Genomic DNA, 50,534 nt, shown 5'->3' with positions numbered 1-50,534 from the left:
TTTAAAAATGTACTCCACGGCTTTGCCGATAAGAAGTTTCGCACAGACCATCCCAGTGTGTTTGGTGATACTGCCTGATGATCCGCTCGTGCTTTAAAAATTGAGGTATTTTGAGATTTCCACGAGTTATTAACAGCCACATGGTCGCTGGCAAAAGGATATCTTTCAACACTAAAGGAATCTGAATGATCGGTTAAGAAGAGATCAAGCAGAGATGATCCATGAGATGATCTACGCCATATGCAAGACTCAGGTCTAGCAGAGCGACGCCTTCTGCATCAGTCGTACGAGTTTTCAGCCAGTGGCCATAATGAATGTTGCCTGACAGAAGTTTCTCCTGACAGTTTTCAGCCTGACAGAAATAACGATTACAAAGCTTAAAAAAATGGCAAGTGTTACCAAACGCTAGATGGTGTTGATTTTTTTTGTCGACGCTAGCGCCAGTTCCCACTCTTACAAGCTACCTTTACTCTTTGGTCAATGCTACAAACCACTCCTAATCCAAGACAAACAAAGAAAATACTGTAAAGACATTATTGTTTGGAATGTCAATGTTAATAAAAATCAGGTATAAAATAATTTTAAAAAGGAAGTGTCAATAAATGTTAGCACTGAATTAATAAAAGTAAGAATACTGATTCATAGCCAACGAACCACATAAAAAAAAGGTTTAACAGATAATAAACCTACAATCTTGAATTACGAAAATAATGGGTCCTAAAAACTCAGACTTTTGTTCCACCTTGTTTGCTGTCTTGTTCTGAAAGCTGAAAGAGAAAAGAAGATATATCAAAAGACGATACGGTTTAATTATGTTTCTACACTTCCGATTTTACATAGCCGCCGTTTCGACAAAATAAGGATTACAAGAGGAAGCAAATTATTCCGCTTGCAATGACCAGTTAAATACTAGCCATGACTCAGTAAGAAATTTACCATATCTTTAAATAAACTATTTTACAAAGATCTTTACTACCAATTCACAATAAAGTTTCAACACCATTCATGTTAAAATCGTTTCTTCTTTGATTACTTGGAGACAATAATGCGTAGCCTCAACGCCATCTATGCTAAATCCAGGGTGATTGCGGTTGAGTTTGATTCTTTGCTGTTAATGGGATAAAGCTTCTGCATTACTTTGAGGTTTGTTTCATATTGATTTCTACACTCTAGAGATAGATTTTTAGCTAAGGAGAATTTGAGAGACCTTCTCCAGTTCCTAGTATAGGTCTTTTTCTCTGGATGTTTTTATCAGCGCCATCTCTTTTCTCATATTGACCAGCTCGCCATCTACATCGCTTTTTTCATATAGCAATATTTTTCTGGCTTTTCATATAGCGCCGGTCTATAGTTGCCAAGTATCTGTCTTCCAAAAGTCCGCAGATTAATTACACTGATTCGTTTATCTTTTACATTTGGAGAAACCTTTCATTCAGTGCTGATTTTTTCTCAGAACAAGCAGAAGAGGGGAAGGAACCCCCCGGAAGTGCCGTATTGTACCCGCCGGTATTCAGTTACCCGTAAATTGCGGGGAATAGGTGAGGGGGTCCTTACGCTTCCCTTGTTCTTGGGTTATTTCAGTAACTTGGGTATTCATTCAGTGCTTGGTGCGTGGATTTGAAATATACTTTCTTCAGATTATTATTAACCTGTCCTATAGGTAGCAACTTGTGGTTGCTGGCGAACTGATTGTGGAATAGTGAAACAACAGTATACACGAGCTTTCTGAGAAATGGCTGGTGATCCATGTCTCAGATGTAAGAAAAACGTTACAAGAGCTCAAGGCGGAATTCAATGTCGTACCTGCACGAAGTGGTTACATTTCTCCTGTGCATCCGTCACCTACAGCAAAGAAGCTACTGAAAAATTATTGGGGAAGTGGCAATGTCATCGATGCAAAGAAGTAACTAACACACCAAAAGTCGCGACAGTCGGAACTCCGAACAGCCAAAGGCAGCACAATCAAGGCTCCATTACTGTATCTACTACTTCAACGCAGTCTTTAGACAACAATGAACCCTCGATCATCGGTGAAAGTCCTTTGGTTCACGAAACCCCTACCATATAATCTCGTAGCGAACCTTGCAGTTATTGCCACGGCCAGACAGAAACCAGCACATCATTTCGCTGTTTTTTCTGTAGTGAGTGGGAGCTTGCCTCTTGCCGTGGAATAAACTCTGATATTGTCCTTTCGATGAAACTTCATGACCCAAAATCAATCTTGTTTCGATACGAATGTTCATCCTGCTCCAAGCGGAATGTAGCCCATCTGCAGCTACAAGTTAGGACAATGGCAGATCGCACGAAAACCGTCAATCCAAATGAACAGTGACGATCAGCCCTAAATTCTGGCGATCAAGCACTGTATTCCCATGTGGCTCAAAATGGAGCAGCCGGTCTTGGTGCAAGTATACCAACTGCAGCCTACGTGACCAACCCAATCGAATCGCTTCTATTAAATGAAAAGGAGAAGCAATTGCGGGAAGAAAAACGACGTAACTTAGTCATAGCGGGAATTCCTGAGTCTGATAATCTTAATGGAATAGAGTCACAAGTAATCATTGAACTTTGCCGAAAGAACAGCTTAGGAGCCACCTTAGAAATCGATGACTTTATTGAGACTAGGCGACTAGGAAGAACAAGAGAAAATGACAAACCAAGAAAGCTCCTTGTAAAGCTCCGAGATGACGCTTCAACTTTGGCAAAACGAAATACCATTCTGAAAATGCCAGAATTTTGCGAAATTCTACAGATCCCCAGACCCTCTGTGAGATCTACATAGGGCCTGATCTTACACGACTCCAGCTACAGACTCAAGCAGAAAGAAGGAATCTCAAAAGAATTGAAAATGCCATCCATGAGCGAGTAGCAACAGATCAAACACAACAATAGCAACAAAGAACCATAGACAAAACAGTGAATAATATGTTACTTGACTACTACCGCCTGACACCCCCACCATCAACTCTACAAATAATAACCATGAAAAGGCCAGGAATCCGCAACCCACCGTTATGTGAGCTGTCGCCTTCTTGGTGCCAATTCTACAGAAACATACCTCCACCATATAATCTGTCAAAAGGGGAGCAAGACCAACAAAGCTCCAGCCCAGCGTTCTGCAACTTGAGGAGCCCACCTGACAATCACCACGACAACCTGCAAAAAGGGAGGAAAACAGGTAAATCCCAAACCAAATCGACTCTGTCAAATAACCTTCTACCCGGAAAGGGACTCCCCTGGCCACAGCAAATCAAAACAAATCCAAAATGCGTCATCACCACCTCCACCTCAATAAATACTCAAGGTCTAAGTCTAGAGACTCATGAATCTTCTTCCTGCAATCTGGAAAGAGGGAAAAAGAAAACAGTTTTTAATACGAAGCCAACCCAAACTTACCGCTTTCCAACAATAGCCCTGTCGAATGTTCGCTCTCTCAACAACAAGACAGAAGATATGGAAGTTTTCTTAAGGAAACGCGACATTGACGTCATGTGTATGACAGAAACATGGATTTCGTCTTCGGCTTTGGCCATTATCGACGGGTACTCCTGTTACATTTCCCCACGCTGCAGCGCATCAGGTGAGCCTATGACGCACGGTGGCTGTGTCGATTTCTACTGCAAAGAAAACATGCCTCACAGGATCCTGGATGTCTCAGTGCCAAAGACCCATGACATCGAAGTTTCATGGCTTTGGGCACGACCAAAAGGCCTACCTCGTCAAGTGTCGTCACTGATATATGCCACAGTATATTTCCCTCCAAGAGGACCATACCGGCGACAACTAGTGGAATATCTCCAACAAAGTTGCGACCTCATCAGAACTAAATACCCATATGCTGGAATCTTTCTTTGCGGGGACTTCAACGACCTGAAGCCGAACTGGATCGAGAGCTCTACAGCTCTTCGTCAAATAGTTAATGTAAAAAAAAGAGGAGAAAACACCCTCGATTTGATCTTCACTACACTTGGTGATTTCTACTTAGATCCCTCGGCGGAAGCACCACTCTCAACCAGAGACCACGCAACTGTTCTATTGCGACCAAAGTCAACAGTGGAACCTAGTAAACCAACCCAGTTCACTTACCGTCCGCTCACAGAGGAAGGCATAATTGGCTACAGAGAATGGCTCAACTCGGTATGCTGGTTCCGCCTTTTCAAAGACGAAAATGCAAACAGCATGACCGAACTCTTCTATGAGAAAACGTCTCGAGAGTACGAACGATTCTTCCCTGAGAAGCGAGTTACAATTAAGCCACAGAGCAAACCATGGGTTAACCCGAACAACCGGCGACAACTAGTGGAATATCTCCAACAAAGTTGCGACCTCATCAGAACTAAATACCCATATGCTGGAATCTTTCTTTGCGGGGACTTCAACGACCTGAAGCCGAACTGGATCGAGAGCTCTACAGCTCTTCGTCAAATAGTTAATGTAAAAAAAAGAAGAGAAAACACCCTCGATTTGATCTTCACTACACTTGGTGATTTCTACTTAGATCCCTCGGCGGAAGCACCACTCTCAACCAGAGACCACGCAACTGTTCTATTGCGACCAAAGTCAACAGTGGAACCTAGTAAACCAACCCAGTTCACTTACCGTCCGCTCACAGAGGAAGGCATAATTGGCTACAGAGAATGGCTCAACTCGGTATGCTGGTTCCGCCTTTTCAAAGACGAAAATGCAAACAGCATGACCGAACTCTTCTATGAGAAAACGTCTCGAGAGTACGAACGATTCTTCCCTGAGAAGCGAGTTACAATTAAGCCACAGAGCAAACCATGGGTTAACCCGAACGAACGATTCTTCCCTGAGAAGCGAGTTACAATTAAGCCACAGAGCAAACCATGGGTTAACCCGAACATAAAAGCTGCAATGAGAGAGCGAGACATGCTTTACAAGACAAAGCCCCATTGTGATGAATATAAACGGAACAGAAATATAGTAGTGAGACTACTAAAGCAAGCTAGGCGTCTGTATGGACACCAAATATTCGCTAGGTTGTCAGCCAGTGATCCAAGGAAGTTCCACACAACTGTACGGAAGTTAATGGGACAGCAGAAGTCAAAATCCATTCTGAAGGACGAGCAAGGAAAGAATTTAACCGCAGAAATAATTAATGCCCACTTCTCAAATATTTGCCGCCAACAGCCTCCCCCCAATACTTTACCACAGAATGGTCCGATTGAAACCATCCCTGTCATCACAGTTTCCCAGGTCCAAGAAAAACTCGAACACCTAGATATTAGGAAAGCCTCTTACCCCGGCGAAATTCCTATAAGGCTGATACACGCATGCTCCTCCTTCCTGGCCACGCCATTGGCTATGATGTAGAACCAGTGTCTACTGGAAGGCGTTTTTCTAGATAAGTTTAAAAAGGCATATATCACACCTATTCCGAAGAAAACATCACCGACCTCACCGTCAGACCTTAGGCCGATTTCGAAGACGCCCATCATCTCGAATGTCTTTGAAGACTTTATTCTACAGTGGCTACTATCAGAAGTAGAACATAAAATCGACCCTATGCAGTTCGGTTTTCGTCGAGGGCACAGCACAACACATTATCTGGTCAGATTACTTCATGATCTACTAGAGCATCTAGAAATTTCGGAGGCCCTTGCTGATATAATAATTTCTGATTTCGTGAAAGCTTTCGAACTCCTTGACCACGAGACTGTTATCAATGAAGCCCGTGCCCTGGAGGTCTCGCAGTTTCTGCTGTGCATAATCGAAAGTTTCCTTTCTGGTCGTCAACAGTGCGTACAACTTGAAAACGGGGAAGCATCCAACTTCCAAGACATCACATGTGGAGCAGCCCAAGGAAGCAAGCTAGGTCCCATCTTATTTGTCATTGTAATCAACCGACTGATGAGACAACATAAACAAAGGTACAAGTTCGCAGACGACTGTTCAATAAGTCTACTACGATTCCTTCCACAAACACACGACCAACTCGAGCCCCTGGTTGCAGAGCTTCGGGATCAAGCTGATCAAATGAAGCTCCAGCTAAGTCTTGAGAAAAGCTGTGTGTTGCGTGTCAACTTCCTAAAGAAGGAGAGCATTGACGAACCTGCACCTCTCCAAACAGAGAAATCAGTTAAAATACTCGGCATCACACTAAGTGACGATCTTAGGTTCGGAGATCACATCAACCAGATCACAGCAAAAGCAGCTGGTCTTCTAAAATCCTTTACAAATCTCAAAAGGTTTGGAATGACAGAACAACTCCTTCTTTCGTGCTACAAAACTTATGTAATGCCCATAGTCATGTATGGCTGTCCTGTGTGGCACCCATCGCTCACAGAGAAAGACAGAAGTCAGCTTGAAACAATTCAGACAAGAGCCTGCAAAATAATTCTTGGATCAAATTACAAAAACTACGAAGAAAGCTTGAGCGAACTCAGGCTCCCAACCCTGGATGAAAGGAGGCACGAAACACTGATGAAGTTTGGAGCTGACATCATGAAGTCCCCAACGCACCGAGATATCCTGCCTCAGTTTACTTCAGTGACTCACGCACACAAGACGAGGGTGGCAACTTTTAAAGAGGGAAAAGAACTGTTAGAATGCCCGCCTACACACTCAACGACAAGATTTTTAAACTCCTTCGTTCCATACTTCGTGAAGCACTACAACGACAATATCCTCAAATCGAAGTGATAGCTCATCATGTGTGTTCTTTATGTTGCGTCTTTTTGCGTTTTTCTATTTTCTTTTTTTGTTTGACGATACCCATGTTATTGCATTGTGATAAAGGGAAAGAATAAAGATTATTATTATACCGGCGGCAGCTGGGACCAAACCCCTACCCCATACTGCTAAGTAGAGATCAACCAACTGTGCCACGACAGGGCCAGAAGATTATTCGTTTTTGTGTTCATGTATGATTATTTCCAGACGTCAAAGGATAATTTCCACGCAATTCCTGGCTCTGAGGCAGCCGAGATCAAACCCCGAGTCCCGTGTCACCAGGCAGAAATAAATCCCACTGTGCTAACATATAGCATATAATTTATTCTCTTCTTCTTATTTGGATTATTATGGAGACGTTCTCCCATAACTTTATCACCAGAATCAACTTCCAGGTCCTGCGCCGAGTTTCAGCAGCAGAGATCAAAGTTTGTCCTATATTTACCAAAAAGAGAAGGAGAACATTTATTCTTCTCCTTGTTATGAAGACATTTTCACTTAACCGCAACACCAAAATTGAATTCTAGGCCCTCCGCTTCAGGAAAAATCGAACTCTGGGTCCCGGTTTACCAACCAGAGAGCAGTCCCACTGCGCCACTACAGGATCAAGATTTTGCCTTTTTCTTGTTTAGATTGTTACAAAAAAGCTTTCACATAATCTCATTACCGGAATCAAATTCTTCCCCTAGAGCGGGTTGTTGTAGGTGAGTTCAAATTCTTCAGTCCTGCATTACAGGCAGAGATCAATCCCACTACATCACTACAGGACAATCCCTATACAGTTTCTCCTTCTATCAAACACTTCGTGGTAATTGCTTGTAAGTAAGGAGCGATGCGGCGTAGAAGAATCTTTCTATAAAGAAATTTCTCATGGAGGAAGGTATTTTCAATGGCGGGAGAGCAATATTTCCCAGGATTACTTGAAAAATGATCAGAAATTAAATAAAAGAAAAAGGTTTTTTTTCAACTGAAAGTAAGGAGCAAGATTAAAACTTCAAACGAACATATATTATTTCGTCTATGCAGGGGGTCGCCCCTCGTCAATACCTCGCTCTTTACACTAAAGTTTTTTTAGCACTTCTAAAAGGGCTATTTGTTTTAATTAAACGGCCTTTGTGATTCAGAAGTAATTCTTAAACGAATTGGGATGAAATCCGAACTTTAGCGTAAATAGCGGGGTCTTGACGAGGGGGCTGCCCCCCACCCATATACGTAATAATTTCTATCCGTCTTAAGTTTTAATGTTGCTCCTTACTTTAAGTTGAAAAAACTTGTTTTTTTTTAATACAGCTAAGGACTGATAATGAAGCTCTAATCGTACGGCTTTAGCCATATCAAAGATGGAATTTTCAAATAAATAAAACATTGGTCCTGTCTCTGGCCAGCTTTAAAATTTAGCTAAATGTTATTATGAACAGGCAACCTAAGATATATCTCATTGTGAATAGGTTTACCGTTCCGAGAAATCGAGAAAAGACCAAAAAAGTCGTGTCCAATTGGTGAACACAACTTATGATTAGGTTCATTCTGGTCTCTTCTTATTGGATAGGGAAAACACTACAGATGAGAATGAGAGTGAATACAAAATTACTTCTACTCTTGAAAAATATTGCATCCGCACAATAGGAATAATGGAGAAAACAAAATAAAGGGAAAAAACTGCATAGTAATAATATTGATCGCATAGAAAAAGAAAGTTTACTTAGATCAAAAGCACAAATATGGTATGCACAGTTGCAGATTTTATGCATTGTAAAAAAGCTGCGAAGATCTGCACGGTCTTGACTGTGGTGTATGTAAATAAGCGCTCATGCAACACAGCCTTAGCCAGGAGGAGACAAGGCATCTATATAGAACTTCTAACTCGGGAGAGTCTCAGGTTTGTAGGGAGAATATTTCTGTATAAATAACAGAATACAATTTATTAACAACTTGTCGCAGAAAATCGCTCTTATATCCAGGCTCTTGATTCGTTTACGACGTTATCTTGAGGCGTATCTGACATAGTTGTCATCAACCAGGGACAGAAAAAAGTCCACAACTCAGTTTATTTCTATTTCATGAAACTATACTACCATCTACTTCCATAAAAATAAGATGGTTTATTTATAAGGTTCAGTTCACATGTATTCTTACAAAGACACCATGTCCATACATAATCATTATTAACCAATTATGCCTTACTTGTTCTTTTTTTATAAACAATCTGATTGGTTTAAATTGATAATATCTAGCTAAGCGCACACAAGTGTAAAACATTCTTTATGGCACAGCCCACCAGATATCTGCACAACAAGTAATAACTTCCAAAATAAAAGTGACGCCTTTTCTCCCCCGTATTTCTTAACTCTAGTTAGCCATAGAGGGCACTTAAATCAGACATTTTTTTTATGCGATAGAATATACCCCGTTTTTTCTTCGTTTCTTCGTCGTTTACCGCAATTCATTTACGTGCTGTGACATGGAAATTTTCTTGTCTTATCTTTGCCTTTGCCGTTGCTTCTCAACCTGGATGATACCGATACAATAAATTAGGAGTTGCAGCAAGTCTAAAGAAATTGAGCACTTATATACAAAGTAACCTTTTATTTACTAACTAATAGCTTTCAATCAAATGTACACAATGCCCACAATATAAATTCATCATGCCCATACAAAAATAAAAACTTAATAAAAGAAGAAGCACGAACCCAATCGATAGCTAATGAGATAATTAAGCTCTACTCATAAAAAGACTTATAAAAACGGTTAAAATTATTATCTACTAAAAAGGATCATTTGTTTTTTTTTTTTTGGGGGGGGGGTGATCACGATACCAAATAGGCTAAGAATGTACAGTCTATTCGAAGTCGTTTATGCCATCCCAATAAGGCAAGTTGAAAATTAGAAGAATCGCCATGTATATTTTTAGAGGAAGCAATATTAAATTCTCCCGTTGAAATTGTCCTATTTCTCGTTGCACACAATTTCATCTTCTTCTAGTAAGTTTATGTCAAATTTATCACACAAAAGCAATCTGTAATTTTATTCCTTTGTTCCTATGAATTTTCTGTTGAAATATAGAAACCGAATTTTTTTTACTAAAAAAAAAATTATTAATAATCTGAAAACTGGTAAATATGCAGGAAATATCAAACAGGTTCGTGGTAACGAACTATAAGTAAAGAGCAACACGGCCCACTAGTAACCAAATCTCTAAAAAACAGAATTTTGATAACAATAAATACTTAAAAAGAATTGAGTTTTTATGCTGATTCCAAATATATAAACTCATTAAGTTTAATGTTGCCCATTAAAAAGCAATGAGCCTGAGAAAATGTGTCTGATTTTAGTAAAAAGGGGAGAAACGCGCTTAAAAATTCAAGCGATTCCAATGAAAATCACACTACAAGAACATTCAGAATATTGGACACTCCTACTGTAGAGGTTTAAAGCTCCTATCTACAAAAATGGGCAATTTATTTATTTGTTTTGTTTTATTCCCAGGGGTGATCGTATCGAAACAATGGTCATAGATGATCGACAGAGGGCTCATTCGAATGGTAATCAGAAGTTCTAGAACCGTTTTAGGGGAACAAAAAGATTGGAAGGCAACTAGTCCCCTTCCCACGCCCATTTTTTCCTCAATTACATCTGATCAACATTTTAAGAGCTTGCCGCGGTTTTATTCATCCCTGAAAGTTTTATTCATCCATGTTAACATACTTTACATACGTGTATGCCTGCTTGTTCAGAGCTTAATAAGATACAAATTGCTAAACCTATTGTCAAAGCTAGTATATCTGTAAAAAGCTCCAATTCTTTATGTCACTTAAAAAGGGCACTTCAACTTGTAATTTCCTTTCGAATGAGTCCTCTCACTATGTTCTAGGACCAATTGGTCGACACGATCACTTGAGAAAACTCGCGAAAAAACAAAAAATATATAAACACGCATCCGTGCTCTTTCTTCTGGCGAAAAATACAAAGTTCCTCATTTTTGCAGATACGAGCTTGAAACCTGTATAGTAGGGTTCCTTGATACGCTGAATTTGATGATGTGATTTTTATTTATATTCTAGGACTTAAGACAGCCATTTTGTTTAGCATAGTTTAAAGGTCAAATAGCTATGCTTTTGGTGATGACATGACCCTCTATAGTCCATGAGGAAGGGGCAATAAGTTACACAGTTTGCCCATGTTGTTCGTAAACAGTTTGTTATTGGGAAATATACGAACATTTTTTGGAATAAATTCCTGTGTTGAAGGGGGGGGGGATTTTCCATGGGGAGCGAAGTTTGCGAGGGGAATATTCTCGAAGAAATGTTACGCGGGAGAGGGAAGGAAAGGGGTTTCCTGGCACGATTTAAAAAACGGTCAGAAATTTAATAATAAAACAAGTTTTTCAACTGAAAGTACGGAGCAATATTACAACTTAAAAAGAACAGAATTTATTCTGTATATGGGGGGGAGGTTGGCCCTTCCTCAAGCTCTTTACGCTAAAGTTCGAATTTTTGTCTTAATTCTTTAGGAAAGATTACTCAAACAAAAGGAACGTTGATTTTTAATCAAAAGTATTAAAAAAAACAAAAAAACTTAGACTTTAGCGTAAAGAGCGAAGGTTGAGGAAGGGACAGTGCGCCTCATATCAAGAAGAATTAATGTTAGTTCTAAGTTTTACTGTTGCTCTTTACTTTCAGTTGAAAAAAAAATGTTTTTTTTTATTTATTAAGAACAGGTTCCTCTAAAACAGGGTTGCAAAACAAGCTTAAAAAAAGGAATAGCAAGACTGTTTTCAAAAGCATTAACAAAAGAACACATAAAATGTTGTCAAGTTTTTCAAACAAAATTTCGAATAGCTAGAAATTTCGCAAACTGTTGAAATAACAATATTCTGCTAGATCGTGGAAACAATTATTAGTAAATTCACAATTAATAACTTTAAGTTGGGTACGACAGAAGCACGCCTAGGATAGTAAATTTTTAATCATTTACCAAGATCGTAAAATTGTTCAGTTACTTATATACAAGTTGAGTAGCCCCATACTCTAGTTAAATCTTATTAACTCGGCAGTCTAAAACCAATTCCGTGAAAATGTATCCCAAAAGCAATCTGATAATTCCTTCAAGTGAAGGTTCAAGATATTTATAATACATTTTTCTTAAACTGGGTAAACAACTAGAACCATATTAACCATTCGATCTAACTTAGTGCCGCAAAGTTTATTGTCCGTCCGTGGCCGAGTGGTTAACGCGCCGAACTCACGAGCGAAGGGTCGCTGGTTCGAATCTCGGTGGTGCCGACCGTTTGGTTTTAGGACGAGGGTTAGTGGCGTTTCCCCGTAAGACAAGCCAAAAGTTTACCCAGCTTCAAATGGGTACCTAGAGAAATCTAGGGAAAAGTACGGGAAAGCGTCGGATGACTTGCCCCCAACCACGCATTGCACCCCGGCCGAGGGCGGAGAATCAGGAGATCGGCACCTGCGCTACGCGAACCCTTATCGGTTTGCATGCGAAAGTTTGCTTTTTGCTTGTTTGCTTGCAAAGTTTATGCAAGCCTAATAATCTTATAAAAGAACAACAGAAAGGAGCTTAAGAAAAAAAAAAAACACTAAATACAGGAAGTAATTGGTAACTATATCAGTCACAAAAGTTTTGAATTTGAGAATTGAAAGCAAGATGCAAGGAAAAGTACTCTTAAGCCAATTTGGCAATTAGAATTATTGATTAAAATTCTTTTCTAATCCGTCCAAAGCTAAAATTGCCCATCGGCACTTTTATTTATTTGAAGAAATCTTTCTAGATTTAATAGCATGAGATAGCAAAGTTCTAACCACAGACGTAAAATGCCAATAATGCGTTTCATCCATTTAATAGCACATTCTTTAATATGCAAAAAACTATTCTGTTTGTGCAATAAGCGATAAAACTATCTTCGTAAAAACTTTATAAACTTTTTTCTCAAAATCATATACAGTTAAGCCCAATCTTCCTCGCTGTTTCAGGTTAAGTTGGCTATGTCATGTCAAATGGGTAACCAATCAAGATGTACCAAAGAAGGGAGTTTTACCCAAACCAATCAAGGATCTGATTGGTTGTCGGTATTTAAGATGTTTAGTTAAGTTCTCCCGAAAACGGCAAAAGAAGAAACGTCTTTATGAAAATACGACATATGTCGTAGGCTTTGGGCAAGAGAATACAAAGTTTGATCCATCTTTCGTTTATGAAGGTCGCCATCTCACTTTTTTGCTCTAAATACAATTTTACATGTGGTAGCACTGTGGTCTCTGCATAGCCAAACAACGCACGGGGTTCGATCCCAACTGCCGTGTGGCTGACGACAAAGGGGACTAGTCGGTAAAATATACTCCTAGGAAACATCTTTTGATGTCCTGTGCGCCAAAGATAGCTCAGAAGGAACATTTTTTTAAAATATAAAATCTGAAATTAGATTTTTCTCAAGAACTTAAGCCTTCCAACTGAAACTTAGTAATTCTAGGGAAAAAAAAATAATGTAAACCAACTTACTGAATAATGAACGAGTAAGCATAACCCTGTACATTTAGACAAAATGAGAATACTCGTTAGTAGTGTTAATTCCATGTCAAAGCGAACGTTTTTTACGTACTTTAATATGAGTATAGGCTAAGACACCACCCAGGGTGCACACAATTCCAAGAATCTGATTTTGCTGGGGCCACTCGTTGAAGATGAAAAATCCACCGATCAGAGTAAGCAGAAACTTCATGTGGCCTGCCATATTATACCTGCAAAGAATTTGAGCATCACAGGAAACAAATACATTAAAAAGTTTTGTTTATATTAAATAGCGTCTCATTAGCAGTATGGTCTTATATAAGACAGTGACACACAGTCACACGGCTGTTTGATCTAGAAAAAGAAAACATGGGCCCTCAAAGAAAAAAACACTGGAATACCTGTGCCAACGCAAGAAACATTACCTCGGAACCATAGGTCTTCCTGTGCCTCTAGAGACACTTAGGGCAATCAAGAACAGTAGCCAGTCTGACATCAGTGGTACTACTGCCCTTACGTTTCCCAATTGAGCTGCAGAGATGCTTGGAGACTTCAGGGGTCAAGGGTGTAGCTACGCTAGAGAGTAAGTTGGATTCTTCTGAATCTAACCGGCTGCCATAGAAGGACAGCTTAGGAAGCCGAGTTTTAAGCATTCTGATGACGTAATTTATGCATCTCCATTTGTGGTATTTTGTCACGTCTGGGATCAATGGTCCTGACATAAGCACTCGTCGCATCCGTGACTCGCTGTGTTCAGTGAAGGTTTAGCATACGACGTAGGAAAATATTTTCAAATCTCAGTAATCTCTTGCTATTGCAAGAGATTAGTAGCACAGTAGACTACTGCAAGTCTCTTCAGTAGCATATTGCTAATGAAGAGACGTAACTTCAGTCGTAAAGAATATTTGCTGCTCCTACAAATGGCAGCTCCTCTAAAAATATTTGCTGCTCTTCTATTAAAAGCTCCGGTTGACTGTCCAATTCTGCGTTCAATCTCGGTCATTATTTTGCCATCAGAATCAATCCAGCTACCCAACCGTTTGAAATCCTTCACCTGTTCTAGATTTATATTCTTGTGATCCATAACAAGCGGTAAGCTTGTGATGGACATGCTCTTTGATTTGTCCACGTTAATAACTTTTTCTGAATTTTCTATAATGGCGTCAAGTAGCTGCTGTAACCTCTGTTTAGACGCTTCTAGCAAGACTACGATATCCACGAAACCCAAGTCAAAAAGTTACTTACTGCTTACTTTTACGCCATATCCTGAGTTTCGTCTTAATATGTGGTCCATTATAATTGCAAAAAGAAATGGGGAAAGTACACATCCCTGACGCACACCAGATGATCTTGAAAAATCTGGCTATATCATTCCTGGTCTTGACGCAGCACTCAATCTCTTTGTGTTGGGAAATAATCATGATCACCAGTTTTTCGGGTACTCCATAATACTTAAGGACTCTCAACAAGCATTCTCAGTCAACCCAGTCAAATGCCCTTTCAAAGTGAGTAAATGGTATATATAGCTTGTTGTTCCACTCTTTTGATTCCTCGACAAGCATTTTCAGTATAAAAAATCAAACAGTTCGTGGTAAGGAACTGCAGTAAGGAGCGACCCGGCTCAATAGTAAACGAAACTCTAAAAAGACGGATTTTGATACCAATACATATATCAAAAGAATCGGATTTTTATTCTGATTTTAAAAATATAAGTTTCATCAAATTTAGTCTTACTCATCAAAGGTTATGAGACTGAGAAAATTTGCCTTGTTTTGGAAAATAGGGGGAAACACCCCCTAAAAGTCATACGATCTTGACGAAAATACCAGCATCGCATTCAGCGTATCAGAGAACCCTACTGTAGAAGTTTCAAACTCTTATCTACAAAAATGTGGACCTTAGTATTTTTTTCCAAAAGGCCCGTGCGTGTTTATTTGTTAGTTTGTTTTTGTTTTGTTTTTTCCCCAGGGGTGATCGTATTGACCAAGTGGTCCTAGAATGTCGCGAGAGGGCTCATTCTAACGGAAATTAAAAGTTCTAGTGTCCTTTTTAAGTGACCAAAAAAATTGGAGGGCACCTAGGCCCCCTCCCACGCTCATTTTTTCCCAAAGTCAACGGATCAAAATTTTGAGATAACCATTTTGTTCAGCATAGTCGAAAAACATAATAACTATGTCTTTGGGGCTGACTTACTCCCCACAGTCCCCAGGGAAGGGGCACAAACTTTGACCAGCGTTTACATACAGTAATGATTATTTGGAACTGTACAGATCTTTTCAGGATGATTTTTTGGTTGGGGGGAAGGGTTGAGGGGAGGGGGACACGTGGGAGGATCTTCCCTTCGAGGAATTTGTCACGGGAGAAGAGAAATTCCATGAAGAGGGCGCAGGATTTTCTAGCATTATTAAAAAAAAACAATGAAAAAATTAATATGAAACAGTTTGTTTTCAACTGAAAGTAAGGACCAGCATTAAAACTTAAAAAAAACAGAGATTATTACGCATATAAGTGTCCATCTCTTCTTAAATAGCTCGCTCTTTACACTAAAGTAATTTTAGTAATTTCAACTATTTATTCTACAGCCTTTGCGATTCAGGGGGTCAATCTTAAAGAATTGGGACAAAATTAAAGCTTTAGTGTAAAGAGTGAGGTATTAACGAGGGGACAAAGCCCCTCATATACATAATAAAAATACACAAATATAGAAGTTCGTTACGTAAGTTAATTTGTAAGTTATGTATATTTTTTACTAATAAAAACGTTCGTTAAAAATTAAAAACTCTAGTTGCCTTTTTAAGTTAACCGAAAAATTGGAGGGCAACTAGGCCTTCTCTCCCACCCTTTTTCTCAAAATCGTCTGATCAAAACTAAGAGAAAGCCATTTAGCAAAAAAACAACAATTAATACGCAAATTTCGTTTTAATTATTCATTAGCGGAGAGCCAAAATAAAAACATGCATTAATTCAAACACGTTCAGAAATTAAATAAAAAAACACGTTTTTTTAACTGAAAGTAAGGTGCGACATTAAAACTTAAAACGAACAGAAATTACTCCGTGTATGAAAGGGGCTGTTCCTCCCTCAACGTCCCACTCTTTACGCTAAAGTTATTTACTCTTTAATAAAGTAGAATTGAGAGAAAGAGTCAAACTTTAGCGTAAAGAGCGGGACGTTGAGGGAGGTACAGCCCCTTTCACACACGGAGTAATTCCTGTTCGTTTTAAGTTTTAAAACAAAAAAAAATTGTTTGCCCTCCAATCACTTTCGACTATTAAAAATGACAGTAGACTTATTCAATCGAATGAGCCCCTTTCGAAGTGTTCTATGACAACTCCTTCTATACGAAGCATACTGATCTAAAACCAAAAAGGGGGAGGGGATAGCTGCTCTCCGATCAATTTGACTCTTAATATGGGCACTAGAACTTCTGATTACCAATCCAATGAGCACCTCTCCGAAGTCTATACGGCCACCCTTTCCATAAAAACCTTATATGCCCCCAGGACAAAAATTGCAACCCTTGCCCATGGGTCTTTGGGGGGTGTCATCCCCAAAGATATAATTTCCGGACCTTTCAATTAGACTGAACAAAAAATAACTTTCTCAAAATTTTGATTAGATGTATTTGGAGAAATGATTGTAAGGGGGGAGGGATCTGGTTGCCCTCCACTCACTTTCGCCTATTAAAAAGGGCACTAACCCTTTCAATTTCCAATCGATTGAATCCCTTTCAAGGTTTCTACGACAACTCCTTCTTAAAATAATAAACAATTATAGTGATATTTCTTTTTTCAAGAGTGAAATAAAACAAATCCTTTTTACTAAGTATGGATTTTAGTTCTTTTGTTTATTTTTTTGGGGGTGGGGTGGGGGTGTAAATGTAAATAAATAATTTAGTGGTGTGTTTTAGCCTCTAGGGGTATGATTTTATTAGTTTTGTTGAATTTGTTTGTTGGAAGGCTTGTGGTGCCGATTAGGTTGTACTACTGGCTTTATAAATAATTTTTTTTTCTTTGTCCTCTATTATTTTCTAATCTATCTTTGCCACCCCCCCCCTCTGACAAGTTTTTACTTCTCGGAGGGGGGGCTGTTATTACTGTTTTGTATTGGATAAATAATAAATGTTTTCTCTCTCTCTCAAATAAATAAATTATACATTGTGTCCACATTGCTCTTTATAATCAATAAATAAATAAATAATACATTTTGCCCACATCACTGTTTATTTAGGCAGCGCTGTTGCGTTGCCTATGACATGAGACAATTAGTCTACGACAAATCTAATTATGAACTAAAAGAGATAAAAATTCGTTTTTAACGCTCACCAATATTTGTCAAAGAGCTGATTGAAGTGTATTGTATTAGCATATTTTTACAAAATTTGTTCTTAAGACGTAAAATTCGAAAAATTTTAGTGGCTGATAACTTTTTTGTCATGGAACACACCCCAAAAAGCTGAGCAATAACTCTTCTCAAAAATGAGCCAAGACCAGTTTCATAGCAAAATCAGAGAAAAATATAATAGCCTTAAAACATACGAAAGTAAAATTGCGTATTAAAACTGGTAGATTTTTGTAAGGTTTTCAATACCCTTAGTCAAATAGCTATTTTATATTCGCGAATCATGTGATATTTTCGCCCACTTTCGGTCAAAATTAATACTTTACTGCATTCTATGGCTGAAAATAGCATGCAAAAAGGGATCCTTTGCCTTCTCCCGTTCTTCCTCCTCCATACTTGCGTCTATCAACCTAGCTTTTAGCCAAAAGACATGTTGCATTTTTTGAGGTATGTTGCAAGACATACCTCAAAAGAGGTATCAATGAGGTATACCTCAATGAGGTATGCAAAGACAGGTATGTTGCATTTTTTTTAACCAGAACCAACATCTTTTCGCATATTTTTGAACCAGACTCTCTTCTCCTACTGCCAACTTGTTCCCACATAGCATCTTCATTGAATTTGTTTTTTGGATTCGAATTTGTATGATGGAAGAGCAAAGGTTTGCCACTCGTTGACCATATATCACCCACCCTCCCCTAAAATGGTACTGTCCCCATATCACCATAACGTTTTACCCCCAGAATCCCAGAAAAAGCCAAATGAAAGAGAAGCTGAAACTTGTGCTCGTAAGTGATTAAACAAACCGGTAATTGAACTCGTTTATGCCCTTCTTTATATCATTATATAATAGTGCATGAGAACTCATTTTGCAGCACCAAATAAATTTAGTCAATAAGCTACGATTGTTTGTGCAAGGCACTTCTCTCTTTCTCTCTCTCTCTCTCTCTATCTTTTCTCTCTCTCTCTCTCTCTCTCTCTCTCTCTCTCTCTCTCTCTCTCTCTCTCTCTCTCTCTCTCTCTCTCTCTCTCTCTCTCTCTCTCTCTCTCTCTCTCTCTCCCTCTCCCTCTCTCTATCTATCTTTCTCTCTCTCTATCTATCTTTCTCTCTCTCTCTCTCCTCTCTCTCACAAAGTAGATCTAGGCACAAAGTGAGGGCTATTGACCCCACCAATATTAACTCCCATCACCAACTTTTCAGCAATAAGGTAGGCATGCTTTTTTTGGTTTTCACAGATTGTCTCTAAAATTGCAGGGAAGTACCCAAGGCCAATGGACAACAGAATAAACGATTATAGAGGCGTATTCTTTTTTCTGGCCTCCAATTCACTTGAAACTTAGGGACAATTACTTTTGGACCAAGGGAACAAAGCGTGTGGAGTTTCAGAGGCACCCGCCATTTCTGAGCACTACAGTTGAGCCCCGCCTACCTTCCGCATTTACTTGTGAATTACAAGATCTCTGACCGTTGACCTTTACACCCAGGCGTTAGCAGCCGCCAAAGTTTCAGAGATTTCTCCTCAACAAAAAAGAGCAGCTTGTAAGCAAGAGCCGTAAAGCTTTATCATTTTCAGGAGCAGGGGTTACTGTACTTGTGCTAATCAGTCAAATTTTTATTCTGGTCCGGTACGTTTTAGGATAGGGAAATTTGCCTTCATCCAAATAGCAAAGATCATACAAAACGGCTGTAAATGCTGCAATCTGATCTACAATGCTGCAATTTCTAATTTTGCAAATAATGCTGTAATGTCGTAATTTTGCAATTATTAGTAAAACGTTTGCGCAGAAATCACTTGATGTTAGACATAAAATCATATCCTCTTTAACATTAAATACATAGAAAACGATTAATAGGTGTTATGTTTTGGGACAAAGTTACAGAGCCAAAAACGCTACAAAGCTACCAAAAGTTACTTGTTTTAACGGTCCATGTTTCATTTCTAAATTCTTGGTTCAACCTGCCCAAGACCATAGGTTTAGCGTCCCTTATTTACCTCTCATTCCAGGCAATCTAATGGTCCTATGTCAATTTTAAATTCTTGGTCAACCTACCTGAGACTCTAGGCACGCGTGACTTGCTAAAAGATAACAAACCGTGTGTTGGTACAATAAGAGAGGCACCCGCATACTCCTGCCGTTTACCCAAGCCAAATTAACCAAACACTTGGAAAACTATAGGCTCTGTCACTATCTTGGGTCTATGACTATCTACCTTGGTTCTACTGCCCTAAGAATAACGCATGGACAGATAATAGATAGACATATCTATTAATGAATGAACTAACGTCCTGTTTATACAATCCTAATAAGGGGGGAATTAATGCCAGGTTTGCTTCTCACTCAATTGGACTATCTGTCTTGGCTTTTTCTAAAATCAGCGATGACTTGATGTCCGCAACTATTTCATTTAAATTCAAATGGAATAAAAAAAAAGAAAAAAACTACAAAACAAAAAAAACTAAAAAAAACAGAAAAACTAAAAAAAAACATGAATACTGAAAAAAACAGAAATATAAAAAAACTAACCAAAAAAATTTGTTACAAAAAAAAACTAAAAAAAAGAAAACACCAGAAAAACTTAAAAAAAACAAAAACAAAAAAAACAGAAAACCTAAAAAAAACACAAAAGGAAAAACAGAAAAAAAGAAGAAAAAAGATGCCGTATATCCAGAATATCAAGCTTGCAGCCACTTTTCTTGATTTTCAAGCCAATTTCTTTTCCTTGTTGTTCAAGCCAAGAAACGGTAAGTTTTCTATATAGAAGTTTCGGACGAGGTGGTCCTAATATTGTACTTCTTGTTTTGATCTGACTCTATTTATAGGAGTTATGAGAGAGAGAGAGATAGGTTTATTTAAACAACATCGTAACTAACAGCTAATTTGCGTAACACACACAAAAAAAAGAAAATAACAGTGGCGAATAACAGCTTCAAAATCTTCTGTATTGTTGCACAGCGATCTAGTGTTGCAAACGAGGAAGTAAGGAAGGCCACTACGAGCGTTGAAAGTAACAGGTCTTAGGATGGGAGGCGGCTCATTAACATAGTCGTTAACGGGCAAACTGTCGGAGCGTTCGATTACGGGTAGGTCTGTGAGACTCGATTCAGTCGGTCTGCCTACATTGGCGCTGGTGTCACTTAGAGCGGATAAGTTACTCGGTTCCACTAGGGAATTCCTCCTCTCAGTGACGCATTTACCACTTCTGCAACCGCGACTCGTTTTAAAGGGAGGCTTAGAAGTAGCTATATTGTGAACAGTGCTGACATCTAAAAAATTATTAAAAGTCACAAAGTTCGAAAAAATAGATGGCGCCACCGTATACAGGGGTGAAGAAAGGTGAAGAAGTTATGGGTTATCGTAGTTTTTACTAAGGGACGTGATGGTCTCTTACTAGGTTGCTAGCTACCACTAAAACCCTGATTGCTAGCTACTGCTGCAACCCGGATTTTTCACCTGACCATCTTTTAATATACTCATTAAAGTATAACATAAACTAGTTTAAAATTGTGTCCTTGAAAGCATCCGTGGTACAATGGATAGCGTGTTGTAATTCTAATGCAAAGGTCACAGGTATAATTCCTGCCGCAGGCAATTTTTACATCCTTAATGTAAAAAGATGTCCGATGAAACTAGTTAGTTCCAATTTATAATGAACTATATCGATCGTTTATGTAATTGCTAGCTACCGCTGTAACCCAGATTTTAATTACAAAAGGCACTATCATAAAAGGCAATATAATATAGCCATATCACATCCGACGGTTATGACGTCATTCATCAATCTTGTACATGAAAAGTGCACTTTTTTTGTAAAAAAGTTATTCTTTTTAATTTTTTTTTTAATTACAAAAGGCAATAGATCTGGCAATTTCCTTTAAAACGACGCGTTAAACATGTCTCTATTATGTTCGAGTACCCCGCTATCTGAGTAGAAAAGACGAAAAGAAGAAAAGATGCTGTTTATGTAGATATCATGCTTCAAGCAAATTTTCTTGTTTTTCAAACCTACAGATTTTCCTCGTTATTCAAGCCAAGAGATGGTAAGTCCTATATAGGTCCTATATAGGGGCGTCGAACAAGACGGTTCAAATACTGTACTTCTTGTTTTGATCTGACACTATTTTCAGGGGTAATGGGCTATTGTATTTTTTTTAGTACTGGACGTGGTCGTCTCTTACTAGGTTGCTAGCTACCGCTGCAACCCAGATTACAAAAGAACTTAGATGTGACAAATTCCTAATGTTAAAAAAAAGCTACTACAGTGTTATAGAATTAGCTAAAAAAAATTAATTACAAAAGGTTTATAACCACATCAATTTTGTTTAAAATGAGCCATTAAACAATTCTCTACGTTCCAGTGACAAGCTATCTGAAGAGGAAAAAAGCATGCCGTATATGCAGAATATTGTCGTTGCAACCACTTTTCTTGATTTTCAAGCTAATATATTTCCCTTGCTGTTTAAGCCAAGGGACGATAAGTTTCCTATATAGGGGTTTCGGACAAGGTGGTTTTAATAGTATACTTCTTGTTTTGATCTGACTCTATTTTTAGGAGCTATGGGTTATTTTATTTCTTAGTATTGGACGTGATCGTCTCTTACTATGTTACTAGCTACCGCTGCAACCCGGATGATCATGATTTGACGCCACTGCGTATAGAATTTAAGTTAGCCACTAATTTTATGTAAAAAAAAAACATTTTTGCATACCTTCTTTTTCGTGTCTATACAAAACACCGCGGAAAAATATTTAATTTAAAAATAGTTTATCATTATTTATCAAATTGCAAATCATATTAGGTGATTATCAAAAAAAAAAAGTTTCCTACCTTCATCTGTAAAATATAAGTAGACTAAAAGGGGTCATTCTTTACTTACCCTTCAGCACTTTTTCTGAATTACTAGTTTGAAATATATAAAATGCTAGACAATTCTTTTAAAAATCCTTTCTGTATAAATCCTAAAACCAGTACCGAATTCTGACATTTTGGGCCACAAAAGAACAATTTTAGCCTGAACATGGCCAAGATGCTACTGAAGGAAAATCCAGAAATAATCAAATTGAGTTAAAACTAAGGAAACCCCCAATTTAATAGCCAATTTAATAGGGTAGGGTCAGTGCATATTTTAATGGGAAAGAACCAGTGAAAGTTTAATGTAAAGAGATGGGGTTGGTGGACAGTAGCTCCCCTCCTATACACCATAATTTCTATTTATTTTAGGTTTGAATGTTGCTCTTTACTTTCACTTGAAAAAACTTGCTTTAACGTTAACAAAAAAAATATTAAAGCAATGAGTGCTACTTACGTAACAGCCGAGGTGTTTCCAATTACCCAGTAAATTGTTAAATTAACAAAAAATGCAACACATCCAGAGGACAGCACAATCATCTGTAAAAAAAAGTCAAAGGATTCAGTGCAATATTTTAACACGATTCTATTTAAAACTAATAGACATATTAATTTAAGATGAGCTAAAGAGAAGAACGAAAAAAAAATAATAAACAAAAAAATTAAAATAAATAATAGGCTACTCTTTTAAGAATGAAAAAGTTCAGATTACACCAACCCAATTTTATTCTGACGGGGAAGAGATATGAGTGACGTTTTACCAATGAGAGTTGAAAAATAAACTAAGTAGGAATTTGAAGTTGAGGATAATTTTTCAGAAAGAACGAATGTAGAGGTATTGTCTCTAAGGATCCAAATTTTTTTTCTAACTCTTCATACCCTTTCAAACCCTAATATTATTGTAAGGATTTACCGTTCCGGTAATAACCGTTCACAAATAATATTGATTTTAATATGGTAATTTTACATCATAAGGATAAGCAAATTATTACTTCGTAATATGCAGAATAATTGTACCTAAAACATTTTGCGTGCGAACCCGTAATACTTTACCCCCTCCCCCCTAATGTGCAAATATACAGCTCAAATTTGTTTCTAAAGTATTATATTCTTATCATATTTAAGTATATTTCATTAGGATTAACCAAGGCCGTATCCAGGGGAATTTGGGGCTTTGAACCTCCACCCCCTCCCAAAAAATGTTTGTCTGACTCGTAAAAACGGAACAAAAATGGATATAAACAATTTTCTTGTGCGTTTCTTGAGGTTATTTTCATGTAACCCCCCTCCGAGAATAAATCCTTGTGTAAACCCCCCCCCCCTCCCAAAAAAAAATCCTGGATACGACCCTGGGATTAAACTATCTTCACTTACTGAGTGGTCGGGGACATATCATACAAGTACCGCAATAGGAAAAGAAAATGTTGGTTTTCCTCTTCTTTTTCCCTTTTTAGCTTGTTACTGTCCAGAATATAAAAAAATTACACCACTTTTTGGTTTATTTCTATACTATTAAAAAAAAATTGCATTTTATTTCCCTAGATTCCGTCTGTGTCATCAACAGCGACCAAGCCGGCTCCTGGTTACAAATCTGATAAGGTCACAATTCAACTTGTTATAATAATAATAAATTTGTATTGCCCATCATAATGAACAAAAACACAAAACTGGCGGAGTAGAAAAAAAATGGTAAAATTCTAGTTGATTGACTTCTTGCTATCTCAGAAAGGGTTTAGGTTAGAAAGATGAAACTTTCAGGGATGAATCTACAGACTAAAGTATATCCAGGGAAGGTATTTTGAAGCAACTACCTCCACTCCTTCTCCCTCTAGAGGGCCTTGACCTTTGATGACCTTTAAAAATATGTGTGTTATTAAAGTGAAACCTTGCAAAATAGATCTTCTTCTTAATTGAAGTAAAACAAAATTGTTTTCAGCTTCATAACTTTGCTCAATTCCATTTTATAAGGTTTTAAAGATATACAAATACATTTCCTAAATTTTGGAAAAAAAAAAACAACATTGATATGGCTCAAAATTCTACTCAAATAACAGGAATTGCATTTTCAGAACTAAAGGCAGAGAAAAAGCAACTAGTAACTGAAAATTAAGGTAAAATGTTGTTTTGTCAAAATTTCAATAGACCTGTCATATAGGCAAATTTCATGGCCCTCTAGAGGGAGAAGTAGTGGAGGTGGGTACTTTAAAATACCTTCCCGGGACATACTTTAGCCTGTAGACACATCCCTGAAAGTTTCATTTGCCTAACCGAAACCCTTTCCGAGATAGGAAGAAGTCAATTAACTAGAATTTTACCGAAAAAATAGATACAATGAGAATAAATTTAACACTTTCCCATTGACAAGCCTATAGAAATAGGTTCAGAAAAGTAGAATCAAAATTTAGTCACTTTCGAAATGCCTCAGTTCTTCTCACAGCGACTAAACTTAAATTTCATAGCAACTAAAAAGCCATAAGTTTTCCTACTCTAATTTGCAAAAGATCTTTCAACAGAGTTTTGTTTTGCACGCAAATTCTTCCCAATTGGTACTCTAAGGTAAGTTAGGTGATATGTTCATGAACGACATAGCCACCCAGAGACAAACAGATTGGCTTTTGGGGTAAGGCGGTTAAAAACCAGGAATTCAGTTTTACTCTCGTTAAGTTTTAGTCCAATACGGTCATGCTCTTCTGACAGCACATGACAATTTTCTTCTATTCAAGTCCAAGTTCGACTAACGTTCAGAAAATAATCAGCGCAATTTATTATGGAAGCAAGTTCATGCAAACAGTTTATTCAGAAAACCGGAATTGTTTAAAAAGTAATAAAAAGTAGAATGAAAGTTAAATTTATTAAATATTTCACTGAATATATAGTCCTTTTTATAATCAAATATCTTTTTTATCGGCGATTAACCCTAACTAGAGTATATTTTTGTTATAGAAAATCGTCTATCCTTGATGTTCATCAGTTAAGCAAAACAAAATATACTATTTTTGAACATACGGGTGGTGATAATTTTTTGTTCGGAAAACACAAAAAAATTCTTCATGTGTGTTTTTGTTACTTTTTACGAGACGAACACAATTTTGGCAATGGGGATTCAAACCGGGTAGCCCCCCTCCCCCTGGATATGCCTGTGCGAGCCTTCCTGTCCAGCGACCATAACTAAACATCTGTTTCAATTCCATATACCACGCAGAACTAGGTTGTGATCTGTTGGGACCCAGAGAGATATATTGATGACCTCTTAGACCGCAAGAGCTTTTTTAAGTTGATCTTAATTTGGCGATGGTACACAACCTAAATTTTATTTGGAAGCAGAAATACCGGAAAATATCACTTGGGTTTGTTTTTCTGTTAGAAGGACCAACTGTTTGTAGAAGAAAACTTTAGCTTTCTATAATATAGCAAAAAATCCACTATTTCCACGAGGAAGAAAAAAGAGAATATGGTGAAAAAAGAGAAGAAAAAAAAGAGAAAGAAGAGGTATGGTGTAAGTGCATAGTCTTGCAAAAAGTATCGCTTAACGTCTTTCTAGCTGAAACACTTTGAATACTTCTAATCCATTTTTGTATTACAGTACTATATAGAAGGTGTCTCGAAACCCTCTATCGGCTTTGAATCCAATCTGTACCGAAGATTAATCACAAAATGTTTCTCCGAAAATGTGCATAGGAATTCGCCGCCAATCCTACGAATGAATTATTTACACTCATGATAATTTCCTGAAATTGTGCATAGGATGGTTCTAAATCATATATGGATCTTGTAGCCAAACCTTATAAAATATTTCTACTCACAATATCGCCGGTGTCAAGTGGAAACCACGTATCGGTCAAATTCATTTTTCACACGGTTAAATTTGCTGAAATATTTTGCGTCGAATGGTGTGTATCTCCATTGCCCCCGACTTCCAGTTTGGGAGATATTACCAAGCTGGAAATAATGTATCTCAGAATAACATAAAGAATTGTCAAGAAGAAACCACGTATCTCGCGACTTCCTCCACGCGATATAAGCTACTTCCAGAAGAAAAAAAAAATGTTATATAGATATTGCTCCTGCTGAAGTGAACACACTAATTAACACATTGTTAGACAAGCGTGTTGATTACGGGGGAGTGAGCGTGATAACGGCGGTTAGAAATTACTGCTGCCACTTCACAGGGTGGTGAAAAGCTTCTACTGGCACCTTTTTCCAATTCAATAACACATATGAAACCTCAATATATAATTCCTGTCAAAATAATGAACTCTAATAATTTCTTAGGGGGGAGGGGGTTACATAAATGTATAGGATGAGCTTTACAGTGTAATTGTCTTTCTCTTACAAAAAATTGTCAAGATATTTTTCTTCAGTAGCCATGACTTCAAGAAGAAACAAACCCTATTTAACCAGGTTTCAAAGTTTCAAAGGTTTCAAAGAAAGTTCAAGAGTTTCAAAGAGAGAGTAGGAAAGAGAACTAAGGAAAGGCAGAGCTAAAACTAAAGCAAGCGAAAACAGACCAAACATCTTTGTTTCAGACATATGAAGGTGTAAGTTTTACAAAACCTCCTCAGGTGAACAGAGAAAACAGTTTTTTGCGAAATATTGGGAGCTTGGCAATACAATCTAATAAAAAGATTAGTTGTGTCTCCTCTCATTGTGAGCCTGTTTCAGAGCGAATTCTGAAAGAAGATACAAGAAGAAAGAACACCGCAAGACATTTTACGTCCCATGAGGATTGAAACAAGAAGAGCATTAGTCTAAAATTCTTTTGTACAACTCAAGATCTTACCCTGCCGAAAATATACCAGAGGATGTCTATAAGCATTCAAGAAACTAGAGAAAAGACTTGCCTGCTGTGGAACCGTATTAACGGCGTTCTCCTACAACCAAGAAGTGCCGACTGTACACCGAACACTGCAGAAAAATTTAAAAGCCACACTTTTGCAAGGGTCCTCGAAGAACATCCTCAATGAGTTCAATTTTAGTTTCTAAAAACTAAGGAAGGATAAGTGTTTGTGTGCTCTGTAAAATGATGCAGTCTGTCCTGAATATGACAGAAATTGAAAAATAAGCATTACAAACCACGTAGTGAAGAGGACGGCAACCAGTCACTACATGGAAGCCACCCACCAACGTACTGAAGCTGACCAGTGTCAAGTTGATGCATGCTTTGAAATACAAAAAGTGCTTAGCAGATAAAATCAAGAGGGAATGTTGATTGGAATTTCTTGAAAATATGCTTGTTATAACTTTACAGTTTAGGAGGATATGACTAAGAATGGTTATTGCTTTTTCTTGGAGCAGAAGAACAGAGAATGAGGAGCAAAGGAAATAGAAGCTTGTATTTTGCAGTGGATTAGAGAAGTTGATACAAGACACTATCAAGGCAGTAAGCCTGTCTTCTGACTGCTGCATTGGTCGAAACAGAAACCACCAAATGCTTGTGATGTTCGTTTTAACTTTCCTTTTTTCGGGTCATTCGCAAATGACTTTAGCACACACACTGCAGTTGAATACAATGTAATAAGAATAATAACGTACGCGCCAAGTCAATAGATGAATTTACTCCAAACTGAAAAGTTTGTTAGAAAACTTTGTTAGTTCTACAAGCCCTGAAATTTCCCTGAAATTATATATAATGTATCTTCAAACTTACAATTTCCCTATATATATAATGTATCTTACAATTTCCCTGAAATTATATATAATGTATCTTCAAACTTACAATTTCCCTATATATATATAATGTATCTTACAATTTCCCTGAAATTATATATAATGTATCTTCAAACTTACAATTTCCCTATATATAATGTATCTTACAATTTCCCTGAAATTATATATAATGTATTTTCAAACTTACAATTTCCCTATATATATAATGTATCTTACAGTTTCCCTGAAATTATATATAATGTATCTTCAAACTTCATGTGGATTTTGCAACCGAAACTGGCCTGATTATATCCAGTCTCAGCATGACTAGTTCAATTGCTAAGTTAATCCGAACTATATTTCCCTTAGTAGGGAATGTTTTTTGAGATAGTCATACAGACATTGGTGAAGCACTTTTTCAATCTTTTAAAAAATAACTGGAGCATCCAGATTAAGTTAGGACTTGCAGCATCTGACCTGGTACCACCTTTAAAACACTGGAATAGCTTCAGCCTGTTTAATATCTTCTGGAAAGGTCCCTGTCTCCAGCAACAAGTTGATGACAATACATTTTTAAATAAACGAATAATGTCGTTATCCATTACAAATAATGTCAAGAATACTGTCAAAATAAAGGGATATCTGTATAATTATGCCCAAACAATTAACAAAAAATAAAATAAAAAAAATAATGGGTAAATAATACATTCAAAGGCGCTGGCTCATAGATTGATAAAGGCTATGCATATAATCGAGTGAGGAAGCAAGTGGGCGCTGCTGTTCAATAGCAATCACAAATCGTGATTTGTGACAAATGACCAATCGTGATCGGTGAGAGAGGTTATATCAGCTAATATTCTGGCATTACGTGTTCAAGGTGGTAAACCCAAAATATAATTCGCCTACTAATGGTAATATATGATATGGTAATAACATGGTAATATACATGTTATCGAAAAGATTCACGTTAAATATTCCATTTCTTTACGTTCTTTTAAAGTCTACGTAGTTTGTGGGATTTCATCACAAATAAACAGAGCTTACTATTCAATTGTGACTCAATAACGCTTGGCCTTTGTACGGTTCGAACCTATAGTAAAACTACAAAATTCAAGATTAATCCTTAAGACTCAAAGGGAGTGCCACTTTTGGGTGCTATACTTACGAATTCTTTGAAACTGAAAGCAGTATACCATTCCCATGGTAGTGGTTCAACAAATGGAATGATAACCAAAAGCATAGCTGCTGACAAGGGAGCCTGATAAAAAAGAAGCTGCATGGAATTCACTTGTAGCTCTTTCTGCTTTTCACCAACAAGCTGAAATAAAGACCAATTAATAAAAACAATAAATGCATAAAATTTAATATTAATATTTGACTATAAGAATCTACATACATTTCAAAAGATTAATGAAGTCATTTGGGTTAATTTTTCTTCTTTATTCTTTTTTTTATATGAGTAATATTAGTAATTTGGTAGTAATTTATATATATATATATATATATATATATATATATATATATATGTATATATATATATATATATATGTTTATTATATATATATGTATATTCAATGTTTATTATATATATATATATATATATATATATATATATATATATATATATATATATATATATATATATATATATATATATATATATATATATATATATGTGTGTGTGTGTGTGTGTGCCAGTTCAATTGAGCGTAAATAATTAAAAAAAAAGGGTTGAAATAACTAATTGTATTTCTCCGTATTTCTATTTTGTTATGTTTTTCCTCTCCATTTTGTTTCCCTTATCTTGTATTATGAATATTGATAGATATGATTGTAATGTTTATCCCAACGTTCAAAGGTCATGAAGCTTTTTGTGGGGATGTTAAAAGAGATGCGTGTACTCATTATTTTATATTAATAAAGTTGAAATGGAAGTTACTACAGCAGGATCTACTCACCAATAGCTTCTGCAACACTTCACGCTGTCCAAGCCGTGTGAATTTTGTTGAATTTTTTTTTTCTATTCAATGTTTATTCTAATTGATTCATTCTTAACTTTTCTAATAGTTAAACAAAATACACTAAGATGCTCTTCGTCTTTTAAGACAATTACCTTAAGGAAAAACACGAAGTCATTCATCGAGACATGAAGCCTTCCAACATATTATTAGATGAAAAAGGTAATATCAAGTTGTGTGATTTTAGAATCTGTGGCTGGGTTTTAGACTCTGAGGTGAAGGCAAAAAGTGTCAGATGTGCAGCTTATATAGCAGTAAGTTTTCAAAGTATTTGAATATGGTATATTACAACCTTACATACGCATTAGTACAGAAATTTTAAGTTGGGATCTAGCTCCAGCGAGAGGCAGGCCTAGTGTACTCCAAGTTGTTGAACCTCTTGATAGGTTTTTGAGACTTTCTACAAATTACTAAGGCTTTAGAAATTACGCCTTTAGAAGTATGAAGCGAGGCGACCTGACAATTCTAAACGGTTTCTACACCGAAGATCGTTCAATGCTATCTTGTATCCGTTTTCTTATGTCGCTCATGCTGCCCCTGTCTTCTTCGAAATAAATTCGTAGATGCTTGCCTAGACGGAGCATAATTTGCATTAGACACCTGGTCTAGGTCTGTTCTTCTTTATAGTGTGTTTTGTGGCATTAGATAGACATGTGCAACGAATTTTATTTTATATATTTTATTAATAAAAGTTTGTTTTGGTTGATTATCATTATTGTGTTGCGAGAGCAACACTTTGGTTTTGTTGTGTTTTTTTTTTTTTTTTTTCTAGCACCCCGATTTCAGCTTATTCCTAGAAAATAGTAAGGGTCTAATCTCTGTGGTTTTTAAGGAAAGTGTGGACCTTATGCCGGATTGATGAATATAACTTTGCATTTTGGAAAGCTTCGTAGAACTCTTGCCTGGGGCCAAAAATCTATTGTTTCTACCCATTTCTGTTCGTGAGTTCATCATTCGGATTTTTGCACTTGGGATTGTGGTAGAGAAATAGTATCAGGTTTGCCTCTTAAACTTTAAAAGTTCTCTCATTGCTAAAGAAATTAGAGTTTATCCTTTGCTCCTTTGTAAGTGATGACGTTAGAAACGTGGCCTACGGCAAAAATTCAACTTTTGAACTAAGACAGATAGATTTTTTTTTCGACGGCAGTCGACAGCTCTTGACGAGCTAATCAAAGTATATGTCATCCATGTTTTGGTAAAAAAAAAAAATCGTTCATGTGATGTATCAGTTTGAAATTTTAAAGGGGTTGACAACTTCAGTAGTAAGGTACACACTGAAACCAAAAATAGGCCGATACAGAAATGGTATTAGAAGTGTCTCTTAAACTTTAAAAGCTCTCTCATTGCTAAAGAAATTAGAGTTTATCCTTTGCTCCTTTCTAAGTAATGACGTTAGAAACTTGGTCTACGGCAAAAAAGTCAACTTTTGAACTAAGATAGATATATTTTTTTCCGACGGCAGGCGATAGCTCTTGATGAGCTGATTAAAGTATATATCACTCATTTTTTTGGTAGAAAAATTCCTTCATGAGATATACCAGTTTGAAAGTTTAAAAGGGTTGACAACTTCAGCAGTAAGGCACACACTGAAACCGAAAATAGGCCGATACCAATTGTGAAACATATAGAGGAGTTTTAAGCAATAGTCGGCTGTTAGCTCATAATCATCTTTGTCAATGAAGGATTCGCAAACTTTTGCTAGTTGGTGTACCTATTATTTGTTCCCGGTGTATTTGATGGTAAGACCAATTTGGTTCCAGTGGTAAGACATGTAGGGGACTTATAAGTAATAATCGGCTGTTAGGCTACAATCATCTTCAGCGATGAGGGGTTTGCAACTTTTGCTAGTTGCAATGGGAGGTTTGCAACTTTTGCGAGTTGATGTACCTAGTATTTATTTTAAGATCCTTACAGACTATCTAAAGCGAGGAAACAAAACCAAAGTGTTGCTCTCGCAACCCTTGACAACACTAGAGCTGGGTCACAACAATAGAGCTGGGTCGACTCTGGCTGAGCTTACAGAGTCATGCCACTGACCCCCGTCCCAGACCAAATAACTTTTTTGTTTAGTTTGTATTATGTTGTACTTTGTTTTTTGCTTTTTGTAGTGAAGGGTTAGAAATTAAATAAGTAAATAAAGAAATAATCGGATCTGAGCTTTTTTTAAAACAAAGTAATGAGCTAGACTCCAGTGTTGCCTTAGTCAGAGCAAACGCTTTTAATGAATAGCTCAAGCTACCTTTGATATTATTGAAACTGGACATTTTTAAGAGCATCAAAGGCTTTTTTTAGTTATCCAACATCGAAGCAGCTGGTGGGAGGGAGAGGTGGAGCAAAATTGCAAGGAAATCATATTTTAGACCACTATGTTGTCAAATAATCCACAAAGGCCTTTCGTACCAATCCCACTGGGCTTTCTCTAGCCCTTAAATCTCCCATTTGATATAATAAGGGGGTTATCTGTGTAAATTCTAAAATATAAGTACACTAATATGTGTATGCTTATATATATGCTCCAAACCTTTATTTCCGCAATTTTTTTTATAATAAATGTGTACAAACACTGCTACCTGAAACACAATTAACGAATATCTAGAAATATATTTGAAGGAGTAGGATAATTAAAAAAGAATATATTCGAAAAATTAAGATAAAAGCAAAATATCCACACGACGTGAAAAATATAGGAACTTATGGATAAAATAATAAAAAACTAGGCTTTGGAGGGTAAGGGCAGGCTTGAAACGAAATTCTAATCATTATATGCTTAGAAATGAAATTCTAAGCATTATATTATTATTTGCGATAACTACAAAAGCCCCTTAGACGCTCAGGGTCTGTTTTAGTCACACTATGCCCCGCTTTTAGCAGGTCTCTGTTAATCTAAATAAAAGGCAGCAGAGCTGAATAAAAAAAAAAATGAGGGTGACAGGAGAAATACCTCTGAAAATTGCTTACTTTTCGCAACTTAGAGGCATCATCTCCCAAGAAGCTCCCTAAAATCTACACAGGTGCATACCTGTGCATACTTAGAAGCTTTCACGTTCTAAAATAATTAGCTTGAAATCTAGCTCCTATTCACAAGATTATTTTTTATTTAGGTCACACCTTAATTTTCCTTAATGCTAAATCACGCCAAATCTTTTATTTACTTCTCACGTCTTGTGGCTTTTACGCATCTTATTCTCGAAAGCCTCTTTAAATCCCCCAACAAAAAATTTAGACTTATGTGTACTTTATGTGTGTTAAAATAAACAAGAGCTAAGAGCTCATATGGCACTTGTGACGAGACGAGAAGAGCTAAGAGCCAAGAGATCATATGGTATGAGCTCTAAAAAAATTCTATGAATCAATAGATTGATTTAAAAAGGAAAACAAGAGGCTTAATGCCGGTCAGGATTTAAAATAAGAGCTCTGAGTCACGATGTCCTTCTAAATATCAAAATTCATTAAGATCCGATCACCCACTCGTAAGTTATAAATAACTAATTTTTTCTAGTTTTTCCTCTCCCTTTAGCCCCCCAGATGGTCGAATCTGGGAAAACGACTTTATCAAGTCAAATTGTGCAGCTCCCTGACACGCCTACCAATTTTCATCGTCCTAGCACGTCCAGAAGCACCAAACTCGCCAAATCAATGAACCCCTCCCCCCAACTCCTCCAAAGAGAGCGAATCCAGTACGATTCTGTCAATCACGTGTCAAGGACATTTGTTTATTCTATCCACCAAGCTGTTATCCACCAAGTGTTTTTCCAAGATTTCCCCATCCAACTCCCCCCAATGTCAAAAGATCTGGTCGGGATTTGGAATAAGAGCTCTGAGACATGAATTCCTTCTAAAAATCAAATTTCATTAAGATCCGATCATCTATTCGTAAGATAAAAATACCCCAATTTTCACGTTTTCCAAGAATTCCGGTTTCCCCCTCTAACTCCCCCCAATGTCACAGGATCTGGTCGAAATTTAAAGTTAGGACTTTAAAGCACAAGATCCTTCTAAATATCAAATTTCATTAAGATCTAGTCACCCTTTCGTAAGTTACAAATACCTCAATTTTCAAAATTACCCCCCCCCCCCCAATTCCACCAAAGAGAGCAGATCCGGTCCGGTTATTTCAGTCACGTATCTTAGACAGGTTTCTATTCTTCTTATCCAGTTTCATCCTGATCTCACCGCTTTAAGTATTTTCTAAGATTTCCGGTCCCCCAACTGCCCCCCCCCCCAATTACACTTGATCCGGTTGAGATTTAAAATAAGAGATCTGAGCTACGAGGTCCTTCTAAATATGAAGTTTCATGAAGATCCGATCACTCCTTCTTAAGTTAAAAATACGTTATTTTTTCTTATTTTTCAGAATTACCACCCCCCCCAATAGAGCGGATCCGTTCCAATTATGTAAATCACGTATGTAAGACTTCTGATTATTTTTCCCACCAATTTTCATCCCGATCCCTCCAATCTAAGCGTTTTCCATGATTTTAGGTTCCCCCGCCCCAAACTTCCCCCAATGTCACCAGATCCGGTCAGGATTTAAAATAAGACCTTTGAGAACCGATATCCTTCTAAATATCTAATTTCATTGAGATCCGATCAACCGTTCGTAAGTTAAAAATACCTCATTTTTTCTAATTTTCCAGAATTAACCTCCCCCCAACCACCCCAAAGAGAGCGGATCCGTTCCAGTTATGTCAATCATGTATCTAGGACTTCTGCTTATTTTTCCCACCAAGTTTCATCCCGATCCCTCCACTCTAAGTGTTTTCATAGTTTTAGGTTTCCCCCTCCCAAATCCCCCCCCCCCCAATGTCACCAGCTCCGTTCGGGATTTAAAATAAGAGCTCTGAGACACGATATCCTTCTAAATATCAAATTTCATTGAGATCCGATCACCCGTTCGTAAGTTAAAAATACCTCATTTTTTTCTAATTTTTCAGAAATAACCCCCCCCCCCCCCCAACTACCCCAAAGAGAGCGGATCCGTTCCGTTTATGTCAATCATATATCTAGGACTTGTGTTTATTTTTCCCACCAAGTTTCATCCCGATCCCTCCACTCTTAGTGTTTTCCAAGTTTTAGGTTTCCCCCTCCCAAATCCGACCCAATGTCATCAGATCCGGTCGGGATTTAAAATAAGAGCTCTAAGACACAATATCCTTCTAAACATCAAATTTCATTGAGATCCGATCACCCGTTCGTAAGTTAAAAATACCTCATTTTTTCTAATTTTTCAGAATTATCCCCCCCCCAATTACCCCAAAGAAAGCGGATCCATTCCGATTATGTAAATCATGTATCTGGGACTTGTGCTTATTTTTCCCATCAAGTTTCATGCCGATCCCTCCACTCTAAGTGTTTTCCAAGATTTTAGGTTCCCCCCTACAACTCCCCCCAATGTCATCAGATCGGGTCGGGATTTAAAATAAGAGCTCTCAGACACAACATCATTCCAAACCTCAAATTTCATTAAGGTCCCATCACCCGCTCATAAGTTAAAAATACTTCATTTTTTCTATTTTTTCTGGATTAACCGGCCCAGATGGTCAAATCGGGAAAACGACTATTTCTAATTTAATCTGGTCCGGTCCCTGATACGCTTGGCAAATTTCATCGTCCTAGCTTACCTGGAAGTGCCTAAAGTAGCAAAACCGGGACCGACAGACAGACCGACAGAATTTGCGATTTCTATATGTCAATTGGTTAATACCAAGTGCCATAAAAATACTTTAAATACTAAATACTAAAATACTTTCTTTTTAACAAAATGTATTTTCAGGTCGTGTGCAGCCTTGTCCGTTCAGATGAAGAAATTTTCTAATGTGTAATCAATTTACTTACTACTTGGTACAGAGATGTGACCACCACGCCTGTACAAGCGAAGAAACATCCAATGACATTAAACTTAATATCATAGCTGAAGTTGCATATCACTCCAAATATAATGGGGATCTGAAAAAAATGATAATAAAGCCAGTGAATACTTTAACAGCATGAACATATTAACATAGATAAAATAAAAGTGAAGATGATCGATTGTCTAGAACAAACTAAACATGATCTTGTTCCTCCTTTGTGCAGAAATCTAACTCTATTCCTATATCCTTGGTATTGCAACAGGTGATGTTGAAAAAAAAAGTGAAGCGATCGACTGTCTAGAAGGAAATAAACATGATCTTGTTCCTCCTTTGTGCAGAAATCTAACTCTATTTCTATCTGCTTGGTATTGCAACAGGCGATGTTGAAATACAAATGAAGCGATCAACTGTCTAGAATGAACTAAACATGATCTTGTTCCTCCTTTGTGCAGAAATATAACTCTATTCCTATATGCTTTGCATTACAACAGGTGATGTTGAATTAAAAGTAAAGCGATTGACTGTCTCGAACCAACTAAACATGATCTTATTCCTCCTATGTGCTGAAATCTAACTCTATTCCTATATGCTTTGTAATGCAACACGTAATGATGAAATAAAACTGAAGGGATCGACTGTCTAGAACGAACTAAACATGATCTTGTTCCTCCTTTGTGCAGAAATCTAACTCTATTCCTATATGCTTTGTATTGCAACAGGTGATGTTGAAATAAAAGTGAAGCGATCGACTGTCTAGAACCAACTAAACATGATCTTGTTCCTCCTTTGTGCAGAAATATAACTCCATTCCTATATACTTTGTATTGCCACAGGTGATGCTGAAACAAAAGTGAAGCGATCGACAGTCTAGAACGAACTAAACATGATCTTGTTCCTCCTTTGTGCAGACATCTAACTCTATTCCTATAAACTTTGTATTGCCACAGGTGATGGTGAAACAAAAGTGAAGCGATCGACTGTCTAGAATGGACTAAACATGATTCTGTTCCTCCTTTGTGCAGAAATATGACTCCGTTCCTATATACTTTGTATTTACAGAGGTGATGGTGAAACAAAAGTGAAGCGATCGACTATCTAGAACGAACTTAACATGATCTTGTTCCTCCTTTGTGCAGAAATCTAACTCTATTCCAATATGTTTTGTATTGCAACAGGTGATGTTGAAATAAAAGTGAAGCGATCGACCATCTAGAAAGAACTAAACATGATCTTGCTCATCCTTTGTGCAGAAATCTAACTCTATTCCTATATGCTTTGCATTACAACAGGTGATGTTGACATAAAAGTAAAGCGATCGACTGTCTCGAACCAACAAAACATGATCTTGTTCCTCTTATGTGCTGAAATCTAACTCTACTCCTATATGCATGGTATTGCAACAGGTGATGTTGAAATAAAAGTAAAGCAATCGACTGTCTAGAACAAACTAATAATGATCTTGTTCCTCCTCTATGCGAAAATCCAACTCTAATCCTATATTCTAGGTATTGCAACAGGTGTTGTTGAAGTAAAAGTGAAGCGATCGACTGTCTAGAGACATCTAAACATTATCTTGTTCCTCCTTTGTGCAAAAATCTAACTCTATTCCTATTTGCTTTGTATTGCAACAGGTGATGTTGAAATAAAAGTGAAGCGATCGACTGTCTAGAACCAACTAAACATGATTTTGTTGCTCCTTTGTGCAGAAATCTAACTCTATCTCTATATGCTTTGTATTGCAACAGGTGATGTTGAAATAAAAGTGAAGCGATCGACTGTCTAGAACCAATTAAACATGATTTTGTTGCTCCTTTGTGCAGAAATCTAACTCTATTTCTATATGCTTTGTAATGCAACAGGTGATGTTGAAATAAAAGGGAAGCGATCGACTGTCTAGAACCAACTAAACATGATTCTGTTGCTCCTTTGTGCAGAAATCTAACTCTATTCCTATATGCTTTGTATTGCAACAGGTGATGTTGAAATAAAAGTGAAGCGATCGACTGTCTAGAACCAATTAAACGTGATCTTGTTCCTCCTTTGTGCAAAAATCTAACTCTATTCCTATATGCTTTGTATTGTAACAGGTGGTGTTGAAATAAATTCTACTCTCTTCTTCAGTTTATAATTTTTATTAACTTAAAAAATAAATCTGATGAAAGTAATATGCGAAGTTGAAAATTAAAACGTTCTGCAGTTCATGCAACATATTTTTGAAAAACTATTTCAAATAACCTGATTCTTCATATTTTCCTACATTTGTAGAATTTTGAAAAACTAGCGATTTACTAGAAACTAAGCTTACTTGAAGTTCTTACAGAGTTAAACTTATATCGTAATCAAGTTTTATTGCGTCGGTTTTCTATTGGTGTGCTTTTCATTTTAATCCAACGCCTTTTTGAGGCGTTCAGACTTATCAAAATTTCTCTAAATTTGTTTTCAAAATAACATTTTACGATTAGGACCAATCGATATAATAGTTCCCATTCCTGAAACAACTACAAAAAAAAATTCTCACCTGGTAGTTTTTAGAAGCTCGTTTTTAAACTTTTCATTATTCTGGACTATGATTTGCTCTTTATTAAGTTGCAGCTATCACTGTAACCATAAACAACTGTAACTAAATACGAAATGCCAAGATAGGGATGGAGACATATGGGATGAGCTTCATTGGAGAGCATACGCGGCTTGGGTGCATGTTAATTCCTCGCAGTTTGTACTTATTATTATTTGAATATGTAAATGCATGTTAATTCCTCGCAGTGTGTACTTTCTATCATATAAATATGTAAAGCAAACAACAAAGAATCAGAGCTGTGAGATATGCAACTATCGTAAAATCTCTCAGGTTGATCTTTTAATTCTAGCAATACCCAGTTCCCTCCTAACAACGAATCGACCAGAAAAAAAAATCATAAAATTCTATCTTTAGTATAATTCTGGTAGCCATTGTTTTCTGTTGAAATCAATTCATGCTAGAACAAAAATCAAAGAAATGCTTTCACAGCATTTCTATAAAATAAACTTTTTGTACAATTTTTTTTATTGAATTATTGAATATGTAAAATGAATTAGTTTATTATTGAATGTAGCGACAGGGCAGAATAAAATAAACTTAAAAAAATGAATAAGTAAAACATTCTTGGCTAATTTGCTCAATTCTCAAATCTCCCTGATTTTTATGGAACGCATTGTGATCACCATATGATAGTTAATAAGGTTAAAATCAGATTTGAAATAAAAAGAAGAATTGTATCATTCGCCAGCAGGTTATCCCTCCAACTTCAAAAACTCTAAGCGTTTTTTCTTCTTTTCAATCTTTTCTTTTTAGTAAGAATCACAACAACATCTACTACCTGATGAAAACCTAATAGTCTTGCCAATTACATACATATAGGCTATATATTAAAAATGACTAGTAAATACAACAAACACGAACTCTACCAAGGCAAGGTATAAACTGCCCTGGGAGATAACATATATTGTATATAACTCAAAATGAACAACTTTATATTTTCAAGCTGAGTGGTTGGCGTGCCATGGTTGTATTTCTATGCCCACTTTCTAATTGAACAAACAGAGAACAGTTTTTAAGAGAACTTTCTAGGAGAACACTTTCTAATTGCAAGCTTGGTGATCCTGGAGAGATTCACCTGAGCATTATAAGAGCAATTTTCGAATCATGTATCAGGTCCCCTGTAACTCCTGAAATTACAGAGAGTTCCTCTAGCTGTTAGAAACAAGTAAATAGTCAAGCTTGGTTTATGATCTTTGGCCTCTCGATCTTTAAATGATACTCTGGGAGAGTTTATGCCATAAATTATGGTTGATAACTTAGGTGGGTTTCCGCGAGGGGGGGGGATCTAATTTAGTGGTAATAACTTGGTTTGGCAGCATGTTGGGGAAAAATAAAAGAAGTAAATGATTTCCGATATCCGAGTACTGTTTAGCGCAAGTTGGCAATTGCGAGACGGAACAATACTTCCGATTCCTTACACAGGGACAGCGTTCTCCCAAGAAAATGACTAATAAACACAACAGACACGAACTCTACCAAGGCAAGGAATAAACTGCGATGGGAGATAACATATATTGTACCTAACTCAAGATGAACTACTTTGTATTTCAACTGATTTGTATTTTTCTAGCTGAGGGGTTGTTGTGCCATTCTTGTATTTCTAAGCCCTTGGGGATAGGAGTTTGAGTCCTGGTGTCGCAAAATATTTGGTTTGGAACAAGGATCATAGGTTTGACTCTGTAAACTTAGCCCGAGTCGACCCGGCCTCAAATGGGTACCTTTAACAATCCAAGGACAGTAAACAATGAGGGTGTGTGAAAGCGCAGGATGGCTAAGCCCCCTTCCCCCACATTGCAATTTTTGGCTGAAGGACTGAGAGACAGAGATCTGCACCACCGGTAGGGACTGTAAAATCCAGTGCTGTATCCTTCGTCTTTTTTTACCTAATGAGAGAATTGCCCATGTTCCTATACCAAGCAACATCTATGACTAGCATGACCTTTTTGTTCTTGCAGATTTTAAGGCATTCCTTGACAAATACTCAGGACACCTCCATTCATTTAATAGAAACTATATTCCCTCCTTTATATTTTTACCTTGCAAATGTCAAATTATTATAAATCTAAATAGCTTAAAAGCATGAATTACTTATCAAATAATTAAATTTAATAGTCTATAATACTAAATCGGATTAAAGGTACGATAGAGGTCTAAAGACTAAACATACACAAACTAAAAAATGGGAAAAACATGTGAAAAATGAGGACTACTTTCCCAATTAAGTGAAAATATTACATACATTTCCCTTTCATAAAAGTCATTTTCCAACAGCATAGTACAAAAAAGAAAATCGCAAAGACCGATTTGAAATTCAAAATATTTGGGCTTTTCTTAAAGATAAATGCAGATTTTTTTATTTTTTTTGTACATTTAAAGAGTAAATAAACCAAAACCAAAATTTGCTGGTCAAGTAACTTACCACAGACAGTACTACCGGTAAACTGGCCTTTTTGTTATAGTGAAAATACTGTATCGCCATAATAACAGGAGTAGTCATGCTTTTGGCAACTTGGTATGTACCAACTGTATTATTTTCTAGACTTAAATTTGTCAGAACAACAAACCCGCAAAAGGTGGCAGACAGCAGCCATACATCTTTCAGAGATATCGACTGAAAAAAAGAAGATTTATATAATATCCATAACCAAGAATTTCTTTAAGGCCGGAAAAGTACGATTACCAAAAATGAGCTATACAGAAGAAAATATACTGTAAAAAAAGAGGCCAGTACCCTATAATTATTTTCGAGCTTGTTTGTTGTGTAGAAATCCACTTAGTCAAGAAATTTATGAATCCCACAGTGGTAGGGTTTCTCCTCAGAAGATTCCCCCCTGCAGAAGATCTCCCCCCATGAAAATTTTAGGGTGGGGGGACGTCAGCCCCCCAAATTTCACTTTTTAGATAATTGGAACAATAAAATTTAAGTCTCAGTCTTTTTTCACCCCAAATCTTTTAGTCATTTGAAAAGGTTATGCCATTTTGACAACACAGACACACATTTTCCTACAATTACCCTCTGACCCTCCTTTTAAGTCTAAAGTCAGGGTCAATTTCTCCCCCCTCTTCCAAACACCCCCCTAAGCTTTCAAGTGGATCCCGACTCCAGTTTGTTCCAGAGATAATGAAGACATGCTATTTTGATAACCTGGGTAAACAAAGATTATTTCAGTCTACCTTACTACTTAGCCAGGAATTCGTTTTTAGATCACCAGGTAATTTATATGGTCTTTTGATTTAAATAACTATTTAACAGTGTACCCTCCCTCCAAGTCATAGCTTGAATTTCATTTGGCAGCCCTAACGCTCCCTCAAAGTTTAAGCTTGCTAATCATAGGCAGCGCAATATGGCTGCCTATTTTAGCTTATGAATGAATTGGCACATACATGTTTTTTTTTTTTTTTTTTTTTTTTTTTTTTTTTTTTTTTTTTTTTTTGATGTAGTATATGATATCTTGGGGAGGAAAGTCAGAAATTCAGCAAGGATTATGATTAAAAATAATTCAAGTTTAGTGGAGATGAGGAGGGGCTTGTACAAGAAATATTGGAGTGATAAGTTAGGAAAGTGGAAAAAGCAGTAAAATATGAAAGAAGCAGGTGTAAAGTGGAGGCAATGGACGCAATTGCTGAGCATTTAAAGGATGCAGCCAGACGGTATAATAATAAAATATTGTAGTAGGATGTTAAAAAATTGATATGGAATAGTCAGTCTGGACTTGTCCCAGTTAAAGATATGTGCATGTCTGCAATTAGTGATACAGAAAGAGTTGAACAAAGATGACTTGTGAGGATAAGAAAAAAAATATGGTATTGAAACGTAATATAAGAATGAACAGACACATAGAAAAACATGCCAAAGAGAAGGAGATGGCTAAAGCAGCACTGAAGATAAACATACAGAGGATCCTGATAATAAAGTTAGTGATCTAGTAAAACCATTGTGGAACAGTTTGCACATCTTTATTGCAACTGACTGCTTTTAAAAAGGAAATATTGCATCAGTTCAGAATTAAGGATGGTTATACCTGTGTGCTTTATAAACAAATGGGGTTTACTTTTAAACCCATTTCTAAAAAACAGTTTAGAAAATTTGGAATTATACATAACATATAAATAAAAGTAAAACACAATGGAAATTAGAAATAAATACAATGTAAGTCATATGGATGTGTAGAAGAATAAGTAGAGAGATGGTTAAACTAAGACTGAAGATAAATGTCAATAAAACAAATGTATTGAAAGTCACTGATGTAATAAAAGAGGTATGCAAATCAAAATACAAGGGGAGGAACAATTTGCACATTTTAACAACCAACACCATTTCCATGCCCTTTTCAGTTCCCTCTAAAACCGTAAAGACACCTGATCTAAACTTCGAGCCAGCCATCCTGTTTGGAATAGTCAAAGGGTCCAACAACTACAAGTTATGGATGAAATGACCCCCACAGTCAAGGAGCAAAGGCTGTAAATTCTGCAAACTGCCCATTGTTTACATTTAGGGTTCATTATTGGCAAGCGGGGTATTTTTAATCCTGGGTTTCAAAAAGGCAAAGGGTATTAAGGTAAAACTTTCAGAGAATATTGAATTACGTGCAATGCGCTAATGTTGCCTGTAATAAAAATTCAGAAAATTTCAATGCAGTATTTCCCTTTCTTTTTTCCCTTGGAGCTACTACACTTAAAAGGAGTGCTCATAAGAACTTTGGAGGGGACTCATTCAATTGAAAGTTCTAGTGTCCCTTTAAATAGTCAGAAGTGATTGGTGGGCTACCAGTCCCCCTTCCATGCCTTTATAGCTGCCCTCTCCCCAAAGACACCAGATCAAAACTTTGAGATAGCCATTTTGTTCAAAATAGTCTAAAGGTTGGATAACCATGCCTCTGTGGATGACATGACACCTCCCACTCCTGAGACTGTTGGGCAAGGCCTTGTGAGTTATGCATTTCCGTTGTTTAAATTTGTTTTTGTTTTATTTTTTTTGGGGGGGGGAGGAAGGCATGTAAGATCCTACAATTGGGAAAGGGGGGAATATTTGATCTTGTGAATGTTCAATAAGGCTAAGCGTATAATGGTGAAACTTCAGGGAATGTTGGGGGTGGGGTATAAACTAATTCAAAAGACACTATGTGCATCATGGTTATCAAAAGGCACATTTGTGATACCTTAGGAACAGCCAAGGGTATTGAAAGCCAGGGCTAATACTACTATTATAACTGTAGTGACATCTTGTAAATGCAACAATTTATGATTTCAACTACAAGTGGCAGTGACTAATTGAAAATAGCAACAAAGACCACACTGCCTTTCCATAACAAACGAACACAAAGTAGAAACAATAGGGAAAATCTTTTCAAGACAGTGGAAATCAAATCTGCAGATATTTCGGCTCTATGTCCAAGGGCCATCTTCAGCACAATACAAGAAAGAGAAAAAAAATATAAATATATAAATAAAGTTACATTAAAATGTGAGAATTAAAACCAATAATGTTTTTTAAACTTTGTTGAACTTCAACAAAGTTCAACCAGGAGTCCTGGTTGTCGTGGAGACATTGGTAGGGCCAAAATATCCACAGATTTGATTTCCACTGTCTAGAAAAAATTTATCCTATTTTTTCTACTTTGTGTTTGTTAGTGACTACTTGCAACTGCAACTACAACTAAACACAACTACAGCTACTTACTGATGCAGCTAATCTGACATTTCGTGACTACAACTAAAACGCAGCTAATATTACTATGCCACTTGCAACTGCAACTATGATGTTACTGCTGCTTCACTGCTACTGCTGCTATTCAACTAAATCAAAAGAGTTTACATCCATCCAGGTTGTTAAAATGACTTATCTAAAATATTTCAGGAATAGCTAAGTTTATTAAGTTGAACTGCCAAGGATATTAAGTTCAAACTTTCAGAGAATGTCAATAGGATGTTGCACAAAATTAAAAGACACTAGTTGCATCTAGCTTGTCAAAAGCGTGTATCTGGGTGTACCTATATTGATCTCAAGAATAGCAATGGGTATTAAGCTGAAACTTTCAGCAAATGTCAAGGGGTAAGTCAAACTAAACCAAAAGACACAACATGCATCCACGTTGTCAAAACAGCTGAAAAACCTCAAGAACAATTTAGTGAATTAAGTGGAAATTTCTTCAGAAAGTTGAACCTAAATACACTAAGTGCATCCTGGTTGTCAAAAGAGCTCATCTGCAATATCTTAGAAATAGCAAATATTATGAAGTTGAAACTTTCAGGAAATATAAATTAGGACATCAAACTGCATCAAAAGACAACATATTAAGTTGAAACTGTCAGAGAATACTGATTGAAGACATTGAACTCATTCAAGAGCCACTATGCACATCCTGATTGTCAAAATGGTCTATCTATAATATTTAAGGAATGGATAAATGGTATTAAGTTGAAATTTTCAGAAACTGTTAAAGGGGAATGTTGAAATAAATATAACCCATATATGTATCTATATATATATATATATATATATATATATATATATATATATATATATATATATATATATATATATATATATATATATATATATATATATATATATCTGAAAATCAAAAATGGTGACTTTTTTTAATTATATGCTTGGTGAGAAGCCTTCAGAATAGACCTTTAATTGGGGTTCTCATACCTGTATCTTTAACATCAAAGAGAGGATTCAATAAATTTTAGAACAATTATAAGCCTAATACATGTCTCAAATAAATAAATGATAAAACCAGAATAGTAAATTGACATTTATTTTGAAGCTACTTAGCATCCACAAACAACACAAGTCTCATAGATAAACTAAGACAGAAAAAGAAACAATTGAAATTAGTAACATGAAAGCTGGATGCAGATGTAAAGCCAATACCTGAACTAAAGGCCTGAAAATGATAGTAGCAATAGTAGCACTAATATGAGTAGAAGCAGTAGTATGAGTAGACACAGTAGCAATAGGATGCAAACATTGTCATTTGATTAGTTCAGCATTCCCCACAACAGGCCTTGTAAGTTTAAACTTCACATACAAAACTATTCCTAATATACTGCAGATATACCCTTCTGACAACCTGAATACAGACAGTGTTGTTATTCAGTTCACCTTCCTCCCTAAAAATTCCAACTAAGTCTTTCACCAAGTTGAGCTTAATAAAGCAGCTGAAATCCAGAATCAAAGATACCATAGCATACAACAGAACAAGAGAAGATGTGCTAGTTACCTTTGAGTATACCAAGTCTTTTGCTAGCAAACCATCTATGTTGTATAACTCCCTAACATTATTAATTAGCAGCATTGATGAGCCCCCAAACGACCTGGGTACACTCTAGGATGTGAGTAAAGAAGAGGATAGATGTATTGTTGACTTGGCCCAGGACCTGATATTTCAAGTAGTTATTTTTGACTTTCTACTTTATTTTATTTTTACCTTGACAAGGACTGTTCCTGCTCATTTGCCAATGTTCATTCATGGGTTATAAAAAAAGAAACATTATAATGATTATAAACAATTTCCCAGTTAACTTATTTTGACACTTTATTCAATTTGTCAAATAAAAATAACATTCAGTCAATAATGGCAATTTTTTGTTTTTAATCACTAACTTGCTTGCATTTCTGCTCAGTTAGGTTCAGCTGCAGCTAAAAGCACCAAGCTTCAATGGGCTGTAAGTGAAAGCTTCCAACCAGTACTATTTAATAATTCAGGTCATTTTTAAGGACCAAGCACCCCTCAAAAGTACCTATTCTGGGTATAATGGTAATCAGCAGATTCAATAAGGCTAGAAAGTGCTTTCAGATTGCATGAAATAAATGTGTCATGGGGGTATCACATTTTTAGGTCTGGAGACATATTGAGAAAAGAATTCTCACTTCATAATATGCAGGGCCTATGTAGGATATGTCATAAGAAAGTCTCTTGAAGTATCTTCAACCCCCTTCTCTCCCTCCAAATAACACTGACCTATGACAAAATCAGAAAAAGTTTGTATCATAATAGTGAAACTATCAAGAATAAATCTAGAGTACATGTAAAGATCAAAAGAGAATATACTGAGCCTCATAGCTCTGCTAAATCCTGATTTGTTAAGATTTCAAGAAAAAAATTGTCTTAAATAAAGAAAAAACAATAATAAACAGTTTAGCTCAAAATCCTTCCCTAATTATTAAAATTATGCTCCGAAACCTTGAGTCAATGAAAACAGAATCAAACAAAAATTTAAAAAAATACATTTTATTTAAGGTTAAGACTGGTACAGTCTCCATCTTTTATCCAGTCTTCTAAGCCTTAAAAATTTGAAAAGAACACAGACCATCTAGAATTTTACCTCAATTAGCTCATAATGGCAAATATTACCAATTTGATAAAAAAAAAATTATATATCCTAGGGAGGTATTCAATCCTATCAAGAGGCCTGGGATACAATTGCAGTGGCAGCATTTGGAAGGCTATTTATTGTCTGTTTGTTTATTTTCTGATTTCTGTCTTGCAATTTAAATTTACCCTAGGCTATTTGATATCTTGGAAAGCAGGCTTATTAAGTTTGGACAATGAAAGTTCCAGGAATGAATTCAAATCCCAAATAATTATATATTATAAACACAGAAAGTTCTTTTAAGCACCCATCTTGGTAAAACTGAGTTTGAAGACAAAAATCAGTAATTGTGCAAAAAATCGATTATGCACCCATCCCCTATTATTAATGGTAAATATTTATTATCATTTTAGACCAGGGTGCTTTGTGTTAAAGGAGTTGTCTTGAAAACTTTGAAAAGGTCTCATTTGATTGGAAATTGAAAGGCTAAAAGCCCTTTTAATAGTCAAAAGTAATTGGTGGGTAACTAATCACCCTCCCACACCCATCATATCCCCAAACAAGTCCAATCAAAATTTTGAGATAGCCATTTTCTTCAACATAGTTGAAAGGTCTGGAAATTATGAGTTTGAGAATGACACCCCCCCAAGCCCTAAGGGCAAGGGTTTTAAGTTATGCCCTGATGGCATTTAAGGATCATAGGCAGCAGTTATGCCTTGTTAGAATAAAGCCAAGACAGATAGTCTTCATAAGAGGGAAAAATCTCATAACTTTTTCAGAGCTGTATAAAATGGTTCATTTTACTTGTTGACAGACAGTCTACCATCCTTCCTAGGGCAAAACTAAGGTAGATAGGCATAGAGTAAAGATTATTCAAATGATAATTCTATTGATTTTTTAATTTGATCAGATTAGTGGAAGATTTGAGGGTCAAGCCATGGCTAGTTAGAATAAAGCCAAGACAGACAGTCTTTATGATATGAAAGCTGGCATTAACTTTTTCAGAATTTTTTTAAAATGATTCATTTTACTTGTTGATAGAAACTCTACCATCTATCCCAGGACAGATCTAAGGTAGGTAAACATAAAGTAAGGATAATTGGAATTGGCTATCAGTTTTGTGAGCCATTTGAAGGCAATTGGCACAATATATTTCAAGTTATTATTAGAGCATGGTCTCATTGTTGCTTTCAGAGAGGTCACATTTCTAAGCACAAACACAAAGCAAGTCACAATTACAGATTCCTGCACAGAAATACATTCCAATGCACATGTTTTTACATTTGCAGTGGATAGCAATACAGCTTACCAAAATTGGCCATTGTGACAATAAATTTATCAGAGGCATCACTGATGCCTCTGACAGATGCCCAAAAACCATCACTGATTCAGCATTCACTGATTCAGTGAAAAAGATTCAGTGATGCCCAAAAAGCATCACTGAATGACAATATAAATCTTAGGGGATCTAAAACCATTGGTTCACCTTTGATTGGCTGTAAACAATTCCCTGCTGATATACAACTCCAAGTTTGTGGTATTTAAAGTGTTTTCAGCAGGTGGAACAAATGTCTTCTTATCTACATGATATATAAAGCTCATCATGTCAGTACCACTAAAGCTAGGCAGAAGTCTAATACTGTCAACAAAGTCCCTTGGAAGAGAAAATTCCCAAAGTCTATCTAGATAATCCTTATATTGCTCCAAGCTGTGATTTAAGGTTTAAGGTAGACCTTTACCCCCTAATATGAAAACATTACCCAGAATTGTATTCTGAATCCAAGTATAACCTTCATATGCACTACAAAGGAACTTTATCCCCGCCCCCACAATATACAAATAGGCTATATACCCTGATTTGGATATATTTAGGGGCAGGGTAAAGTTCATTTGTGATGCAAATGAAGGTTATATTTAGATTCATAATGAAATTCTGGGTATATATTTGCACATTAGGGGGGGGGTGTATTCATAAGCTTCTTGGAAAAACAAGGAAAGAAGTGAAGATAAAGGTTTTCCTGCTGCAAGATAGGCTATAGCCTATTAACTAGTATTTTTGTGCATATTAAGATGTAAGAACTTTCTTAACATGTCACCTTATGTGGTAGACTGCTTAACATCTATACCTAGTATTTGCATTTTCAGAACTAAAACCAGAGAAAAAGAAACTGATAACTGAAAGTTAGCCTAGGCCTAATATAAAATGTTGATTTGTCAAAATTTCAATATGTATAGACCTAGCAGGTAGGCAAATTTCTAGGACTCAGAAATCAGAACAGGGTTAACACAGAATCTTGGGAATACCTTCCAAGAGTAGCCTATAGCCAAATTTTGGCCCTGGATATATTAGGTTAGGTTCCAAACTCCTTTCCAATATAGCAAAAAAAGCTAAAGTAGAATTTGACCAATATTTCGAATTTGTATATCATTCTAAATAACAAAAAGCATGTCTAACCTTTTGGCAGAAAATGTTTAACTTTTCACAAATGTATAATCCAATAAATGTCATCACAAAATGTATGAACGTCAGGGTAACATTAGGGAACCCGATTTCCTTATAAATCCATTTGTTTATCAGAATTACAGTGATTGAACAGGCTATGTTGCCTATTATAGCAATACTTTTCCGAAGATTTGACTGTTCCATTTAGAAGCAATTGTGGAAATTCAAATTTTACGCCTTTGAATTGTGCCGCTCATTCACCCAATTCTGCAAAACGACTTTTCCTTTATTATGGTTATCCCTGAAGTTTTTGAAAATGCGGCTAGCTTAGCAAAAGCCTATTTAATCATTCTTATTACACCTAATAAGAATTTTGCATCATATTAGCGCAGATTCTATTGCAAAAGGGAAAGGTAGAGATTGCCTGTGCTGAAAAGCGTGCATTAATTCTTTTTAATTGTATTATTTTTTAATGTTTTTTGACATGCCAATTACTAAATCCTGAAGACGGGCGGGTTTTCTTTTTGATGACGGAAACGGCAGCACACCGCAAATTTTACCTGGCGTTGCATCCCCAATTTTTCTATTAGGGAAGAGTTTTCAATCTGTTCAAAATACCCTAAGTGACATATCGTTCAAGTTTGAACTTTGGATCAGAAGTCTAAAATTACCCTGAATCCAAATAAAGAGGGTAGCTGCAGCGGAATCTCAGAAAGTCCGAAATTTCGACCCAATTGCAATACGAATTCCAAGAGCCTGCGGTAAAGGTCCGAAATTCAACAATAGAATTTATAAATTTTACGGAGGAATTCTTGAACTGATACGTATAGTTAATAAATTTGGTTAAAACTGAGCCAAAACCTAAAATCATACAGCAAATTAAAAAAAAATAGTTGATATGATTCGGTTAAATTTTGTTCGAAATTTCAATTTATTTCTTTCTTCTTTCCAGAATCCAAGTAAATTTTCCGGGACGGATACGGAAAAAGCAAAATTTGTTAACTTTATATTTTCATAGTTTGGCCAAATTCACCCAATTTAAACTAAGAAACTGAAAGTAAGGAGCATCATCAAAACTTGAAACAAACAGGAATTATTACGCATATAAAAGAGGTTGCCCTCTCTTCAAGACCTGACTCTTTACGCCAAAGTTTTTTTTATAGAATTTTTAACACAGCTTTTTATTCTGACTAAACAGCCCTTGTATTTTAGGAGTCGTTATTAAAGAATAGATACAAAAAGTGAAACTTTAGAGTGAAGAGCAATATATCAA

General features: G+C 36.5%; 1 protein-coding gene across 4 annotated transcripts; it reads right to left on the bottom strand.

Moving 5' to 3' along the window:
* Window positions 1-533: 533 nt before the first annotated feature.
* Window positions 534-49,522, bottom strand: LOC136032787 (solute carrier family 35 member E3-like). Of its 4 annotated transcripts, none has more exons than XR_010618781.1 (7): window positions 49,274-49,522; window positions 40,913-41,104; window positions 35,899-36,009; window positions 29,211-29,363; window positions 22,857-22,939; window positions 13,201-13,439; window positions 534-767 (listed from the first exon to the last, which is right to left on the bottom strand). XR_010618781.1 is itself a non-coding variant. In XM_065713153.1 (7 exons), the coding sequence occupies exons 1-7, from the start codon at window positions 49,463-49,465 to the stop codon at window positions 726-728; spliced, it is 912 nt and encodes a 303-aa protein (XP_065569225.1). In that variant the 5' UTR covers window positions 49,466-49,522; the 3' UTR covers window positions 534-725. The 4 variants fall into 4 exon arrangements, 2 of the variants coding, with proteins under 2 accessions (XP_065569225.1, XP_065569226.1); XM_065713153.1 differs by having other exon boundaries at window positions 13,301-13,439; XR_010618782.1 differs by having other exon boundaries at window positions 741-9,201.
* Window positions 49,523-50,534: the final 1,012 nt, after the last annotated feature.

Source organism: Artemia franciscana, chromosome 11, assembly GCF_032884065.1.
Source record: "Artemia franciscana chromosome 11, ASM3288406v1, whole genome shotgun sequence".
Classification (NCBI taxonomy): Eukaryota; Metazoa; Arthropoda; class Branchiopoda; order Anostraca; family Artemiidae; genus Artemia; species Artemia franciscana.
The sequence above is the reverse complement of the archived record's forward strand: the minus strand, read 5'-3'. Positions and strand labels throughout refer to the sequence as shown.

Bases quoted from the DNA above. Each gene is read 5' to 3' on its own strand.
- LOC136032787 (XM_065713153.1), bottom strand. From the start codon at position 49,465: ATGGAACAGTCAAATCTTCGGAAAAGTATTGCTATAATAGGCAACATA. The intron at 36,010-40,912 runs GTAAGTTACTTG...CATTTTTTTCAG, and splicing joins TACCGGTAGTACTGTCTGTG to ATCCCCATTATATTTGGAGT. The intron at 768-13,300 runs GTACGTAAAAAA...TTTCTCTTTCAG, and splicing joins TAGCCTATACTCATATTAAA to CTTTCAGAACAAGACAGCAA.